Genomic DNA, 71879 nt, shown 5'->3' with positions numbered 1-71879 from the left:
GAATGGTCGATCGGTCAAGGATCACTGCTTCATTTTCCTTCATCTCATGGGATGGAACGCTTGAAGCAGGCCAAAATATTAAATATATGTCACTATCATCACTGACTAAAACCGGCTTACTTAAACCGGCAGTGGACACCCCGTCTAGACGAAGCTTGAGTGCCATGAATGTAGCCTCAACAGCGCCTGCAAACTGCATTCAGGGCGCCGTAAGTGTAGCCTGCCAACTACGTTCACGGTGCCGTGAATGTAGCTACTGTGTATTGAAAATGGAGATACGACAAGAAAACACTGAGGTCGCGCTATGTCACACAAAATACTACAGTCTCCGCCTAAAGTTTAGCCTAAATGCATGGTGCTTGGGAGGGCCCCCTAAGCATGCATTTTTACATTTGCAAGGAGCGTGCCTGATGTACACTGATACTAAGAGCTTGAGGAAACTGTTGGGAAAAGTCATAGGGAAGAGCGCTGCACTAGAATATCTAGAATCTAAGTGCTAAGTGCTATTGCAACTCGGTTGATGCATGGATGACATTGGACATTCTGAGTGACTTTTCTTTAAGATAGTGATTTGTTGAACAAGTAGGAAATGAGTTCTTCGGTGCAGCTGATCATGTCTGTAATTTGATCCAAGGATTAGTGTTCTACTGCATTCATGCATGGTGCGCATCATATTCACAGGCGAAACTGAACATTACGATCACCCAAACACCAATGAGAAACTTTTCTCCAAGTCACATTTCGAGTGATCTCTCAAAAGAAGACATTTCAGTCACTCCCAAATACATCGCTTGACAAGTCCAAAATCTTCCTCTGGGGACAGTAGGGTGTGAAAATGCTGTACATAACTAATTAGTTCTGCATGAGGGACAGTCTCATGACTAAATATATATCTAGTTGTCTAGACTTGTCTTTTGCAAACTGGGCAAGTTATTACGGAAATTTCCATTTGACAAGCTTTACCTATCAGTACGTTTTGCGGATCAAAGTGTGCATTTAGAGGAAGTGACGGTGCATTTGTACGTCTTCTAAATTGTACAGTAAAATAACCCGTCTTAGAACAAAAATGTGCGTTTGAGCAGAGCATGCCTTTGTATGGTGTGCGTTTAGGCGAAGACTACTGTATCACATCTTTTTTGTTAGTTTAGTTCGTCTTTATACTGTTATTATTTACTATTTGGGTCAATTTTTTTAGTGTGCAGAAGGGATAGATGATGTTACCCTATGGGTTAAAACAGTGGGTCATTGGGGGGGGGGATGGATCTATCTGTCTTTCTCTTCAATCTTTGTCTATTTATCACTGTATTATATTTGTCTGTCTCTCTCTCACCCACTCACTTTCTTTCTCTCACACTTTCTCCCTCTCTGCATCTTTATCCATGTGAGTAGGGTAGCTCAATGGTTTAAAAAATTTACTTTTCTGATAACTGGTCAAATCGAGAGCTAGACATTCAAGAGAAGAGGGATTAAACCAGGGAAAAGACATTGATTGTTTGTTGAATGCTAGCGTCTCATACAGCCAGTCGAAATTTCAGCATCCCATAGGCATGGCCAAATCTTCCGCTCTACATGCTTGTGATAGCACAGAGGAAAAGAAAATCTCTTGTTTCATCGATGCATTTGGTGTGGGAAGCATAAAAGTAGGCATGAAAATGAAATTGCAATTTGCAATTAATTGTGGATTGCAACCTAACCTGAAGGATGGATGTCCTTGTAGTAATTATTGATCTAGATCTTGGTCAGACTAAATACCATCCCCTGGGGCAGTGCCACTGACTGAAGTGTCTTTAGGCCATTCCCAAAGGGGGGACATTTCTCGTTCAAGCATAGTAGAATTGTAAATGGGCTGACTCATGTCACGCTCATAACTGTGCCCGATCTACAACAGGGAACTGCTGCTTTTTCTTTCCTGATCCTTACTATTGTCATTTTCCTCTACTTCCTTTGTATGTTTGTCACTCTCTTGTGACCTGCTATTTTGGGGTGCCTTGATAGTGGAAGCAGACCATGTGCTGTTGAAGCTAGAGAGGTGAGCAGTCTAAGTCTGATTCCCTGTAAAGACTTCTCTGTTGACACCCACCCCTTGGCGCTCATATGACCTTATGCAGTTGCGAGCGCCGTAAAACCCTCTACTATTAAAAAAACAACAAAAAACTAAATACCTCATATCTGTCGAATGTTGCTTTCTCTGGGATCTCGAGAGTCGGCTAAATTGAAATTTGTATCCGGGCTTGTCCATTCTTTCTCCCAATGCCCAATTCTACAGTTGCATGCGTTCGTGTGAGGTTGTGAAAATTGAGTCAGTCTGGTTTAACTTTGTATATTGATTGAGCTTTGATTAAATGATTAGAGAAGATTTGTGGCCACCACACACCGCTGACAAATATTGGTTCTTGTTTGGCTGGCTAGTATAGTTTCCATTGCTGAGGAGAAAATTGGCCGTCTTATATATATAGCAGTCTTCCTAGACAGTGTCATTAGAATATTTGTGATAGAAAAAAACACAAGGGGTGAAGTGGGCAGTAGTAGTTGTTTGCAGCTGAATGTCTTGGATAAGTGTTCCTTGGAGCAGGTTTAACTGTACTCTTTTCTCAAGTGGGTCATGCTTGCTAGGACTAATTTTCATGAACATACACTTTAGTCTGGTTTCAGAATAAATGTATGAAGATTTTTAAAAAGTTTAATAATAATTTGCCTATTCCACAGTATGCTCTATGCACTGTACAACTCGCTACCTTAGAATTACAAAGTTTTATCTGACATTTTTGGCTGTTTTGAGTTACTAAGACTATGAGGTCAGAAAACAAATGTGTCATGACATGGTGGAATCAGACGCTTGTCAATTTTTGGGCATATTGATTGAAATATTTGTATCATCTAATAGCCTGTTCTTTTGTCTTGTTTTTGACGCAAAAAAATATTCATCTATCTTGAATAGAAGTCAAAATATTTGGTATTGAAGGTGGTGCAGTCGCCTGGTTTCTGACGTAAAATGATCAGCTGCATGTATTTAGAAATAAGAAAAATGAGTAAAATACGTCATCTGATCAATACTAAGTATACTGCTTTACTAGTAACTAGCTTAATTTTTATTAAAACTTGATTATTGTAACTCCCTTGTTATCTGGAATATCACTGGAGAAAGTTAAAAGACTTCAAACTGTCCAAAACAATACTGCACGTTAAGTTTTACGGAAAAGAAAGCGAGACTCTGCTAAACCTCTTTTACGAACTTTGCATTGGATTCCTATTGAGAAAAGGATTGTGTACAAGTTAGCCACCCTATGTCACAAATGTTTGAATGATAATGCACCATTATATTTATCAAATCTGTTAAGACTGTACATTCCAACTTGCAGTTTAAGGTCATCAGCTGACAAAAAGAAATTTATTTTACCATCTATGAAACTTAAAACAATAGGTAAAAGGGCATTTGAATACCAAGGCCCCAAAATCTGGAATGCTTTACCAAGTACTTTGAGAGAGATTAAATCTTTTGATTCATTCAAATGTCAGCTGAAGTCGTTTCTGTTTTTAAATTAATAAGATGAATATTGGGAATAATTTTCTTTAGTCAGAACACAACATTTTATGTTACTGTTGTATGTTGTACTGTATTGTAAAGCGCTCAGAGCCTGTGTACTTTATTCGGGGTTGAGGGCTATATGTCATTTATTATTATTATTATTAAAATTAACGAGAAAATGGCATCCAAAGTATGCCGACTGCCATAGCTAGAGAGTCCTTTGAAGCTGATAATTTACATTTTTTTGTGTCTTTAATCAATTTTTCCCAGTAAAATCCACAGAGAAATATGTTTTTAAGTGGACCTAAAAGGTGTTGAACCATTTTTTTAAATCGAAAAAAATTCCCAAACCGGTGGGAAAATGCTGGTTTCTTTGGTTTATTTATTTTGACGAGCGCCTGATCTCACCACGATGCCTCAAAAATGTTCTAGCTGCTATCTAAATCGTAAGATTCGGAGTGGTAATCAAGGTATTCAAACTGCATTTTGAAAAAGTTTGACATGTTGTGAAACTCAAAGTTTTTTGTAAAATTTGTCAAAATTTGGTACTGAGCAGATCAAAGGTAGCTAATTATTATTACCTCAGCAGACCCTAGAGCACAACTCGGGAACGTTTTTGGCTTCCTGGGAAGCATGCAGTATAAGTCTCACGTTACATGTGCTAAAACACTTACAAACCAACAAGGTCTTTCTGTGCATAGCCGGGTATCCATTTCCACCAGGATGAAGTGAGGAAAATTTGTGTAAGTTGCCTATCCCAAGGACACAACATTGGGTCCTTGACAGAATTCGAATCCACGACCTTACAGTTGAAAGTCAAGAGAACCAAACTACTAGACCACCGTTGGCAAAAAAAAAAAAAATGACACCCCCCCATCCTTTTCCCCTCTTAATGGCTATAGAGAACCCAGTGCCATAAAAAATGGGTAGAGAGGAATAGAAGTCTAAAGTTTTTTTTGGGTTATTTTTCTTAAAGTAATTAAAAACTTACTTTCAGAAATATCAATAAATATATGTATTTTATCAAATACGGTACTGTACAGTAATTTACTTTCTATTTGTTTTCTCAGTCTCAGGAAAATTTATATCCCCGCGTTACCCGGATCCAGTAGATTACTGTGAACACATTCAAGGTGAGATCAAACGAGTGAAGCAGTCAGTGGCCACGAAAAGCATTGAGAAATCGCTATCGGAGCAGCAGCTAGAGGAAGAGAGAGAGGTACAGAGGCAACAACTGGGGGAGATATTCAGACTCATGCAGGAGCAACAAGACAGGTTTGGTATTCAGACTATGGATGACATGCAAGAACAGATGAAGCTGTATTCCATCTAAAAATCTTTTTCGACAGTCCATGTGAGCATCGAACTGTGAAGTTTTTTCATGACGTGTTATTTGCCTAGTATTTTATTTGTAGTTGAAATGTCCGAAGGCACTTTTAGTTGTTATAAGTATAAGAGGAAATATTCTGAAGGTGTGTGTCAAATTTCACCTCATCTTAGATTCACAAAATTAAATTAGGTTAGAAAATGTTTTGTTTCTTCTATCAAGAATGGTTATTTTTATAAAATCTGTTCATGTGGCTGTGAAAATAAACAAATCTCGCTTGAAAATATGATTTAGGTTGAATGTGGTAGAAGGGGTGTTACGCTACGTCAGGAAAATATTTCGGTGAAAATATAATTGGATTAGACGGTGGTTTGATTATTGCTAGTCCTGATGCGAGCTACCTATAAAAAAAGACATGGATAAAAAGGCATTTCATTTTATTCCACTTTCCGTCAACAGTTTGATTTCAGAATCACGATATAGAATAACTAAGTCGTAGACAGTTGGCTTAAAATTTTTCTTCAGTTGACTGTGTGCTCTTTTCCGTGTGAAATAAATGGCTGTGTCCTAGTGTCTTTGTTAAAGTCATCCAAGGGGAAGGTTGTGAATTGTATCACATGGAGAATTACTGTAGCCCAAACCCCAGGTGACATGATTCTGTCATATCCAAAGTACAGTGTAAGTTGAATCGATTATCCGGATTTGAAATGAGAATATTTCAGTGTCAAACAATTGTGCAATATCAAAGCATGCATGTTGTGAAAGAGAAAATATCAAAGTTGAATATGATCATGACATAAGGACCTCTCGTCCACTGTGATAGAAAATAGTACGCAATTGTTGAGACAAGCAAATATTGATTTTTAGGGATTATTTTCACTTGTAAAGATGCTCCCACCCCCCCCCCCCAAAAAAAAGAAAAAATATTAAATGTTTTAGTAATAAGTTTTTGTCCACTACTTCACCTTCACTTGCCAACACATAATTGCAGGAAGTTCCACCTCTCATATTATTTGTAAGCATTGTCCAGAGTGTCTTAGCTAGACATACATAGTCCTGTCGCAGGTGGTGCATGTATTAGCATCTATGATCTCTTCTGTATGAGAAATCAAGTGCTTCACCTTTCCCTGCCGGATGTTTGCAGGAACATTTGAAGTCTTCTGGCAACTGTTAACTGAGCGGAATTTGTACATTCTTTGTCATTGATACGATTGTTATGTACTGGAAAGATGTTAAAGATATTTATTGAATTTAATTGTTAGAGTCATTCTCTAATAGTATGTCTAATGGAAGCTGGATGAAGCCGAGAGATGGTCCTGTTCCATTTTTTATGCTTTGTTTTATTATTTTGTGTGATGTTGTGCATTTATGTACTAAACTGGACGCACAACTGCTTAGGTTTACTTTCTACCTATCTATCACAGCCGCGTGGTCTTGATATTGTAGGTTTGTGATATGGCTGAGGTTGTTTCAGGTTCTGATATATGATGGAATTAAAGAGTGTTAGTTGGAGGTTCACATATTTACTTTCTTGTATCATTCTAAGGCTATTAATTCTTCTGTACATTCTGCATCAGTGAATGTCTTTATACTTGATACTAATGTTCCTCATGTTTGGTTGAAAGAGTGGCTTGAGGGACTCATCCAAATTTTCATGCACATGTTATTTGTGGGGATAACTTGACCTTTGTCTCTTTTTAATATTTTAGTAAGTGTCTTTACTCTTTCTGTACTGCTCTGCTTGAAAATGTGAGGCATCATGGTGAAATCAGGTGCTCGTCAAAATAATAAAATTGTAGAAGCTGTCTTTTTCCTGCTCGTCTGGCAATATTTATCAAATTTTTGTTTTCTTGGCTCAACACCTTTTGTGTCCATGTAAAAACACAATTCTGTGTTGATTTCACTGAAAAACAATGATTAAAGGCACAAAAAGTGTAAATTTGCAGTTTGCATGGACTCTCATGCTTTGTAAGTAAACAAAAACGTTGGGGGCCATTTTCTGGCTAATTTTACTTCTGACACCAGGCGACCCCAACCTTCTTCAATCACAAATATCTCAACTTCTATTCAAGATAAATGGGTATTTTTTCCATTGAAAGGAAGACAATTGAACAAGCTTTATTAAGATGATAAGAATAACTCCACATCCTCAAAAATTGACGAGCGCCTGATTCCAGCGTGTCGTGACACAAATGTTTGTTCCACACTGGGTTATTATAAGATTCTAAGAACTGCTTGTTGGTCCTCTCGATGATAAAGCGAAGCTTAGGTGGTGGGGGCAGGCGGCGCTGATCGTGGTGTGAGACGCAAGACGCAAAGTCTGTGACATCACCACCTGGTGTCACTCCCAGTACCAGTACCGGTACCGGTACCGGTGCCGGTACTGGCGATTCTCTGCACTCAGTACCGAGAAAGTGTCGACACTGGGTTTCGCCGGTACCGCCCAACACTACCACAGAGGTTGAATGTGGGTGTACAACTTTACTTTACATGATATAGACTCTTTGGGGTAAAGAATGCCTTTGAACGAGCTGTTGTAGAATCAAGGTAGACTGCACATTCCATGATGAACATTTATTTGAAACCTATTTATTCTATTCTATTACTGTACCAATCTCATCTGCCTCACAGTAACATCTCATTATTAAAAAAACGGTGAATTTTTTTGTAAGATACCTTTACGAGGCTTCTTTATACTCAAATTACTTCATACTGTAGAGCTGAATGTGCGTGAGTGTGTGTGTACATATGTGTGTGTACGTGTGTGTGTGTATGTGCGTGCCTGTGTGCTTTGTGGTTTTCTGACCTGTTTTTCTTCTCATTTCGAGTTTATGGTGGTGAAGGACTACAGCTCTCCATTCGGAACTTATTTGCCCTACAAACGCAAATCCATGGTCTCCACTCTTTGTGGGATCAACGTGGGGATAGCCGTGACATCGTGTGCGAAAGACGATTTTGACTTCCGTTAATGAAGAACGGGGGTTTGAAGAAGCCCTTTACCTTTGATGTTTTTTTAGAAGTTCCTTCTTGTTTCATGTAAAATTTCTATATATGTGCATAGTTTGGTGGGTATACGATACTTTATCTCAAGTTGGTTTACAAACCCTTGGTGTTATTGGCGTGGACCTGGAACTTTGGGACACTACCCTTGTCTTTTTGGAGATAAAGATTTATCGATAGATATATATTTTAAGACTTTGGAGGGAAAGAATGACAGAGGCACTTTTAAAAAGTCGTTTTCAATCATGTCTCAAGAGAGCTGCATGACACTTCGTTTTAACGTAGCTTCAGATTTTAAAAGTAAACAAGAGCAGGCTTCTTGAAAAAAGATGAATGAAGAAAATTGCATCTTGTTTTCTTTTTTTTTTTTGGCATGCTACTCAATTACTTGATTTTAAAGATATATGTGATTTCAAGTCGTTTACCAAATATGAAGCATTGTGTTGGAATCAGGCGCTTGTCAAAATCGTGAAATCGAAGAAATGGACATTTTTTCCAGCAGTTTGACAATTTAAATTTGATTTGTCTTTGTTTTGGCTCTGCAGCTTTTATATATATATTCATTTAAAAACACATTTCTGAGTGGATTTTACTGAAAAACATTGCTTAAGGGCTTAAAAAAATGTACATTTGTAGTTTCCAAAGACTTTCAAGCTATGGAAGTCACCAAACTGTAGCAGCCATTTTCTTGTTAATTTTACCTGTGAAACCAGGCGACCCCCCACCTCCTTCTATTGCAATTATCTCGACTTCTATTCAAGATAGATGGGTATTTTTTCATTGAAAGCAAGACAGATGAACAAGCTTTGAGATGAAACCAATAATGCCAAAAATTTGACATGTGCCTGATTCCACCACCCATTGATGAGGGAGATGGGAAGTGATCGTTTGTCCAGGTGATTTCCTTGGGCAGGTGGCCATCAGAGCAGGTTCACCAACTGTATTTTCAATTCCCTGCTACTTAAACTGCCTAACAAGGTTGTCTCGCTCAGCTTTGTTAGGCGATTGCATTTCTCGAGTAAATACAGTACAACACGAATAGGTCGAACACAGACTGGAAATCACGCACCTGTCGAACTGTGCCTGGGTCCCGTTTTTTCTTCTTCTTTATCTTTGTAAAGTGTCTCTCGAACTATGGATCCCTTGAACTACCGAGGTCAGTCCCGGTGAATTCGAACTATCCGTGTTATACTGTACACTGAAAAGTGACATTTTGTCTCCACGGGAGTGCCTAATGGCTGACGGTATCAAAACATTCTGTCTTCTGTGTTTGACAGCAAACATTTAGCCTGAGCAATTCTTCCACATGCCTTCTTAATTTTCTCATTTCTCTGTATACCCCCGTAGTACCAAAGCATTGTTTCGATCCATAGACCTGATTTCGTTGCTCATGTACCCTCGTTGCTCATGTACCCTTCTATACCCCTATCGAGAATTTTTTGTTGTTTTTCTTAGTTGTCGAAAGAAATGTTCCATGGGAGATGTAGTTAGATATTTTAGTTTTCCACAGGACGTGTGCCAAATGTTAATTCCAAGGTTGCTAAAACTATGATGTTGTGTAGTTGATAGTTGTGTGTAATGGATGTTATTTAAACGCAAGAAAAAAAAAGTTTTATATCACGTTGGTTTATGATCTGCTTTTTATGCACTTTTCAACTTGACAACATCAATGGTCTCTTCAGACCTACGCAGTCTTGTGGGAATTATATTTAGCCTACCCATGTATTGGATTTTATAAAAAAAGACTCCTTTTAGGATTAATTTATTATCAAACATGTGTTTCCGTTTAATTTTTCTGTTCTATTTATTATGTAAAGAGTGCTTCTTTGAATTCTATCACTTCGAGAGTTCATTTAACTTTAAAGAATTGAAAAAAGAGAAATGTAACAACTCACAGATCTTTACCTTAATATAAAATTAACTTTTCTTTCTGAACCTATGTACTTCTTCATTTTGTTCTTAATTAATACATTTTTGTACTCCTCTACCAGGATTCAGAAATATGTTTTGTAATTCTATTTTTATTGACAGTGAAAACTAGTCTTGATTTAGTTCTTGCCAAACCTTGTAATATATACATGGATATAGTATAGTGTACAACATTGTCAGAACTCCGTCCCTACTCATTATTTTCACTTTGAGTAAGCATTGCTTATTTATGAAAATGTCATTGTGAACCTTGTTCTTCCTCATAATGAATGCTTTGGGGTTGTTTTTTTTCCCGTTTCAGTTGATCAAAGATTACTTAGAATTTTTGTTGGATAGCATCATTTTGATGGAGTATATCAGTAATTTGCGCTTTGAGTTATACATGTATCGCTCTGATGTATTGTAATATTTATGGCCTCCAAGATGTTGGTTTTGTACCAACTAATAATGTGTGACTCCATGCTGTAAACTTAAGAGGAGTAGCGTCATAGCTATTTACTGTTCTTTCATTTGTCATTATTCACACACATTCCTCTTCTCGTTACTCTTCCTGGGCATAAACAAACTGGCTGAACTGGCTTCTATGATGTAGCAGTTAGGAGCTTCACTGGCTATTGCAGGAGACCTGAGTTTGATTCCTGGGTTGGCAGAATTTTAATTGAGTATCTCAGTCTTTCTGCTGGGATGTTGTATCCCTCTCAGCCCGGGTTACCCCTGCCAGGCATGGTTGGAAGCCTGCCTCCTAAATGATCTTAATTCTGTCAGTAAGGAATGTTACAACACCTACTTTAAAAAAAACGACAACCCAAAACTGGCTGATGTGCAGTGGACTAACAGTGACAAAAGACCTTTAGTTTAATGTGGTCTAGACATTCTGACCCACCCACCATGTCTCCCCCAGTCTTACCCATCATAAACTTGTTTTTTCTTTAATCGCACTGCTCATGTCTTAGTAGATCTCTACACCCACTCATCCATCCCTCTGGCCTCTCCTGTCTTTTTTACCCAGCAAAATCATGGCTTCCATTGATCACCCTTCATTTGTTTAACCCTTTGCTTGTTTAATTAGTTCTCCTACACTTGCCTTGGGTCTGAAAGTTTCTTTAGGTTTCTTTCTATTCTTGACCAGGTGAAGTAGACATGGACTTTGAGTGCTCTGGTGCGGTTTGCTCCTTTTTTCCTATCAAACATCCATAATGCTTTTCTCCCTTTCTTCTTTTTCGTGTTTGTTACTCTTCTGTAACACCTTCAATCTTCGGCAATTATATGACCTAGTTGTGTTGCAAGCGCCGTAAAACTCTTACTAAAATTAAATCTAAAGACGCGAACCCAGGGATTACGAAAAATCAACGCACTGCATGAAACACTCAGAATATGATGGTGAGGAGTCCACGGGACAAACGGGAATAGTCACAAGCTGAAAATCGTGAGGGTATCAATTTTGAAGGCTTGTTGACTCATGAACTGTATTTTCTATTCAGCTGTTGGTTGATTATTGTTGTTTGATTTCCCATTCAACAAACGTAACAATAAACCACCAGTCAAATAATATGAAGTCAGATGTCCACAAGCTTTTATTATTGACACCCTCACAATTTCCAGTTTGTGACTATGCCCGTTTTTCCTCTGGACTCTTCATATCATATTATATTTTAGACATGCACGCGAACTCTGCCAAGGGGGTAAATTGATATGGGGTTTTTGTTTGTTACTATCACTTGCTCACCTCATGTACTCACTAATACTAATAGGGAAGTTATTGAGCCGGAACCTGGTTAGAATTATTGTCATAAATTACCTTTATTATCTCAAATCACAGATAATTCTCAAAATGTTCATTCATATTAAAATACATGTATCTCCTTCGGGGGATATGGTGTGTTGTGTTCTGACCTGCTGAGTTGAGACACTACATAACATACAGCTGGGCATGGATAACTCAAAACACTTCTGGGATTAACAAATGTGTTTGATGCATCCTGTTATATAATTCTGGTTAACCATTGAAAGAATAAAGTGATATCAGTCGGGGAATGGAAAATTGTAAGCGCTACCCGTGATTTCAAGTTTTCCATGGTTATGTTTTCTGTGCCCGACTACTATGTATTTTTATAATGCTGTCTTGTTGGGCCCTTGCATTATAGGTAAACTTACAAAAGGCAAGTTAATAATTCTGGATTTTATAGGGTTTTTTTTTTTTTTTTACTTTGCCCTGTTTTAGCTGCTGGCAGATTTTTCAAAGTGAAGGAAAAGTGTAGATGCTTTTACACACGGAAAATTTAGAATTTTTTATACTTTTTTGGTGAATGAAGTTAATATATTCAGGCAGATACTACTGTTTGTTTAGTCCTCTCTAATGGAGGATGGATGTATTTTTTGATATCCTGAATGTGGTCTTTTTTGCTTTTATTTTATTTTTTTAAATTTTTTTTGGGGGGGGATAGTGACAGTGGATCATCATTGTCCCCCCCTCCCCCCCCCCCCCCATCTCCCTTTGTTTTTATCCTCTTTTTTGACATTGTATTCAATATATTATAATGTTATCAATGTTTTGCTGACTTGGTGAAAATGTTGAGCTTGTGTGCAGACGAATATGATCTGTACATGAGAAGTTATCACAAGCTAGCTAGGTCAGTTGGCGTTCTGTCATGTCATGAATTTTTGAGTGGAAAAAGGATGTTTGCTGTCGTTTGTATATAAACCTATGACAGTGACGTAATACATTATGTCGTTAGTCAAGATCTCAAACTTATTTTTCGGTGGATTCAACCTGTTGTCATTCCTGTATACAGTGGATGCCGCTTTCAACGAGGTCACATTCAACGAGAAGTTGGCTCCAACGAGGCAATCCTTAATCCCTGATTTTTTCCTCTATATCTCCATGTAAATGTACGTCGGCTCCAACGAAGTTGCAAACAGACCGAAGTCGCTTTCAACGAGGTCGCGATTTAACCAAATAAAAGCAATTAGCGGTCCCCAAAGCAAAGAATTTCTCTCCTTCTCACGCGAAGCACAAGGCCCATCATCGATTCCTAACACATTGTATTGCTGGATCTAGTGTGCCTCCTAATATGGGCCTCAAAGCCAAGAGGATGGGCGAGGGTTAGCCTACGGTAGGGATCAGAGGGGGTGGGTGGGAACGCGATGTAGGCTGTGTGAAACTGGATGAACTCTGGATGGGTTGGGTTGATCTAGGTCTAGATCGAGACCTTCATTTTTTTTTTTCAATTTTCTTTACTTCTCCTGATTAGAAAATCTAAGGTCCCCCCTTTACTATGTAGATATCTAGGCCTAGATGTGAGAAGGTATGTTTCCACGGAAGAAGTGTTCAGGAAAAAAATATTTAAAAATGTAGAAATGACAGTGAGAACACAGCTCAAACATGCGCACACTGATGTTGTTTGAAATTTCCGTCATCGGGGGAACAACTGTTTTAATTACTGGTAGTGGTACATCCTATGATATAATATAATAACTGGTCTCCTTACTTTACTTTAGCCTTAGTCACGTTCAACGAGAGGTTGGATCCAACGAGGACAACAAGCCGGTCCAGGCAACCTCGTTGAATGCGACTCCCACTGTATAATTTATAAATTAGTATAAGGGGACGATTCTTCTGGAGAATCCACTTCTAACTAGTAACTGTCAAGTCTGCCTTTGGGAGCCGGAAGAGGAGGTACTTTGTGTATTACCACAGTACGTTATTCTTGCCCATCAATAGGTTGGAGCCTGCCCCCCCCCCCAGGGCAGTGCTACTGACTGAAGTGTCTTTAGGCCATTCCCAAAAGGGGGATATTAACTTGTTCTTATGCACAGTAGAATTGTAAATGGGCTGATTTATCAATGTCATGCTCATACTCTTACTGTTCCGGAACAACATAAGGGGAACTGCTGCTTTTTCTTTCCTCATCCTTACTATCGTCATTTTCCCCCTACTTCTTTTGTATATTTGTTACTCTTTTGTGAACTGCTATTTACGGGGTGCCTTGATAATCGAAGCAGACTTTGTGCTGTTGAGGCTAGAGAGGTAAACAGAGTAAGCCTGATTTCCCGTTTGGACACCTCTGTTGACATCCTCCCCTTGGCACTCATATGACAGTACGCAGTTGCGAGTGCCGTATAACCTTACTAAAACTAAAAACATAGGTGGGAGCCAGATACGCTAATGTTACATCCTGTGTCACGGAAATCGTTTCTGACAGTTCACCATCTTTCCCGGGGATTTACTGGCTTTTTTTTTTTCTTCAAATTTTACAATTTTACAGTTGCACCCCGCCTTCCCCGTTTCTTTCATCAGTCAGTTGCCAGCGTTATGATAAGTGCGAGGCAGACCTTTCATCAGCAAAATATCTCCCTGCCGGAGTGCCCAGTCCTGGTGATGGTAGTTTGATTGTTTCTTCTCCCTGCGGGGGCGAAAAAATAAGTTCTTTGTTCGGCTAGGCTGTAAAGGTAGACAGATTTGCATTCTCAAGAGTGGAAGAGACAAATGAAAAAAGCGGTTCCAAGATATAATAATATGTCGTAGTCGTATCCACAGTAGGCCTATATAAGAAATATTCTTTTTGTACAAAAATGTGGTAATGTTGTAAAGCTCTACAGAGCTCAAGTTTTTTTTTCTCCTCTAACTGCCTCTTTTAGTTTTTAGAATCTGAATTTTATCAGAGAGTTATAATTGAACTTCATTTTTCCGAACAGCTGCTTCAAAGTTATTACATAATTAAAAGTAATTATGTAATAAAAGAGTGATAATTTAGTAAAATTGACTTGTAGCTCATATTTTCGTCAGCTAAGGGGTGGTTTGATAAAGGCCTCACAGGAACAGATGGCCTATACATGTACTATATATATATATATATATAATATATATATATATATATATGTATGATGCAGGACAGACAATTGTCTGTGGTAGTCATCTTTTAGGATCTGTGGTCCATAGAGAGGGTGAAGCATTCTTGATGCTCCTGCCCGCGAGGTTAAGCTTTTTGCTAGAATTAAAAGAGGTGGATCTTTTTTTCATGCAAAGCAATGGATCTCAGCTCTGTTAGAGTTAGACCTACTGTTCATGAACAATAGCCAGAGGTGCCAACTGGCTGTGCCAAAAAATTGAGAACTCCTTTTCTTAACCCCATGGAAACGTGCATGTAGGGACTCAAAATTTATGTATCATATTGTCTGATGCATCTTGTATAAAGACTGTTTTTATATGAAATGCAATGACATGCAAAATGAGATTAAAATGTATGAATGGATGTGAAAGCAGGAGTATATTACAATTTCAGTTTGATATCTGAATTTATCTGAAATATGTAATCCTCTGAATAGTTCTGAAGTTTACAGCACAAATTAAATGCACTATGTCTAGACATGGACATAGAGGCTGTTTTGTTATAAAGTATTGCTTACTTTTGTTAAATCAGTTCTGTCAATGTATGTTAGGACCCAAGCGTTCTTCTATACCCGTATATTTTATATACATTTCCTTGGTTTCTACTCATGACATGGTATATTAAAAACTATTGATGTTCTTTTGAAAGGTTAATGGAATGGGTGCTAAATGTTTTTGCATCTAAGTTCTGACAGAATCTAAAGATTTTTTGCACAGTGCTTGTTGTCAAGCCTAAAAGTATCTTTTATTACGGTATAATCCTTTTTAAGCATTAGATCTGATAAGTGGAGTTTTGTCTTTAGTTGGTTATATATTTTCTTCGATTTGTATTTTACAGTACAGGCATCATTAAGAATTAACACTTTTATGTTCTTCATTATAATGAGCGGCTGCCTTTCAAGTTTGTCTCTCTTGAAACAGCAAAGATTACCCTTATTTTAATTCAAAGGATGTAAAGGATGTACATATATGTGGAATTCTTTCAATTTGTTTTGTAAGAATTTTGCCAAAAGAAAAAAAAAATGTTATAGAATTTTTGGAAATGAATTTGGACAGAATTTCTACACAGAGAATTGTCAGATGTTGTTTGATTCTATAAGTGCTCTTTCACAGCTGAGACTGAAACTGTTCATGTAAGAAGAAAACAGACAAGAAGTTACACCGGTATATATATATATATATATCTATATATATATATATCTATATATATATATATATATATATATATATATATATATATATATATCTATATATCTATATATATATATCTATATATATATATCTATATATATATATCTATATATATGAAGTTGGATAGTACTTACAACCCAAAAAAGTCTTCTATGTTTTTCTATACTAAGTATACTATAAGTCTACTTGTAATCATGTATTATTATTATTATTATTATTAGTATTATTATTATTATTATTATTATTATCACCCGTACCAATGATGATAAAATTTGGAAGGACTAGTTCTGGTTGCCTTGAAGCTGTCCCCGTCGTTTTATGCGAGAAAAATTCTGAAATTATGCAAACTGAGCCACAAAATGTGAAATTATGCGATTTTGTTAATTTTAACAAAGAATGATGAAGAAAAATAATCAGAAATTATGCAAAAAAATGATCAAATTTTGCTGAATTATGCAGGGTGCACAAAAACGAGGACAGTTTAAGCTTCAACGTGCAAAAGCAAATAGGCCTACATGTAACTTTGAATTGAATACCTCATGAAATTTCCTTCTCCTTCTATAATGTTGTGAAGCCTCCCTTATAACTATTGTCAGGGTAATGAGCAATGTACATTAATTATGTGCTAACAGACATTTCTCAGAAAAGGAAAAGGAAAAAAGGAAAAGCTAGAAATTGAATCTCAAACATTTAATAAAAATTTGCCTCAGAATGCTGTTCACCTGTTATTTGTAACTCATATGAAGTCTGGATGGAAAAACAATATCTGTGTAAACATGTGATTTTTACCTTTTGTGGCTACATTGTACCTGTATTTGGTGTGAAAAGTGTATGATATTGATTTTATTATTTATGTTTATATGTATTATATGTTGATTTTTTATGGACCTTGTGAATTTGTAGTGAAATTGTTGTAGGAACTGAGAATTATGATAAAGATGTTCATTTCTGTGTACACAAATAAACAATGCACCATGTTTACCCCATTTAGTTTAGTTTTTTGTAAGGTTTTTGATGCAATAATTTCATCTCTCACTGTTTGCTTGTGCATGTGGCTGGAGAAATTCACTTTGCTGCCTTAGAATCGGGTACCGTAGAGCATGGCTATACAATAGGGGGACTTTTAGTTCCAGAAGAAAAATCCTGCTGCAGGCAAGTTCCCGCTCCAGGACAAGGAATGCAAAGGGGAATTACCGAAAAATCACACACTACACGCTCACCTCTTCTTTTACTGTCTTTTTGACCTAGCCTACGCCTAGGGCTTTGGCACATCAGTTTTGGAGTGGCTCAGGTAACGTGTCTCTCAGCATCATCTGTCTCAACCGCCTGCCACACCTCACTCATCACTGGACTGGCCAAGCACAACGCCGCAGCACTGACCACCTACAGCTCCCCACCCCCAACCCCCTTCTCGCTCAACCTCTCCCGCTGTTTCCAAGTTCAGGCCTTTCCTTGCCCCGTTAAACCCAAGCACAGTTAATTGAGTTTACATAGACAAAAAAAAGGAGATTCCGGTAAGGTCCCGCTGCAGGGTTGGTCCCGCTGCAGCGGGTACCGCAATAGTCATGTTATTCTACTGTACAAAGTTTTATCTGACAAGGGATTTCAAAAACAACTACATCTGACTGACATTAATTTAGGTCCGTTTTGAGACACTAAGACCATGAGATACAGAAAAAAAATGTTCTAGCTCTATCAAATTCGTATGATTATTCGGAGTCGGAGTTGTTACTGTTATCGAAATATTCAAAGAGTTGCTTTCTAAAAAGCTTGACATGTTGTGAAACTAAATTTTTTACGCAAATTTCTCAAAACTAGGTACTGAGCAGATAGAACTTTGTAATTCTAAGGATGCCTCTTGTTGTTTGTAGGTCGTACCTTTTCTCTTTTCTTTTCTCCTCTTGTTTCTGTCCATTTGGCATTGCCTTGCCTTTTCCCCTTGTGTTGATATGCTTCTGTTTTCTCAAACAAATAATGGGGGCTCTCGTGGCCAAGAGGTTAAGGTGTTCGCCTCTCTCATTCAATAGGTCCAGGGTTCGAATCCAGATACCAACGAAAATTTTTTGTTCTCTAAATAGTCTCCTTTCACCTCCTTTCCTGCTGTCTAGATTCTAGCAATGTTCTGTCTTCTGCTTTTGCCTCCACATTCTGCCCCCACCCCCTCACCTCCTTTGCCCCCTCCGCTGGGCTCCTGACTCTTTCTGCAGCCTTTCTACTGCTACTCCCTGACTCCTCCGTACTGCTGTCTTTCAGCCACACCCCTGATCTTATGGCAGGAAAGATCTACGCCTAGCCTTTTTGGACAAGGGCAATAAATCTCGGAGGTCCCGAGTGCAAGTTGTGCACGATAAAGATCCCTTGGTGGTCCAAAATCAATAAGAGTAGACTTCGGCCGTCACTCGGGAAAAATTCAAAATTTCCTAGTAACTGAAAATGTTTAATGTGTCCCGTGCGCTCATTTGACCGTATGCAGTTGTGAGCGCCCTAAAACACATATACAAAAACAAAAACAAATCAAATAATGTAATAACTCTGTAAAATTTTGTACTACCAAGTGAGCTTATAGTTTATTGAGGGACTAGGAGGAAGCCATGGGTGGATCATGTGTTACTTTCACGTTCGTTACTGTCTTTGAAAAATAAAAGTAAAATGAAATTGTACAGATTGAATGCCCCTTGCAACACTGAAAGTGAAAGTGAAAGGTTATTAAAGAGGCAGCACCTCTGTATTTATTTTAATGTCCATCCCTGATAGTATTGAGTCAAGTGGGAAAATTTGTGTAAAAGTGCCTTTCCCCAGAACACGACGTCAAACTGTAGAGAAGTGTCTTTAGGCCATTCCCAAAGGGGGGACATTTCTCGTTCAAGTGCAGTAGAAAATGTGCTGATTCATGTCACGCTCATAACTGCCTGATCTACAACAGGGAACTGCTGCTTTTTCTTTCCTGATCCTTACTATTGTCATTTTCCTCTACTTCTTTTGTATGTTTGTCACTCTCCTGTGACCTGCTATTTTGGGGTGCCTTGATAGTTGAAGCAGACCTTGTGCTGTTGAACCACGGAGGTGAGCAGTCTAAGTCTGATTCCCTGTAAAGACTTCTCTGTTGACACCCACCCCTTGGCGCTCATATGACCTTATGCAGTTGCGAGCGCCGTAAAACCCTCTACTATAATAAATACGAATAGCAATCTGAGTACCATTTTAATAGGCTTGTGATCTGCCCCAACCTAAAGGCAAGAGACCCTGCCCTCCCACAGGAACGTTATTTGAAGAAACTGTTGGTGGTTATACCAAACTGAGTAAAGGGGGATCAAGGGATGAAAAAAAAGAGAAAGGAAAAATAAATTTAAATCAAAGATCAGATTTTATTTCACAATTTCCTCAGAGTCAGTTGAGGTCATGAACTTGTGGATACGTCTGGCGTGTTCCTTTCCAATCTTCCTGTTGGTAGAAATCACACTTGCACTTCGTCTGACCTGTGAAGAAAACAAATTGATGAACACATTTCTTGTGGACAGCATAGAAGTGGGTGGTTGGCGGGTGCTCTGGTGAGGTCTGCTCCTTCTTTCCTATCAAACATCTATCATCTTTATCTCTCCTCTTTCAGTCTTGTAACAACTCTTATCTTTGATACTTATGTAACCTTATTGTCTTGCAAGTGCACTTACAAAAACAAGACAGCAAAGACATACATGTACCATACTCGCATATATAATATATATGTGATTTTTCAATAATTGAAGTCCTAAAGTGTACCCTATAATTATACGCACGCCAGGATAGGCCCCAACAAAAGGAGACAATACTGTATAGGATTTAAACATATTAGACTAATCTCAATAAAACAACTAACACCCCCACGGGGCAGTGCCACTGACTGAAGTGTCTTTAGGCCATTCCCAAAGGGGGGACATATCTCGTTCAAGCATAGTAGAATTGTAAATGGGCTGGTTCATGTCAAGCTCATAACTGTGCCTGATCTACAACAGGGAACTGCTGCTTTTTTTTTCCCTGATCCTTACCTGTCCCCGTAGAATTATGCAAATTTAGATGGCCAAATTATGCAAGAAAAATGCAAAATTATGCAAAAATTATGCAAGTAACCGTAACACCATTCGCGACATGTTTTGCACTTTTTCAACAAGAATTTTCATGTTTTATGTACAGAAAAATTGAAAACAGAACATATCAGTATCAGTAATTTGTTGAGTATTTGGAAAGAAAACAATACACATCAGTCAGAAAAAAAACAACCCAAAAATATAATCTCTGTAACTTTCAGCTGTAGATCTATAGCGGAAAGAAAAATTGGGAAAAAAAAAAAAAAGGACATCTGGACCTCTGATGCTGGCCCTTCACTAAAACCTGGGACACCTGTCAAACATGAAACATCAGAAGACATGAGAACAACTTTTGATTTTTTAAATTGAAAAATAGAACATGCTCAAGGAACAAAAGCCCTAACCCCTAACCATAAAGTCAAGATCTTCTAACAAGGGAAATAACCAACTTTACACTTAAATGAGACTTGTTACGTCGATTACTTCCCTTTAGTCACATGGCGAGGCGTTGGTTAATTGTTTTGTGAAAAATGAAAAAAACAAACCCGCAGGGAATCCAAAATTATGCAAATGTTGCAGAAATACGCGAAAAAACGCATAATCCTTCGGGGACAGCCTTACTATAGTCATTTTCCTTTACTTCTTTTGTATGTTTGTCACTCCCTTGTGACCTGCTATTTTGGGGTGCCTTGATAGTCGAAGCAGGCCTTGTGCTGTTGAAGCTAGAGAGGTGAGCAGTCTAAGTCTGATTCCCTGTAAAGACTTCTCTGTTGACACCCACCCCTTGGCGCTCATATGACCTTATGCAGTTGCGAGAGCCGTAAAACCCTCTACTATAATAACAAAAAACCCCAAAACCAACTAACAGTTCTTGAAGACAAGAAACTATTTTGATGTCCGATTAGGGCTGGATTTCCCACATGTTGCACCCTCTCTAGCAAGTCAAAAATTCCGCCAAATTATACATGAGACCTGCTACAAAAATGGGCAGATTTTGGATTCAAAGTATAGGAGTCCTCTTATACTGGAATCTGCAGGACCCTCGGGTTCTCAGTCAAGAGAGATCGCTCTGATAGAAAGAAAAAATTGGGGATTTTCTTTTCTTTTGGTTTACTGCTGGTCTATTTTACGAATTAAGTGATTGGTTCAGCCGGACTCCACTGTATTCCCTACAATATTATAACTAATGAGGGGGCTCTCGAGGCCTAGAGGTTAAGGTGTTGGCCTCTCATTCAAAGGTCCCGGGTTCGAATCCGGGTAGCGACCGAAAAATTTTCTTCTCTAAAATTGTCTCCTTTCACCTCCTTTCCTGCTCTCTAGCAATGTTCTGTTGTCTGCTTTCAATTCCACTTTCTGCCCCCACCCCCTCACCTCCTTTGCCCCCTCCTCTGGGCTCCTGACTCTTTCTGCAGCCTTTCTACTGCTACTCCTTGGCTCCTCCTTACTGCTGTCTTTCTGCCACACCCCTGATCTTCTGGTAGGAAAGATCTACACCTAGCCTTCTCGGACAAGGGCGAAAAATCTCGGAGGGCCCGTGTGCAAGTTGCGCACGTTAAAGATCCCTTGGTGGTCTAAAATCGATAAGAGTAAGCTTCGGCTGCCACCCGGGCAAAATTCAAAATTTCCTTCCAACTGAAAATATTAGGTGTGTCCCGCGCGCTCATATGACCTATGCAGTTGCAGCGCCGTAAAACACTTTACAAAAACAAAAAAACAAATAACTAATGAGAGCATTTCAATGCAGTAATTGCCTTGCACAAGGCCTAGTAGTATAGTCTATAGTACATCTCCTACCCCACCCAAGGGGAGTAAGTGAAAAAAATCATGTCCATGAACTAACAATAACTTTGTTTTTGTTCTTGTACAGATCTATCTAATCATATTGGTGTTTTGAAAGCTTTTTTTTTAGGAGGCCCTTTCCAATTTCTGGTACTGTAGATTTGTATAACACAAAGCTGTTCAACACGAAATTCCTGTAACCGTGAAAGGATTTCAAATTCCCCCCCCACCCCTCTTTTTTTTTCAGTCCCTACATTGCAATTTCCCATAAAAGTATTAAAAGATAAAATTACTTTGCAAGACGAAATACTGTGGTCCCATGAAGTTTGCGTTATCAAGGTTTTACTGTAACATGATCTATATTACATGCAGACACTACAAGCAATCAATTTAAAACAGAACTGAACTGTTCAAAGATCAGGTGCTCAGCCTAAAGTAACGGAAAGTCTTAGACACATAGCAAAATTCATGAGCTTTGGACATGTAAGTGTACACGAAATAATTTAATTTATGGCAGAGGCGGATTGAAACTACTTGAAGCAAGACTAGTTGGGCCAGTTTCATGCTTCTGACCTTTAACTGTCTAAGAAAAAACAATAACCCTGGTGTCAGATGGTAAGCAAATATGACCCCACCTCAAATGGGCACATCCCAATAGATTCACATCCTATATTACAGTATTTATGGCAAAGACTCTTTTGCTCAGACATAATTTTTATGAAATGTTATTAATATTTGTTTTATGGGGTTTTAGTCAAGACACTTTCTAAAGGCACCTACAAGGAATTGCATCAAACATTCCAGCTCCAAAACAACTGTCAAGACTTTTAGCATCAAAATCAAACCATTTTATGCATTCTCACCTGAGTGTGCACATTGAGCTAATATTTTTATATCTAACCACCTCACTGTGCACAACTAGATGTACTTACATTTATATCTCCAATCAGCCTCTCTGCCTCAGCAGTACTACAGCTTTGACAAGTCTGAGCAAAGAGAATAAAATAAAAACAAAAGTAAAAATTAAGTCACTGGTATTGTTACAACAATACAAAGTGGTAGGAAGAAGGTGGGGGCGATAGATTGGACATACTCTCAGGAAGTCAGGCAGCTACATAACAAAAAAAGAGCGGAATTGGAATCCACAGGGTAAAAGATCAAGGGGAAGACCGCATGGAACCTGGAGAAGAAACACAGAAATTGATGTACAGAAAAGTGGGAAGACATGGAATAACATCAAGAGGCTGGCCCAGGATTGAGAAAGGTGGAAAGTGTTTGTTTGTAGCCTGTACCCTGGTGCAGGGTGAGAAAAGCAATGATGATGATGATTGTTACAAGAACATAATGTACAGTTGATCCTGCTCCAATGACCAACTGTCCAAGACAATCATTTTATAAATGACCACTTCCCACCATGCATTTTTTTCAACTTTATGATGTCACTATCCAAGAGAACCACTTTTCTCCATAACAATGGGTGGTCATCTTCTTGGACAGGTCTGGCTGTATTTATTTGGACAAAGCTGAAGTGGACTAATCAAATTAGAGGGTACGAACTCCAAACTAATCTTCAACTTATGAAATAATTATGTAATAATTATGAAACAAAGTTGTATTCTCTTGGAGAAAATTTCAAAACATTTCCAAGGCATTTATAAATAAAGCGAGAGGTTATGTTTTGTATCAAACTAAAAGCCGCTCAGCTGTAAGTCATTGCTAGAGAATAGGTCATGATATTTGGGCATACCGTACTCTGACCATCATGGTTCTGCAAGACCATGAGCATGGGATGTGGACAGTCATACACTTTATCTTAACAAGAAAGAAAGCTCTTCTACATTTTAGAAAAAAAAGTTTTTCTTTTAGTCACACAATGGTCAACTTCTGTTTACCTAAAAAAATTTTCTGCCTTGCTATTTTCTGTCCCCGCAGAATTATGCAAATTTAGAAGGCCAAATTATGCAAGAAAAATGCAAAATTATGCAAACATTATGCAAGTTACCGTAAAACCATTCGCGACATGTTTTGCACTTCTTCAACAAGAATTTTCATGTATTATGTACAGAAAAATTGAAAACAGAACATACCAGTATCAGTAATTTGTTGCGTATTTGGAAAGAAAACAATATACATCAGTCAGACAAAAATCAACCCTAAACGCACGCTGCTTGGGAGGGCTCCTTAGCGTGTGTCTATTCGGAGCGTGCGTTTACATGAGCCTTAGCAAAGGGAGGAAGGGACGCAGTCATCTCATTGCCTTGTTATTCTAGTGACCTCCCTTTGGGGTGGGGTCACTGTGGGTCGATAATGTGACGACACGTGACTGTTTTGTGAAAGATTCCCCGACTGCGGTGAAGACTACAAAGGCATTGAATGGGTGTGTGTGTGTGTGTGGGGGGGGGGTTGCAGAAAGACAGACTTGATGTAATGAATGCACCATAAAATGTCGGGAACGTATAGCCTATAAAAGGAAATTGTTGGTAATAGTTACCCCTTAGAGATGACAGCGACCAACCCTGACCGTAAATTCATGAACAAGCATTCACTCGTGTTCCTCATCATAGGCCTACGTCTAACTAACTAAAAACATTACACGCAGTCAAACACCAGTCAGAAACCTTCTCTCAAAGAGATGCATGTCCAGTAACCAATCAAATAACGTTTCTGCCCCCCAAACCCCCAACATTTCACCGACCAGTCCTAGACCTATGTATATGTGTCTGTGGAACGTTGGGTGTGAAAACGCTGTCCATCACTCTCTTTGTTCGGCGTGAGGGAAAGTCTCGCCAAATATCCGGTTTTCTAAGCTTGTCTTACACAAGCTATGCAGATTGTAGTTTGTGGTGAAAATTTCCCTTAGTCAAGGGAAGCAGTCGGCGTGTTTTGCAGATCGGAGCGTGTGTTTACAGGGAGTGACCGTGCGTTTGTACGTCTAAATTATATAATAAAAACCCCATCAGATGACGAAAGCGTGCGTTTGAGCAGATTGTGCTTTTGTATGGCGGGCGTTTAGGCGGAGACTACTTAAGTAAAATGTAAAAAACAAAAAAGGACATCTGGACCTCTGATGCTAGCACATCACTAAAACCAGGGACACCAGCTGTCAAACATGAAACATCAGCAGACATGAGAACAACTTTTGATGGATTGAAAAATGCAACATGTTCAAGGAACAAAATTCCTAATCCATAACCATTAACCAAGACCCCCTAACAAGGGAAACAACCAACTTGTCACTTAAATGAGATTTATTACGGTGATTACTTCCCTTTAGTCACATGGCGAGGCGTTAAATAATACAGTCCGTGCCGGCTTTAAGCACGTTTCGGACTCAAGCCCGCTAAACGGCTCTTACCGAATTTTTGCTATATAAATCCCACCACACGCCTTTAAGCACGGTATCTTCAGCTTCAGGCACGCTTCATTTACAAGACAGTCAATACTTGCATGATGACCCATCAAAGTTCAAACACAGTCTATACTGCAGCAGTGAGTGTGTAAGAGAAAGACAAAGAAACCAAGTGATGGAGAAACACACCACACGAGGGGAGAGGAAGGCAGAGAGATGCACACAGCCGCAGGCATGGACATAGGATTTAGCCTAGGGCAAAGCTACACACAGATGAAAAACACAAAAAGAGTTGGGGAGATGAGAAAAGGAGGCTGGCTGCAGTTTCACCTTTGCCCCTCGTTATCCGATAATCCTGATTATGTATCATGCGCGAGGTGGGATGAAGGCAGTGTTATGAATGTGGCACAGCGGGCAGTGGTGCGCACAGGCAGTGCGTAGGCCTTGTGTGCTGTATCGTGACTGGCCGTCTTAATTAAGTTTTCCTTTCTCATTCGACCACAAAACACAAGAAACAAACAAAAACTACCATGGCGGGTAAAAATGACAGTGCACACTTTTGCGCGACCACTACTTACGAACAAAGTGTAATAACTTAATAAATGTTCAACCTAAAACTCTCTGGATTATGACGATGTCTACCACGCACTCAAGCACGCTTCGGCATTAAGCACGCTTATGCTTTCTCCTGAAGACCGTGCTTAAAACCGGCATTCACTGTATTACTTTGTGAAAAATGAAAAAAAAAAAAAGTGAAAAAACGCCGGGAATCCAAAATTATGCAAATACTGCAGAATTACGCGAAAAAACGCGGCCGCACAATCGCATAATCCGACGGGGACAGTATTTTGATAACACAGTGTAGGAGGATGAAATACTAAATATATACATTACATACACAAGTTATATAATATTACCAGTTTCATGCAGCTTACCAGTGACATTTCAATGTACATATTTTAATTGGTAGAGAACAAAGATAACAAAACAGATTTGAAATTTGGTCACTCCATTGATGGAGGGCGTTGCTGTTAGGCGGACACCACTGTATTGGGAACTGACCAGCTAAGCACCAAACTGTACTATATTGCTGTAAACTGACAAAACGCCTTTTTTCCTTTTCGGTGCCAAATTTTTTTATTTGCTAAATCAAAAGCCTGATCAGTTACCGTACTTGTGTGAAAAAAATCAAAGTGAAACTGTGACTATTTTAAAAAATACATTCAAATTCAAATTTACGAACAACGCCTTTCGTTTAAAAGGTTACGCTAACACTAACACACAAAAAAAACCCCCCTCTTTATCTCGAAACTTCTGCGAAGAACAAAAAAGGCGTTTTGTCAGTCTCTGGCAACGTAGTGATGGAACATTGTCTAGTACTGTGGTTAGTTTTGTCTTGAAAAGAGGGGAAATGATCTATGTCCTGGTCAGGGGATGGCTTTAAAGTGGTATGGCAAGGAAATACCAGTTGAACTTGCTCCTATGGCTACCTGTCAAAGAAAATCACGGGTACAAACAACCACTTCCCTCCTTGTGTCGTCTTTTTATATCATAATGTCCACTTGTCTAAAACAACCACTTTTCTCCTTGAAAATGGGTGGCCATCTTGGACAATAACGACCGAGCACAGAGTTCAAAGAGAAGTGACCAAGTTACATTAGTTCTACTGTGATCTTAATTCTTCACTTTTGACTTATAAAATAACTATGATGTCAAGGACCCCTTGGCCTTAGCAAATTCAAAATTCTCAAGACACAACTCCAACTTATTTTGCAGTGAAAGTTGACTTCATTTGAACTCCTTATTTATTTTTTTTCTTCACAGTCAGTACTTTGGAACTAAAATAAGGAGTAGAGATTGCCATGTATCTCAAAAGTGCCCATTGTGCAATCTTGAAGCCCACAAGTACACGTTTCTGAAACCTTGACAGGGAGACTAAACAAGTGAAAGGGGATCGAACAAAATGTCTTAGAAAGATATCTTAGTGAGATTTTTTACAGCACTTGCAACACAATTAGGTTATACTAAGTGCCGATGATTGGAGGTGTTACAAGAGAGTAACATACACAAAAAAGAAGGACGAGAGATAAGGAAGATAGATATTTGATAGGAAAGAAGGAGCAACCACCTACATGACCTACATTAAAAAGAGAGTATACAAACTAAGTGTGTTCACATTTACAGGTCTCTACTTCATTTACTGACAACAGGTGGACTGACAACATTGCGGAGTGGACAGGGAAATCCTTCGCACAAACTCAGGCGCTCGCAAAAAAAAATCCCAAGAAAAGTGGAGGCACCTGATGAGGCTCTGTCATACAGTACCCGTACGATCCTTGCGGATTAGGGGATCAGTGACAGTAACTTCATTTACCTGATGCAGCAACTGAGGAGATGGATAAGAGTTCACCACTTTTGGCTCTCTGTCATACAGCACCCGTACGATCCTTGCAGATTAGGGGATCAGTGACAGTGACAGTGACTTCATTTACCTGATGCAGCAACTGAGGAGATGGATAAGAGTTCATCACTGCATCTGCCATTTCAGCACTGAAGTTTTTGAACTGCATGAGCTGATGCTTCCACACTTTGGCTAGACCTTGGCCGGACTTGTTCACACTCAGACCACTCGTTCCTTCATCCAGGAAGGAGAACGCACTTTCAAACCTATTCTTTCTGGAAGAAACAAGGAGGGGAGAGCAATTTTTATAAACAATCCAGTCACTATAAAGTAGTTGCTCTGGTGTTTAGCTGCGGTAAAAGTTGTGGTACCATATGCCGAGTCACTCGGAGTGAGGGGGATTTGCAGTCTCATGTATTTCTTATCGAGACATAAAAAAACTGCACAAAGCTGAAAAGAGAAGGAGACTTGTCATCAGTCTTGACACAGAAGTCGTTGTCAAATATGTTCACTTTCATATTCATGCACGACATGTATTTTTATTTTAGTAAAGAAGATGGTATTGTAGAGCCCATGGAGCTGTATTGTACAGGAGTGGGCGCTTTTTGAATGATCTGTATTATTATAAACATCATTACAGTAGAACATGACTACAGCAGGACTTTTGGTCCCAGAAGAAAAATCCGGCTGAAGGTAAGTTCCTGCTAATGGAATTAAAGGAATGCAAAGGGGAAAGACCAAATTTTTAAATTAAAATCCAAATGATTACTTCCCTTCCATACCAATAACATTTGCGTTTTAGATAAGAATTTAGTCTTTCTTTTCTTATTATCGACTTTGTTGATTATCTCGGCCTTTTAATTTGAGTTTGAGTGAGCAGCATTTCCTTTCTTCTTTGATGGAAGTTATCTTTACCTCGGTCTTGTTGCTTGTGCTGTCTATCGTACTGGTAGGCCTACTGCGGAACTGTAGAACCGGTTAAGAGGATGCACGCGTATGCCTGAGCATCAACGATTGCAATCCAATGAATCAGGAATCACACACTACACGCTCTCCTCTTCTTTTACTTTTTGGCCTGGCCTAGGGCTATGGCACATCACTATTGGAGCGGCTCATGTAACGTGTCTCTCCGTCTCCACATCATCTCTCTCTGCCACCAGCCCCAATCTCACTCATCACTGGACTGGCCGATCACAACGCCGCACCGCAGACAGCCTGTTCGGAGCCCGCCTGCAGCCCCCCACCCACCAGCTAGAGCTTGCTTGATCTCTCCCGCTGTATCCAAGTTTGGGTCTTTCCTTGTCCTGTTAAATCCAAGCATAAGTAATTGAGTTTACATATATAGAAAAAAAAAGGGGGACTCCGGTAAGGTCCCTACAGCGGGTGCCGCTATAGTCATGTTTAACTGAATTAACATTATTATCATCATACTTTTACACTGACTTTACCCTATGTTTTTTGTTCTATTCACAAAAACGCATGTGGCGATGACAGTCTTACTTGGCGGGTTTATCCCTCACAGCTTTTGTGTAAAATTTCAGCTGAGCAGCAAGTTCCTCATCATCTGCAACATCTTGAACGACACAGCCAGTAAACAGCTGCACATCCACAAAAGCCTGAGAAAAAACGTGAAAACAAAATTTCATATTTTTTGGACCATTTCTCGCCTTTTTTAAACATCAAGCAAACATAGGATCACAAGAAAACTTTTTAATCATGAGGATAAAAAAAAATGCAAGGGGGTGGGGTGGGGGGGAGATTTTATTTATTACCATTGAAAAGCTAGTTGTAATTTTTTACTGTAGCTTTCCACAGCGACGAAAAGCAGTTAATTTTACTTGATAAGCCTCAAAAGGAGTGACAACGTACCTCCTCAGCGTCCTCAGTAGAGATGCACGGGCCTGCCGGGGTCACCTTTTTCCTTCCTCTGCTTGGTTTCCCTGTCACCAACTCTCTATGCTGCTGTCTATCATTCAGTTTCCGTTTACTGAGAAAGACAGAAAATAGTTTTAATCTTATGTTTTATTTGGCATCACAGATATCACAAGAATGTTCACTATACCCCCAGCGACAAGTCTTGACAGGGGGGCTCTTGTGGCCTAGAGGTTAAGGTGTTGGCCTCTCATTCAAAGGTCCCGGGTTCGAATCCCGGTAGCGACCCCTGAAATTTTTTTTCTCTAAAATTGTCTCCTTTCACCTCCTTTCCTGCTCTCTAGCAATGTCCTGTTGTCTGCTTTTATTCCCACTTTCTGCCCCCACCCCCTCACCTCCTTTGCCCCCTCCTCTGGGCTCCTGACTCTTTCTGCAGCCTTTCTACTGCTACTCCTTGGCTCCTCCTTACTGCTGTCTTTCTGCCACACCCCTGATCTTCTGGTAGGAAAGATCTACACCTAGCCTTCTCAAACAAGGGCGAAAAATCTCGGAGGGCCCGTGTGCAAGTTGAGCACGTTAAAGATCCCTTGGTGGTCTAAAATCGATAAGAGTAAGCTTCGGCCGCCACCCGGGCAAAATTCAAAAATTTCCTACCAACTGAAATTATTAGGGGTGTCCCGTGCGCTCAAATGACCTTATGCAGTTGCGAGCGCCGTAAAACACTTTACAAAAACAAAAGTCTTGACATGTTCAAAGTTAGATATAATGACTTCAGAAGGCAAGGGGCAATATCTCATTATACCAAGATAAGTTTATGGGACATTACATGATTGTAAACTGCCAAGCATCTGCACAAGCATGATCTAAGCGTTAGTTAATTTCTTTGATTTAAGTGATTTGTAGTCAATTTAGAATTATCTTTAAAAGTTAACTGCATAGCATAGCAGATATTGTAAAGTTCTCAGAGACAAGGGGCTCATTAAATAACCTATCAAACTGTACAAATAACAAGCATTGCATACAAAGACTGTTTTCTTATCTCTGCATTCTGTAACTAGATTTCTGGAGTCATTAATTAATTATAGGTTCTTCAACCCATTGCATACTTGATCCCTAAGTAAGATCTAAGTTTTTGCTGAAGATTAACTGACGATCCACAAAATCATATGTGCTTAACGATAAAAAAAAGTAGTAGTAACTATTACCTTCAAACAAACATTTCTTCCGTTTCAGGTGGGGACTAATTTAGATTTTACCTTCGCTTCCAGATAAAGCATCCAGCTTTCAACAGTAAAGGTGTCTTTCAATTCCACAATGTGTACCTAAAACCTCTAAATTTTCCATTCTCATCTAAGAAAACAAGGTGCTCTATCCCACCCACTTTTTGTTTTGTTTTTGTAAAGTGTTTTACGGCGCTCGCAACTGCATAAGGTCATATGAGCGCGCGGGACACACCTAATATTTTCAGTTGGTAGGAAATTTTGAATTCTGCCCGGGTGGCGACCGAAGCCTACTCTTATCGATTTTAGACCACCAAGGGATCTTTAACGTGTGCAACTTGCACACGGGCCCTCCGAGATTTTTCGCCCTTGTTTGAGAAGGCTAGGTGTAGATCTTTCCTACCAGAAGATCAGGGGTGTGGAAGAACCCACTTTTTGATCTGGAGTGTAAGGAACAGGAACGTATAAAAACAAACATATTCAAAGCTATTTTTCAATCTCATTCACAATAACAAGGAGCCAAACAAAGTCCTTTAACTTAATTGGTAGCGTCAACAGGTAAATGTATGAGGCTTACCTAAGAATCCTCCTCCTCATCATCACCGAGTGCCAGATTTGAAGTACACATCAGTCATTATGGTTCGCAATTCATTTCCCTCTCAGACTTTCCAAGAAAACATACATTAACCTGGTCTTCCACTGTCACCCATCTTTTCAAGTTATTTAATTAAGCTGGTCTAGGTCTACCTTTGCCTCTTTTGCCTTCCATTTTTCCAGTGAGTCAAAGATGTTCAAGGCCTTTATATTGATTCAAGGATCCCAGAAACCTCTTAAGAATTCACACAATTATAAAGAAAAACTTTGGTACCGGAAATACTTGGAAAGGCCAATAATGATCACAGTCAGATTCTGTCCACTGAGAGCACTCTGGAGTGACTCCACCCATTTGGTCAAAGAAATGTCATCAGTATCTTCACCTTGTTTCAGCTGTGGAATAAAGAGGCATATTACTATTGCTGACATCGCAAATGAGTTCGCTTTGACTTTGACAATACAATGAAAATAGGATTTTGACACTAAACATATACACCAACAGCAATTTTCGCCATCTAATGGGTTCCAAACTGGGGGTGCATTACCATTCCTATTTAGGTGTGGGTTTTGACAAAGAGCGTAAGGCATACCTATTGTTAAAATTTAACGTAAAACATTTCAAACGTCTAGAGTATTATTTCAGTCTCCCTGAGGAAGCTTTGATATAAATAGTATAATTCTATATTGCATGCTTATTCGGGACAAAAATAAATAAAACATAGCTCCAAATGACTTGTTATAAGAGAAAGGTAACAAAGAGAGAATCTTAAACAAATACAAATAAATTAGTATAAAGAACCCAAAGTAGAAATGAAAATATGAAACAGTCAAATTTTGAGAGACATAAAGTTTGCATACTCTTGAAAATATTTATATAAAATTATAGATGAAATTATTTGACACAAAATAGTTTTCCTATGTCAGTTTTTTTGTCACTTAATTTTTTTTTCCAGACACAAAGTAAAAAGAAAATACTCATCCCATAGTACTTAACGTCAAATTGCAATCTTTCAAACTCATATCCTTACCCACTAAAAGACCATTATTATTGTAAATAAAACAGTTTTAAAGGGTGGAAAAAATAAAAAAAAACCCCAAAACAACACTACTGCACAGTTCAAAAGTTAGTAGTTGGTGTTACCTGCATGTGTGCAAAAATCATGTTCACTGCTTCTTCTGCTTCCAGCAAAGCCACAACTTCTTGCTGGATGTCACTCAAAGCTGACGGCTGTGAATGAATTATGAACAGATTTAATCTTTTAAACATATTCAAGACCTTAACAATTTCGGTAAACTTTGGTGGATCTCCTAACCTAAGGGGGTACATCTTGCTAGGGAAAATTTATTGCAGCTTAAAAATTTTGCCAGTTCCTCAGGGGTATACAGTGGAACTCGGATTCAACGAGGTCGCCGGGCCTGACCTAAAATCTCGTTGAATCCGAGTGTTCGTTATAGCAAACATGAGGTTTTGTGTAGATAAATACAGGCACTGAGCAAGTAATGTATAAAAAGAAGTCGCAAGTAGTGCCTGCAATGCCTGCATATTATGAGCTGTGTAAAAAAAAGACAGATTCGTTCAAATGCACACGCCTGTGTCATCTCGATTGTTTACCAAAAAGTTGGGTAGCTGTGTAGAGCCTAACATACGGCAACTTTTGATTCCATAGATCAGTGCACAATTCATTACGTAGATCTACATCAAGACTAGCTTACTGTTGTTATAATGATCAGTTGCCGAGGGGGGAAAAGGACTGTGAGTGTGACGCATTTGTATCTGCGACATTCAACGCCCGGACTGCTAGTGCCCCCCCCTCCCTCCCCGACACGCACACACAGCCACACGTGTGCAGGCCGCCCATCCGACCCCGACACACACTAGGCCTATAGAGTAGACACGTGCGCGTGCCAACAACGCATGTGTTGGTATGAAAAAAGGCCGCTGATTGATCACATGCAATCGGCTAAGTGAAAAATGGTTCATGATGCAGGTGCAATAGATGGTTTTCTGGAATAGATAAAGTTCGTTCTGGGAGAAAAAGGAGCGCCACGTCTGCGAGGGCTGTTCACCCTGAAAGCGACCTCATTGAATCCAGATTATTTTTATTGATTTTAAAGACGAAAAAAACCCGGGGAATCTATCTCATCTCGTTGAATCCGAGTTCTCGTTGAATCCGAGTTCCACAGTAGTGATTCAACGGCTTATACAGGAGAACATACATGTGCTAGATGTGAGAAATTAATTCATTACACCTAGGGTCAAAAGAGAGTACAAATTGACTAATAACTTACAGGAGCATTCAGTGGAGGACACCATGATATAGTTCTCTCAACCCGTTGAGGAACGAAGTCAATATTGACACCGATATCTTGACAGGCTTTGGTTATGCATTGTCTCCGCTTGTCTGTTGGTGCTGCAGCAGGGTCAACAAAGACTGTAAACATCTGAAATGGAAAGACGAAGATCAGAGATAAAGCAAGGAAACCTAAGTTGGTCGGGTATTAGGGCTGGATTCTGCTCGGTTAATCGAAGGCTTGTAAAGCAGCGGAAGTCTTGCGCTAGAGTCTTGCGAGCAGGCTTGTGGTTTGATTTGCCTCCCGCTTGCTACCGGAGGGAACTTCCGGTGAGTTGTGACTCGCGGACAGTCCTGCTGTACTGTGTCGTGACGTCGCGAACTCTCGTGGCAGTGCGCTCAGTACATATTATAGATTCTCTGGTTATTTGCGTTGAGAGGCTTGCACCAAAAGTGCAAGATCGGTTGTTTTTTTTCATAGTTCGGTTGTAAAAAACAAAAAGCTCTATTCAATGCACTTAAAAATTAATATTGGATCGGCTATTCTTATGATGTTAAGGCCTGTTTATTTTTAATGTGCACGAGCCAAGCGCTTCATCGTCGCACGCAAAAGACCTCAGTTCGATTCCCGTATGGGGAGAAATTTTTACTGAGAACCTCCGTCTTTCTGCTGGGGCCTTGTTCCCTCTCAGCCCAGGTTGGCCCTGACATTGGGTTGAAGTAGGCCTAGCCCGTCTCCTAAATGTTCTGTATTATGTCACTGTGAGTGTAACACATCTACAAAATAGGTTACATACATACGATACAAAAGCCAATCACAACGACCCCTGGAGTTTTCCATTTTAGGGTAATCTAAGTCAACTTATTCTTATTACTACCAGAAACCTAGGTCTCTGTTACTACAATACCACGCTCCCTCTCACTTATCCATTCGCTTAGCTGATCAACGGCGGGAAGTTAAAAATAACTTCAGCTCTCTACGCCTTGCACCAAAACAAGCCCTGCCTCTCCCTTCCTCCACGGTTCAAAGTTCACACAGCGAACAGTACTGTCTTGCTGTTTGAACACATCGGACTGTCTTGTCGCCATCAAGACGGTCCTACGCCATCGAGCCGGTGCCGCTCGCTCGGTGTATCGAGACAGTACAAGTCAGCAGGTCAGGTTTGGAGCTTGTCCTGGGGCAAATCTCTAAGCCTAGCGCAAATCAGTACTGTGTGAATTGTGGGGCCTGTGGCAGCGGACGGGACTTGAGGCTTGCGCAGGCTTCCGATTAATCGAGTAAACTACAGCGCCACGCCGCGCAGTGACTCTGTGGGCGAGATCTCTCACTCTCCCCCCCTCTCTTTTTCTGACGTAAGTGGCTTCGCGGATTGCAAGCAGGGTGGGGATGATGAGGGGGCCTGACACGAGTGGCTTCGCGGATTGCTAGTTGCTGTGGACTTGAAGTTTAGACTAGACCAAGGAGGTTACAGTTTGCGCTAGACTCAACTTATCATGCTGGTGATTTGATTTGATGATTTGACCTAGTGATTTGAGGCTTGTGACTTGAACTAGGGGCTTGTGAGCACGAGCGGGTTTGCTACCGGGGTACAGCCCTATCGGGTATAATAAGAGCTACTACAATATAACAGATGTATTATTGATCATATATATACCAAAGTGTATATTATATGTACCTCCATCAGAAGAAATAGTTGGACTCAGGAAAAGAAAGTACCAATGTTCCGATCTATTTGTGACTTGAATTTTCCATATTTTATCAATTTCATTCCCCTAAATCTTATTGTTCCTTTTTTTTCTGACTTATAAACGAAAGGAGAAAAGGAGAAAGATGAATTTCTATAGTATTTTAAATAACTCTGCTCACCCCTGCAATTTTTTTTCTTCTAAAAAATGTTCAAAGCGCATTAATAAATGGGGTACAAATTTTAAAAGTTTACATGGAAAAAAACCTCACATGCAGTAAGACTAGCAACAATAATGCATACATACCGGTACTAAAATAGAAATAACTGTCAATACAATAAATCTTCTAAAAATATTGAACATTAATTATGTCTTTAAAAACTACTTAAAAATAATTTTCTTAGCAAAATGATCTTGGGAAAAGGCATCTATATTCGGAAAAGAATACTGCTTCCAAAGAGCCAGTTTCAGTTGCAGTGCAGTATGGGCAAGTAATTTATTTCTCCCATTATAATAATTGTGACTATCGGACTATATCAGGGTTTTTCATTTGCTACCTATCAATTTCATCAAGTCAAAAACACATTTACTCCTCTTATTTTGAACTTTCAGGGTGTCTTTGTTTGGTCAAGATCGTTTCATAGGTTGGATCTTCATAATGTACTTTCAAACTTTCCTTGGATTTGCCCAAGTTTCAACTCCATTGCACCCTCCATTTCATCATAATTAGCCTTCTTTCAAAATTACACTGACTATTCCATTTTCTGGGTCAATTTCGATCATTCAAAAACTCAAAGAAAGATAAATAAATCTACTTTCAAGATACTATACAGTCTCATCTACAGTCAATTCTAATCGGACAATAATCCTAGACCTTATCATAGAAATGCATTTTAATACGGCAGTGTCGTGCATTCTCATTCAGCAATTGAAACACATGAAGCTACAGCAAGCACCTAGCTCACCTCTGTGATTGGCCCAAATATAGATGACGTATTTCCGCTATCTATTTTTGTCTTCTTCAAGGGCTTCCCTCATCAGTTGAAAAGATCTCACCGTAATGGGCATCCCGTATTAGCGCGCGATGGACTACGTCACTAGGTTTCATCGCCGACTGCTTGGGCTGTGTGTGGGTGTGTGCATGCAACTTTGAGGAGAAGGTAAATTTATGGAACGAGAATTGTTGAGATTGTTACGATAACCACAAATTAAGACAAAAACAAAACAAACTCGGCGAGATCTAGTCAACATTTAGGCCCTACTGGCGAGGGAAACCCAAGAGTCTTGGGGGAGACCCCGGAAGACGTCAAAAATAGATGGTGGAAATACATCATCTATATTTGGGCTAATCACAGAGGTGTGCTAGGTGCTTGCTGTAGCTAGGTAGCTTCAATGTGATTGATACGCCTAGCAATGCTTCTCCAGGTGCAAATCGATAGGCTCCGTGCAACACCGCTCTAGGTGTTAAAAGGTTAAATGGATAAGTTCTCTACCTAGAATCGAGAACAATAATCTAGAACAGTTAATGCTGTATTATAATATTAGAATCTAGTGGTTTGCTGATTGGTGCCCAAGACAAAGACGTCACAGTCAAACAGAATCTGCTGAGTGTTGACAGTCTGAGTAGCCGAGGTCTGGGCTCAAATACGACACATAAACAAAATTTTACGTCAATAACATGGTCAGGCTTTTTGCTAATCTTTGAATGAGAGATTGGTTCAGAGACAATACCTCAAGATCTTGATATCAAGACTTACAACTGGTCCTAAACTCAAAACCAAATCAATCACAGCCGTCAACCACCTCTCTACTCCGTCAAATTTCTAATTTCGCGGTGAATATTGTTGTGTAGTGTGTAGTACAGTCGGCAGCAGTAACAACGCAAATCGGTGTCGGTCTCAAATTCCGGCTTTATTTTCTTTCGCTTTTTCCTTTTTCATGCCTTCCTCCCCGGCCTCCATTCTCCCTCGCTCTCCTCCCCCCCCCCCTATCTCTCACTTTTGCTAACTTCCCCGTTCCTATTCTCATGTCTTCAGTTTTAAATTTTTCTGCATGTCCATTCTTTGTCTGACTCCCTTTCTCTTTTAACCCCCCCCCTCTTTCTCCCTCTATAATATATGGGCCTATCAAGCATATTATGGAACAAACGGCCGCCGGTCCTTAATGAGGTCGTCATGATCAGAGAACATGTGATCAGAGACCAAGGTCAGAAACGACATTCGCGGCAATTGTTTCTTATGAGATAATACATCAGCAGTGGTGATAAAAAAGATAAACATAATTAATTATTTGTTCTTCGGTTGACACTGTTTACAATATAGCCTATTTTAGACCGTACCAACGTTCGTACGCTATTGTTTACAAACTTGATTTACTAAATCTTGCTGATTGCATGCAACAGCTGTGTTCATTCGTTTGACTTTTAAAAAACATTACCGTTCCTCTTTTTGTAAACCTTAATTGGAGATACTAGGCCTACGTATAAGGCCTACAGCTGAAAAAACAACAACATTTGAGAAGCCAAAAGCACAAGGTACGCTATTGGCTAGGCCTACGTATTTTAAATTCGGTTGCCAATGGCAAAACATCGTGACACCTTGGGTATCATTTTAATACATTCTTGAAACTTTATTTGATTAGTCCATACAATCCTGCTATCGTTGATGCCAATTAAGGAGTAGATGTGCGTTGTTGGATAATACATGTAGTTAACTGTTAGGCCTATAGTTTGTTTCCTTATTAATATAGTGAGCTGTCATAATTAGATCTAGGCCTATTTATTGATAGGCTACGTAATAATGACAACCATCATTGCACCCTGTCTACTATACACGCTCATAAAAGCTCGAAGATCGATTAATATAATTCAGGGATAGTGTACTTTATATTATTATGAACTGTTTTTCCTGAGTATAGCGAAACCATATTTCGCTCTTTTTGTGAATTGTTGATTTTTATTAGGATTTTATTTTATAATAATTGCAAATAGAATCTATAGGGAAGTGCTGACATGTGAACAAACTTCTTTCTTGGGGAGAGAAAAGAGGTTTCGCGGAGAGCATAGGTCTAGAGTTAAGATCCTTTGCGGAGAGGAAGAGACGGGCAGCGAAAATAATTAAATCTAGTTTTAGCCCACCAGAGTAGCGTCCCTTTACAGATCAGTTTATTTTATGATGCCAGCAAGTCAAGCAAGTGCTGAGAAAACAAGGCAGACAGAACCACAGACATTGTAAAGCGGCTAGGCCTATCATCTTCTAAACGGTTTTGTGGGTATAATATTCAATACATTTTGAGTGTGGTGTATGCTCTTTATTTGTTACACCAGTGTTGACCATGGATAAGCTTCTTGAAGCCAGTGTCATCTTCGTGATGCTTGTACATCTATTTGCATGCCCATACACCAAAGTAGAAGAGAGCTTCAACATGCAAGCGACGCACGATATCCTGAATTTTGGACTGGACATTGACAAGGTAAATACTGTTGTCGGAGTCCAAAATGCATTTAGATATCTAGATCTAGGTCTTGGTATTTTTTCCTGAGCAGGATTCAACAGATACGGCAAGATGGCAGCATGCAGAATGCAGGTGATTGAGTCATTGGTTTGAGCATCGTCTGCTTTCTCATAAAATACAAGACAGACATGGTTCATGGTTGTTCTTTATGATGAAACAGGATTATAGTTCTAGATCTAGATCTATATACAGTTGAACAATAGATAAATGGAATTCGGAAAACTCAAATTCATGGACTGCTCAAGCAAATGTGCCATCCCACAACAGTATGAGGACTGAATCCGAACCGCTACACTTTTTGTATTGGCACCACTGTATTCTCGAACACCCGTATGGATATGTCGAGCAGCTCTTCTCGTCTGAGGGTAGCTGCTAAGTGGTGGGGGTATGGTTGAAGACTGCCGCTGTGATGCTACCAGTGTCTGTGGTGTAGTGGTGAGGCGCTCCGCTGTCGCACACAAAGGAGATCCTGGGGGGGGGGGGGGGGGGGGGGGGTGCATAGTCTGAAACCAACTGGTTCCCACTTGGTACAATAAAAAAAATGGTTTTATGCCTAACAATTAAAAGACCAGTAAACAAAAAAAACAAAACAAACAACCCCCCCCAAATAAATAATAAAACGAAGCGTCGGTGGCCTAGTGGTTAGGCTCTCGGACTCGCAACCGTAAGGTCATGGGTTCGAATCCAGTCAGGGGCCCGACGTTGTGTCCTTGGGAAAGGCACTTTACACGAATTTTCCTCACTTCACTCAGGTGGGAATGGGTACCCGGCAAAAGACAGCGAAAGATCTTGTCAGTTTGTTAGTGTTTGAGCGCTTAATCAGCTGCTTGCACTGTATGCTTCCCGGGAAGCTGAGAATGTTTCGAAGTGTTCTATGGTTTGCTGGGGTAATAATATAGTGTAAAGCGCACAGAGCCTGCTGTTGCGCGGGGGTATGCGCTATACAAATGCTATTTATTATTATTATTGTACAGACCCGGTAACAGGGAACGAAGTCACGAAGTATACAGACCCGGTAGGGGAACTCTTTTGTGATTTCGGAAAGTTTCAGCACCCAGACCCGGTAGTGTGTTTTTGTGTGTGTGTGTGTGAGAGAGAGAGAGACAGAGAGAGAGAGAGAGACAGAGAGAGAGAAGTGCTAGCAAAATGTATGACATGCCCCAGTTGGCAGGAGGGAACGAGAAAAATATAGGGTGGGAAATAGGTGGGGAGAGAGAAAGACAGAGGCAAACAAAGCAAAAGAGAAGGCGAGTGATACACAGAGGAGAGAGAGAGAGGCAGAGAAATAAAAAGGGTCACTGCTCGATTGAAATTATGCATTTTTCTTTTCTTCAAATTGTGATTCCTCCAACTCCAAAACGGAGGAAAAACGATTGTTCATCGAAAAGACATCCGCAATCTTCATTAAGATCTAGATCTAGGCTAGCCTCGAAACTAGATCAACGATTTATGTCTGTCTGTCTAGATCTAGACCTAGGCCATAGATCTAGAAGAACCTAGGTCTACCCTGAGCCAAGAGGGCGCTGAAACTTTCAATTACTTTCCGAAATCACAAAAAAGTTCCCCTACCGGGTCTGTATACTTTGTGACTTTGTTCCCGGTTACCGGATCTGTATACACTCCCAAATAAAAACCTCTGAAAAGACCTCCTTTTACCCAGTTCATTTTGTAAGGGAAGATCATTCTACCAGTTTGGGTCTGACCATGAGTCACAGTGGATTCTTTCCCTTGATGGTTCGGCTTCTACGGGGTGCCCACTACAGCTGGATCGGCCGATCGCCCGACTCCATCGCCTGAAACTGAAAACAAACACGTTTGTTTTTGAGGCGATCGAGTCGGGCGATCGGCCCAATCGGCCGATCCCATCCGTAGTGGGCACCCCGTATAAGGTAGGTCCCATTTGCCCACGATCCCGTATTTTCCTTGCTCCCATACACTTGGATCATAAGTGGAGACAGCTGTGTGCATAAAAAAGGTGTGTTTATGCAGGAAGCTAACAAAAAACATTTCACATCGCACATGTCATCCATGACGTTACATGACATGATTGTAGCTCGTTTGTATTTTTCTGCAGTATGATCACTTAGAATTCCCGGGCGTTGTTCCACGGAGCTTCATAGGACCCTTGTGTATTGCTGCGGTTTCTTCCCCTTTTGTTCTGCTGAACAACATTACAGGAGGAAACAAACTTGTTCAACAGTATATTAGTAAGTATGGTACACATTATTGGTTTAGGACAAGTAGAAATATAGTCTGTAATTGGTTAAATGAAGGTAAAGAAGGGTGGTGCTTTTATGTTTGATAGCCCCCCCACCAACCCCCCCCCCCCCCCATAAAAAAACAACAACACAAACAAAAAACTTCCAAAAAATGAAAAGTAAGAATAATAATTAAATCTAAATAACTTAAACAATAAAAATATTTTTAACAAATATGAAAATAAAAACAAAAGATAATTTTTAAAAGTAGCTAAATTGACTTTAAAAAAAGGAAATTATAAGTAAAATAAGTTTTAAAAGAATTAAATAAATTTGTCATCATTTTGTGATACAATAGTCAATAGTTTGGGGAATTTGCAGGGGGGGGGGGGTATTTGAAAGGCATCATATTATTATTGTAATGTACAGACACCTCATGATTGTTTCGTTAACTTTAAGCAATGAATTTTTATGTGCTTGGTATTATTGATTATTGTATTTTGATATCCTGTTTTGCCAAGACTTTTAGAAATTTATGAAATGGGTGAAACAACGAGGATGTAATATGAGAATAACGATAATAGCAGCAGATACTTGTAGATCTTATTTCTACGCTGCTCTATTGGTTTTTTTATTTTCTTTGGTGGGTTCTTTCCCAAGATTAAAAAAAACCAACATGATGTTAGTATTCTTCTTTATCAAGATGTGGTTTTATCCAAAATCAAAATACCATTAAAAAGAGTAAATGATCTTGAAGAATTAAAGAACACAACAATGACAGTCGAAGTGGATAATTGCTGATACCATAATCTGACATTCCGTTATAATCCTTTGTCTTGTTTCTTTTTCAAGCCCGAGCAGTTCTTGGCCAAGCCACTTCTCTGTCATTCTTCCTTTTCTGCAATGCGATTGAATCTGGCTTCGGGAAAAATGTGAAAAGATGGCTGATCCTGATTACCATGACCCAGTTCCACTTTATGTTCTACATGTCAAGGCCGCTGCCTAACATCTTTGCTCTCAGTATGGGTAAGATTGCTGCTTTTATGAGTTTTTTTTGTTTTGAGAATGTCTGTGTTTAGTGCTTGTATGAAGTGTATCCTTTCCTGTTGTGTTTATTTTCTTGTTGTTTCAAATGTATGTGCAACCACTATTTGAAGTGGTATGTTGTTAGAATAAAGAAAAGATTTGTCAGGAGAATGTATCCATATATATATATATATATATATATACACAAAGTTTTTCTCTACAGTGGCAAAAATTGTTTGGCTTCCATTATCAGTAGCTTTTTGTTATTGTGATTAATTCATTTTTAGTAATTGTACCAACTTATCTGTTCAGTGAATTTGCTTTTTTATTTTGGCTGTTTGCTGACATTTCACGATGTAATGAAGTGTTAAAAGGGCACTGCTGCCATCACAGCTTTTCCACTGAGATAGAGACTGTATTAAAACCATATTTGTAGGATTATTTTTCTTTAAAACTATTTTGTAACCATACGCAACTCCAACACTGTTACGCTGAAAGCTATTTTAGATTTCAGTTAGCTAAAAATTTTTAAAATCCAGTTTGTGATTCCCCCCCCCCCCATCCCTTTTTAAAAAAATAATAAATTTTTCTTTCTTCCCACAACCCAGTGAGCTTTTCATACGTTTGGCTGTGACCTCTTAATTTTGTGATTTGTTTTGTAATAGCAGTTTGTATATAAATTGGTAGGTGGTTGGCGGGTGCTCTGGTGTGGTTTGCTCCTTCTTTCCTATCAAACATCTGTCGTCCTTATCTCCCCTCCTTCTTTTTTATGTTTGTTGCTCTCTTGTAACACCTCTAATCTTCTGGTGCTCATATGACCTTATGCAGTTGCGAGCGCCGTAAAACCTCTACTAAACCATCGTATATAAATTGTTGGACTCCACAGTATTATGTCTATTGATTTAACTGAAAATGAAACTGAATTTGTTCTTATTGCCACTGATGTCCTTTTTCAGTTCTGTTGGCTCTGACCAGCTGGTTGCACCAGAAACACAAGCTGTTCATCTGGCTGTCCGGGGCAGCGGTTGTCCTCTTCCGCTTTGAGCTTGTCATGTTTTTGGGGCCCATTCTGCTGCAAGAACTGGCTGTTGGGAGACTGAAGTTTCCCAGGTTTCTTAAAACGACTATGTTGGCCGGATGCTTTTGGCTAGGTAAGTTTTTTTTTTTTTCTGTTTATTATTGTTTAGTAGTTGTTTCAGTTGTGAACAGTCGAGGTGTTAAGTGAAATTCTGGTCTCATTAGTTGTGAAGGGTTTTCAATTCTTGTCGAATTTCCATATTTTGTAACTGATTCCAACTTCAGATTTTATGAGCTCCAGTTGCCGAGTATGTATAGTATCACCATGAATCATATGGGAGATACATTGGTATTGAATAGGAAAATATTGTGGAATGTTAGTTTACCACAGAATTTTATAGTGCTTTAGCTGATTGTATAAAGTTTTTTCATGTCAGAAGATTGAAATTTTAATAGTTGAAATTATCTAAGACAGTCACCCGTTGTCGAGGAGAAAAGTGGTCATTAGCAGGGCTTGAATTAGGTGTTCAGGAGGGCAGGCAAAAATTGCCTTGGTGGGGCCTAAAAATCAGGGGGAACCGAGGCAATTTGCCAGGGCACCAAGGCAATAATTATAGGTGATCATTTTGTTGATTAAAGTTGGTAATACTGGATCGTGCATCACAACGTTTATAACACCAATACAATTTATTCTTGCTCTCAACAAAAGTATGGAGTTATTGGAAAATTTGTAAAATCATGAATGAGAACTAAGTAAATCACTAGATGATCAGAATATTGAAAATATGTTGGCACACACAATATAGAAAAAGACTGGCTTACTGTTTGTCCCTTATGGGAAAACACAAGTTTGTTTAAAAAGTATCACCAGAGAAGATGATTTCAGGGAATAGTGCTGTATTATCAGGACGTCTATTTGTGAGACACATCTCTTGCCACTTGGCAATGCAGGGTTCAGGGTTGAATTCTTTGATCTCAGGACCTTTGGGACATATAGGCATGATCTTTTCAAGCATATTTCTGGAAAGCAAATGCTGTCAGTCACCAAGGATGCGCCTCTTCAAAGAAAACAGGGATTATATATATGAGCCAAATGAAGCAGATTGGGAAATTTCCTTGCTATTTTCAAGACTGAACTTGTCTTGTTCTCACTCAGAGGTAATAAGCCCTGACTTTTGGAGAGAATCATGAGCCACTCTTTCTTTATTTTCAGTGTTGAGCATCCTTGGTGTTGAAGCACAGTCTCATAATGAGCTATCAAGTCATCCATCTGTGTCTCACCATATTCTTTCAACTCATCCATTTTGTCAGTTTCAGGCACATTTGTCCTGTCAAATATCCCTGCACTCCCAAAACTTTATCTTCTGATGTGCCAGAAAATCTTTCTTCCAAGCACAGCACAAGCTTATCCAACACATCTTTCATGTTTGTAATCATCACACTTGCACTTTCTTTCACATCTGCAGTCTTCTTTCCATCCAGATCTTTTTTCGGACACTGCTGAGGTTTGGTTAATGTGAGTGTTTGCACTTGCCATGACAAAATGGACACAATGGTCAAGCTGAGCAGTGTCTGACTGAAGCTTTGATGAGATTTCAGACAAATCTAACGGGATGTGTTCATACCCCCCCCCCCCCCTCTCTCTCTCTCTCTCTCTTCCACGAGTGTCTCTTAACTCCATTCCGGAGTCCCATACTTCGCGACGTTCAGACTTTGAATGAACTTTGGTGACCCCAACAACCGGTGCTCACACGATGTCGTATCTTGTGGCTAAGGTTCACTGAACCTGCCACGGTGGCGAACCCGACAAGACGCTTGTATAACTTTCTTTTCTTTTTTTTCTTCCAAAAATGACAGCACAGGACAAATATTGATTTATTTTCAAGGTGGTACATTTAAAAAAAACAAAAAAACAAGGGCACTGCAAAAATTGCCGCGGTTAACCCTTTGATTTTAAGGGCATTGCGGCGAATTGCAAAGGCACCAAGGCAAATTGCCGCGGTGCTGCGGTCTATTTCAAGCCCTACATTAGAGACAGTTGGACATCTTACTCCGTGTCATTGAAACGTAAAATAATGCGGGGTGGGAAACGTAAAATAATGCGGGGTGGGAAATGGGAAGTGGCTGTTTGTACGGGTAATTGTTTTATGCTGGTGACCTTTACAGCAGGTTCAACTGTGTTTCACAAAAAAACATCAGGTTGGCTTAAATAGTATGTTAAATTCAGTTCTTGTCTCTGCTGTGTTTTATTTCATATTGAAATATATTGTTATTTGATTTTTTTCTTTCTTCATCCCGTGGCAGGCTTGACCGTTCTGGTGGACTCGTTTTTCTGGCAGCGCTGGCTGTGGCCGGAGGGGGAAGTCATGTGGTTTAATGTTGTGCTGAACAAGAGCTCTGACTGGGGTGTATCCTTTTCTGTTGGTTCTCTTTAGTTTAGGGTCTTCTGTGGTGCTTTTTTCTTTGAATATATTATGTAAATGTTGTCTTTTTGCATTCCTAAGCCTGTCTCAGTGAGACTTGCATAGTGTTTGTTAATTAAAGAATATGCACAACTGACAAGAAATTATGTTATGTATGTTGTCTTTCTTACCACAATGTGTAAAAACTGAGATACGGGTACCATAAAGTGTTTTTCTCAATTATTGAATTCTTTATGACTGGTTATTAATTCCTAAGCATAGTATAGTCTAGCTTAGTGAGATTTGTTTATGTGTTTTGCAGTAGAAAGCGTGTATAAAATATCAATGGCTGAATGCCAGTCTCGACAAATGCCATTTTGCACTCTAGTGTTTGTTGGAGTCTTTCTCCCAGCCATCAGTGTGCTAATGTTGTCTTTCTGCATTCCTAAGCTTATCCTAGGGAGATTTGGGTATTGTTTTGCTAAAGAAAGTTTGTACAAAATTATATGCAAATTGTAGTATCACTCTTTAGCCAGATTGAAGGCGCAAAGCAGCTATCGTGGCACAAGCCGATGGTGCCTGACTCTTCACCTAAAAAACAAACGTGTTTGTTTTCAGGCGATGAGTCGGGCGATGGACCCGACCGTACCTGACCCGACCCGATCACCCGGTATTACAGCCCAACTCATGTATATTTCCCTCACAGGTTTAACTGTCTGCTTTTTCCGCTATATTGAAATGCCAGAGGCCGGCCTATACTCAGGCTGTTTTGCTTATCTCTCAGTGGAGTTTGAACTGGCTAAGTTACCTTGTCGGAATGTTTTAGATTTTTATAGCATGGCTGCTGGTGTCCGGCATTACTAGAGAACTCCACTTTGGAAATTGGTAACATGGTTGTCAGTATTAAGCATTACCAAAGAACTCCGTCTTGGAAATTGGTAACTTGGCTGTCAGTATTTAGCCTTAATAAAAAAACTAAAGAACTCTGTCTTAGAAATTGGTAGCATGGCTGTCAGTGTTTAACATTACTAAAGAAACTCTATCTTGCAAATTGGTAACATGGCTGTCAGTGTTCAGAATTACTTAAAAATTCCAAACCCCTTAACCATTCAAAGACATCGCCGTTCCTGTGGTACTTCTACTCGGTACTGCCGCGAGCCCTGTCGGCCACAGTGATCCTCATCCCCGTCGGAGTCTACCTCACCCGCCAAGTGACGGTCTTGCTGTGGCCAGCCCTTGGCTATATCCTGCTCTTCTCGTTCTTGCCTCACAAGGAGCTGCGCTTCATCCTCTACACCTTCCCTGTGCTCAACACTGTTGCAGCCTGTGCTCTGGCTACGCTGTGAGTGCTTCCCGTACTGACTAGTGAATCTCCAGAGAACATTTCATCACTGTGTTAGCAAAATGGCATGACTCAGAGTTGTGCCAAAATGCAGCTAGCCTTTCATTTTGTTTGGTGGTACTGCATTTTTCTTTTGGTAAACTTAAAACAAAAATGCGCTGGCTGTCACAAAAGAAAAGTGCGTAACAAGTTTTTACCTTATTAGATAAGGTGATAAATGGTCTAGTTGAACAGCTTTTTCCCCATTTGTCTCAAAAGTATAAAAAATGAGATGTGCCATTTTGCTAGCGCAATGATGAGTTGTAGATTTTTATTGTTAATTACTCGCTGTTTGTCAGGACGAAGCTTGAGTTACTGAATGTGGTTCAGATTGAGGTGTTTTCCTTGTTTTTATGTCATACAGCGTTACTCAAATCATACAGGAGAGGACTTGACATGATCACGAAAACTTTATAGTTGTGTCATAGATCTGTTTTTCCGGGAATTTAACTCGTTTTCTTGCTACCCCTTTTATAATTATTTTTTTCATTTGGGCAGGCAAGTTTATTGAGATATGTTAATAGCAGTTTGTGTGCAATCTAATCAAAAGCATTTAGGGAATTTCTTATCTCATAAAGTTGAATAAATCACATTACCTCATTTTTCATGGGACAACTCTGATAGTTGTGATGTGAAGAGACGTGGGGGGGGGGGGGGGGGGGGAGTGAGTGAGAGAACAAGTGTGTGCGCGTGGGTGTTTCTTTTGACTGTTTGAACAGTAGCGAGTGAATTGTGGGTAGTACATGGGTTCCCTGGTGTGGTTTGATTTTTCTTTGCCAACGAACGTCTATCGACCTTATCTCTCCCTCTTTTTGTTGTTTGTTTCTCTCTTGTAACACCTCTAATCTTTTACCACCTAATTGTGTTGCCAGTGCCATAAAACGCTTAGTAACCAAGCAAAAATTGAGTGAAATCTGATTTATCCTTTCAAACTTAAAACGAGTATGGTGTGTTTCAGATGGCGGAACAAAGAGAAGTCTCTGTCTCGACGATTCCTCGCCTTAGGCTCCTCCAGCCTGCTGCTAGGCAACGTGCTGCTGACCACAGGCTTCCTCTACATAGCTCACTACAACTACCCGGGGGGCGCAGCGCTCAGACTGCTGCATCAGCTGGAGGAGAACAACTCAGGTAATGCTGGCCTCGGATTTATTGAAATGAACTGCCAAATGTTGTTTTTCCTGTGACTGTGAAATGAACTGCTGAATATTGCTTTAGCTCTAATTTTGAATAAATGGGCGGCAAGATTTTGCTGTACTCTAATTTAGAGTAAACAACTTTTATTTCACTCAATTTTGAATTATTACATTTTTTTCTTTTTTGAAATTTTAGATGAACTACACAATTTTGTCTTATTCTTGGTTTTGAAATTACCATAACATTTTTCTGTTATGTAATTTTAAGTGAACTACAAAGGTTTACCTCATTCTTAATTTTGAATTTGCTACATTTTCTTTTCCTCTAATTTTGAATGAACAACACTAGTTTATGTAGGAAAATAACTCAGAGATAATGTTTTACTCTGATTGCGAATGAATTACAACATTTAATTTACTCAAAGTTAGAATGAGTTAGAAAATTTTTTTTAAAGGCTATGTTGAAAAGAATAATATTTAAGAAGTATGTTATTTTGCAAGTTACTTGTATGAAAGTGGATGTTTTTGTAAAACTTCACATCTTCAGGACATATGATATGAGTAGAATACTCTCTAATCATGGCTTGTGTAACGGTTATTGACTCGCGCCTCCCTCCTGCAGCATACACTCCTATATGCAACAGGGAACAAATAGTGAAGGCCTTTTCCCCTCCTCAATATAGCATAGGAAGAGTGCATTTGCAGCTGTTTTAGTCAGAAAATATTTGCTTTTCTCGTCAAATGTCTGTTTTAGTAGTAATCAGTTTTAATCAGCAGTAGACACTTACCACAGCGACAAGTGGAATATATATATAGATTGGAGGGCACTGCATCTTGGTCATACTTCTTTACTTTCCTGTTTTCGTTTGTCTCTCTGTCTGCCTTGCTGTTTTTCCCCAGCACTAAGTGACCGTTATTGTATCGCCGTGTGCTCCTTTTTACTCCGACTCAAGTTGATACCACTGTATGTTTCAGACGTTCATGTTCACATCGATGTCTTCACTGCGCAGACAGGAGTGACCAGGTTTGGTCAGCTCAGAGATGACTGGATGTAAGTTACGATTGTTTCGTTTCTTCTCTCCAGCATGGCGTCTCTCTGGACTTTTTTTAAAAAGTAGAAAAAAAATTGTATAGAGATATATACATTTGGGAATTGGGTCAAGTCAGGTTGGTTTGCTAGCCAGATTGAGGGCGCAAAGCAGCTATCGTGGCACAAGCCGATGGTGCCTGACTCTTCACCTCAAAAACAAACGTGTTTGTTTTCAGGCGATGAGTCGGGCGATGGACCCGACCGGACCTGACCCGACCCGATCACCCGGTATTACAGCCCAACTCATGTATATTTCCCTCACAAGTTTTGGTTCCCCCAGGCCCAGTGGCGTTTATTTCCCCTCACACTCTGTTGCCCACTTTTACTGTAATCCAGCTCTAGCCAATTAATTGTCCCTGAAAAACATTCTACAGGTTATCTTCTAAATCTTCAGAGAAAAGCTGTATAGAATTTTTTTATGTTTGCAAAAAATTTCAGGCACAATCAGAATTGGCAGGGCCTGAGAAAGTAAGGCTCCAGTAATACCTGGGTCAGAGAAAAGTGAGGGCTAAATATGGCCTGATGCTAGTAAGACTTCAGCATTGGCAGTCCATTTTGTATTACATTAATCTGCCTATGGCTCATGCTTCTTTTACCTCGTTATGAATCAATCGTACTATATATTTTTATATACATATACATGTATTTGTTCGTCTTGACTCAAACATCAACAGTTTGAGCTGAAATTTGCCAGGAATTTTTGGCTTTGTAAGTAGAAATTTCTGGTTTTGAGACAACACTGTACTTATTAAATTATTTTGTGAATAAATTTTTATAAATTCTGAAAAGTAGACTTTTATTACCTGACTAATATATGACTAAGTGAAATGTGATGCTAGTAACAAATCAACGCTGTATTCACTTTTTGCTATAATGTTAGTTCCATGGCAAAATCATCATGAAAATTGCCAACAACAAAGTCCCAGTGTCGAGCTGGAGGCCTGAGAAATTTTTTTTCACTGTTCTTGTCTTGTTTTCACTGCTGTCCTTGTGTAAAAAAAATGGTGAAATGGTATGGGTTTAACGCCTCTATCAACACTATTAGGTTATTTAAGAGGCGGGACCTCCTAGTTTAACGTCCAGTCCGTCTCCGATAGGACCGAGCCAAGTGGGAATTTCGTGTAAAGTGCCTTTCCCAATGACAAAACGTCGGACCGAGCTGAGGCTTGAACCCCCGAACTCGCAACCTCATGATTACGAGTCCGGTAGCATAACCACTAGGCGCCACTGTCTTTGTGTGTTTATGTGTATACGATTAATGTATAGCTGTGACAGTTGTTCCTTATGTGGTAGAACTGGTTTTCTTGTGCATATGAAACGTTTTATCTTGTGTGTGTGTGAGGTTTTACTGTCAGCAATCATGTCATCGATGTAAAGCGCTCAGAGCTTTTATACTTGTATTGGATAGAGCTGTAGAGCTGGTAGTTTGTGGATGCTCTGATAGGTTTGGTCCTTCTTCCTTATTAAACATCTATAATCCTTATCTATCCTTCCTTTTTACGTTTTTTACTCTCTTGTAACGCCTGCAGTCTTCAGCACTTATATGACCTGATTATGTTGCAAGTGCCGTAAAATGATTACTAAAAAAAACCCCACAGCTATCATCCTTATCTCTCCTTTTTTTGTCTTTGTTACTTTCCTATAACACCTCTAATGTTCGGTACTTATATGACTTTATTGTGTTGCCAGTGCTGTAAAACTTGTACTAAAAACTGAAAAGCGCAATATTAATGAAATCCATAATTATTATTATTATTATTATTAGTATTACTACTACTACTATTGTTATTATTGTTATTGTTATTATTATTATTATTATTATTATTATTATATTAATTATTATTATTATTATTGATGCTATTATTATTACTGTTATTGTTATTATTATTGTTACTCTGTCCTCAGATACAACAAAACAGAAGACCTGGCCCCGGGCGGAGTGGACATGCAATCATTTACTCACCTCCTCATCGGCGCACCTAGTGAAGACAGCCATGAGGTCACAACGTTTTCCCAGACTCATTCTGTGCAAGCCAAAGTGGAGGCGTTTGAAAGGATAAAGTTTGACAAAAATTTGCTCCCTCCGCTGCAGTTGTCATTTACAAACAAATGTTTTTTGTTGAAAAAGAACACGGTTGGAGCGTAGCGGATCCACGTGCTTGAGACGTTTTAGAACGTGCTCCCATTCCTAAGACGCATCTCAGCTGTGTTAGCATTTCTAAGTGTTCTAGTTACTTGTATCTCAATCAATCTTCGAAGAAGTCAACTGATATTCACATTGGCCATGGTGGTTATAAAGGGGTCTCCGGCTAATAGCACGCACCTTGGGTGATAAGAAAAGCATACGCTTACATTGTGAACATGCTTTTAACTCTTTCACTACCAGGAGGTTCTTCTCACATGGACTGGCCCTTATCTGGGACCTACTTCCAGATTCTTCCTATCCTTAGACAAATTAAAGCTTTTGAGTTCAATTTTCAATTTTAGCCACATGTATCATCGTATATGAAAATGAATGGGAGATAATGACCTATCTCAACATGTTGCTAAAAATGATAGTTCTTCAGCCTGAGATTTCAGTTTTGATTATTACAAGAGTAGAACTGGTTTTGAAGCAGAAAGTGGAGAGCTGTGACACACGGCTTGTGGTCAAGTGTTGGGAGTAACATGAGCTGTGACACACGGCTTGTGGTCCAGTGTTGGGAGTAACATGAGTTGTGACACGCGGCTTGTGGTCCAGTGTTGGGAGTAACATGAGCTGTGAATCACGGCTCGCGGTGGTGAAAGAGTGAAGTAAATTTCTAAGTCTAAGGGGAGTAATCTAGAGGTAGTATTCTGTTGAATTTCATTGGTTGATGTGTATGACCGTAGCATCTGATCTCCTGCAGCGAGTTGCACCTTTGAGCTGATCTCACCCAAAAGTGTGAAGTTTTCCTATAATATAATAATGATAAGAATTAAATTCATATAACGCATATCCACGCTCTACAGCATGCTCTATGCTCTTTACAACTATTATTACCCCAGCAGACCCTAGAACACTCAGAAACATTCTCGGCTGCATGGAAAGCATCTATCACAGACAATGACTATCATAATCACAGAACAGCCCTTTCACACTGTTCGGCTGCCACGCAAGGGCAGTCACTGGCTTTCCTCTTTACGCAATTCTTACTTCTTTCGCCATGTCCCTATATGTCTTTTTTCCTTTCTGGCAAAGCGTCAATTTCAAGTAATAAAGAAGGGCATGCAATGTTTGCTTTGCTTCCATCAGTTCCAAGCAAAATGAATCACTGTGGCTGATCTGTTTCTGACACCAAACGCAGGAGCAGCTGCGCTATTAGATGGAGTTGTCGATTTGGAAACTGCACTTACGAGTGATGATTATATAAGAAATATTTGGTCCCACATAGCCAGCATTTTTTAAGGGGGATTGTGCTTTTATCTGGCATGCTATTAGCCGCAGACCTTTGTTATGCCTTACAGCATGTACTGTTTTTTTATTTATATTATATCTCAAGCCATTGAACTTTGATGAATTCAAATTTGTTTTGGATGTTAAATCATTGATTTAAAAAAGTTACATATCCTGGTTTATCCCCCTCACAGGTAAATGTGTTCCTACTAATTTCTATTGCAACTTTGTTTTTTGGTCCGTGGCCTGCTGTTTTGCTCTCTGATGTGGTGGTCGTCGTGTTCCTCTTGTCATAAGATTTAATGTGCGACAAATAATGTTTTGGTTAATTTTACATTGTATTTTGTGTGCTCGGTCGGTGTGGACTTACATTTTTATGTGCCCCAGGTGTTTCTGGTAAGAGCTGACCGCCGACATTGTTATGTATATCTTAAGTGGTGAGATGATACTAGTTCACTGCTTCCTTTGTTATGAAATCCTTTCGTTCGCTTGACTGTTAAATTTGTGTTCTGTACTAGAGCTGTGCCCATTTGACTTTACTATTCAACATTGGTGATTTTTGCACTATTCAAAACTATTTGAAGTGTGATAGACCCATTTGAATACTGTGTGATTTTTCATGGATAATGGATTTTCGTCTCATTTTCCTCGAACTGTAGTAAAATAAGAGAATGCTATATCTAAAATCATTGGGGTAAATACAGCATTACTTTGCACCTGATGATTTTGAGACAGTATTAAGTGGAGCCAGTAAGAGTTATAAAGCATGTTTCTAAGAGATATTCACAGCTACATGTATTCTTTATTCACTGGTCACACCAGGAATGGCTCAAGAGCACTTTACTCTCGGAGCTTAGCAACTGTATAAAAAAAAATCTAACAGTAAGCTGTCGCAATGAACTCCCCTTCCCATATTTGAAATTCGAAGTGTTATGAATGGTGATGTGATGTCATCATATTGCGCTGTGTAAAAACCAGCACACACACTCTCAGTAAATAGTGCTGTTAATGCATGTTGAATAGCAGAAGTTAGCGATGGACTAATCATACATATAAGAAAAAAGAATTTGACACTCAGTATTCGAATAGAATGAATGTGACCTCAGGCTTCAAAGCTCAGTGAAGTTTAATTTCCTCACAATCGCACAGCGCTACTGTGTATATAGTTTGTTGTGGTAGTTTGTCAGCAGTAGGTCTAAACTACAAAAAATGTGAGCCGGTCTTGAGAAATCAGGAATATGTCGCTAAACCTCAAACCGAGATATCAGCAAATATAGTTGATGTGGCCAATTCTGGTCGATTTTGAGTCACACATACCAGAGGATCCCCAACCATTTTTAGAAAATAATTAAAGAGCAGTTTCTTGTAAAAACCACTTTAAAGTATAGTTTCCATTTACATTCAGCTATTAAAAATCAATAATCTTACTTTTCCATATATTTTGTTACTTCAAAATGCAATATCTCAAGTTCAGGAAAAGATCATAAAAAAATTTAAAGTGCATAATCATCTGGAAGATCCCAGCTTTCAGAAAAGCAAAAATATTCAAAATGGGCCTGGGGTGACATATTATTCGTGATTTCCCCAGACCGACTCACGAATGTGTGCATGAAAGAAATTAAGTTCAATAGCCTCACAGTCTTCATGTGTGTGGCACAGCATCAGTGTTCCCGCTTGTTATTTTGGAGTTAAGTTTATAGTTGAGATTTCTTCTTTTGCAGTTGCGAGCGCTGTTACAAACTCAACTAAAACTCAACTAAGATTTTTTGCTATAGAAGGCTTCATAGAAGATTCATTGCTTAACACTTTTCCGTGACATCTCGCCGATCGGCGATGTTTACCACCCAGCTTCTTTGGATTTTCCCCAAAATGCTTTTGCCTTTGATGGCAAGGGTTTTTACTATATGAGCCTTGTGATGGCAAAATGGTAAAGATGCTAAAGATGTTCACAAATCTAGATGTGCATAAGCCTGAGAGCATCTCTACTATAAGAACATTAAATAAATTTTCTATTAGTGTTTTGATCGGGTTTGGATGCATAATATAGGTGTCCATAATTCTTTGAAAAGGAAAAAATTTTTTTGGAAATGATGACTTTTGTTAAACAGTTCATTGTAAGGTTGTTTAAGTTACTGGTACTCATCTGGTTGTGAAAGCAAGTGAGACTGGATTATTTCTTCCCTGCGCTTGGACAGACTGTTAGCCCTCTTGGTTAGTTAGAGTTAGACACTTGACTAAATTAAGTAAGTGCAGATGAGCCTGGTTTGAATCTTTTATGGGACAAAGTGAGCCTAGCTTACGTTTTCAACTATTTCAAAGGCTTTTTTTCTTTATTTTATCAAGATGGATATAAAATTAGAAGTCTTACCTCAGGTCCTTTTTGAAAATGAAAGGCATTTTTATGTTAAGTTCTTATACCCCTTAGGAATCACGGATGAGAATACACTGCTTCCCCAGGACCGTAAACGAGTATGCTTGCGAGCAAAGTGACCTACATCGAAACAAAGGCATGTCGATGTTATGTTTTTGTAAACCGATTGATTAGTTCTGGTCAGATATTTTGCTTCCGATTTCTGGCAATTAAATGTGGATAGCGATAAAATGAGTTTAGAAATGGTGTTTCTCCGAACCTGAGGTGCTCAACAAAATTTGTATAGACACAGACAGTGTTGACTCAGACAGTGACCATGATAATTTGGATTGAGACTCTTCAAGTCAAGAAAAAAAGGATGAAAGACAGATCTAGAACAAATTATTATTGATTGAGGAGCAATTTATGCTATAAGTAGATCTAGCTCTAGTCTTTTATTCCCAATAGGAACTAATTCTGGACAAAAGCTTACTATTACATAAACGATTACACCTAAATGACTCGAACCAAAATATTTTTTTTCAATGAAAATGTGTTTTACAGTACGGAAACATAGTCTTTTATTTTTTAACAATTTGGTGAAGCTTCCTATCTATAACTTTACTAGGGGCTGAGCTATTCATATTAGAGTTACACATATCTCACATCGTGAGAAAGCGGGAGACAGCTCCGGTCCTGGGGTACTGAAAGTCAAATGTGAGGCCAATTCCGTAGGTGTTAATATCAGTAAATGAAGGTGTGAGATAGTGCAGCGTCTCCTCATAAATAGTTAAGCTCATGTGGCCATCTTTATGTTGCTTATGTCTGAAATTGAGTGTTTTCTTGGAGTACAAACAGAAAACAGACTCATATTTAACTTTGAGGTTAACTTTTTAAAAACATATTGATCAGAAAAAACCCCACTTATTTATTATATTATTTTTTAAAATTTATACCTTGTAAAAAAGGGATACACAAGTTTAATATTATATGTATATTCTTTAGTTTTTCAAACATGAATGAGAGCAAAAGAGAATCAGCGTTTAGGGTTAAAACACAAAATGAATGATGCACCTTTTAATTGGTGCAATTGGCAGAAAGTTAATTGTTGACAACTTTAAATGTTTGCCTTTTAACCATCATTTTGGGAAATCAAATACTTGAAAAAGAAAACGGTTACAGTGTGCATGGTGTTAAATACCCCCAAGCACAACGCTATAGAAAATTACTCCAGAACACCTTCATTAGACAAAATACTGACAAGTTGAAATGTTTTTGACTTTTTAAAGATTCAGTATTTTTTAATCTTTCAAAGGGAGGGATAGTTGTAAGGATGATAAATCTTACGCAGTTAAGTTGGATTCTGGAGAATGAAATTATAACAGTACAGTTGCTTCAGCTTTTAGTTTTTTGTTGTTACATAAAATTGCAGACGATCATGTTTGTATGATGAAATGTTGATTGAAAAGTATTGTACGGTTACCGACAGCATTGAAAGATTTTTCAGCTTTTCTCTTTACTTGTTATTTCTTTGCTTCATTTTCTTCTTCTCGTCAGGTAGAATCTACTCTTCCTTATGTATTTATGTTGTGTTATGAGTGTGTCACTGTTGCTGTGCTTTAAAACCTCCAAATTTTATGGGGGTATTGTTATATGAGTGGGCACACAGTAAGATGTTTTGTGAAAATCACATGATTTAAGAAGCGGTGTACAGAAAATGAATTTGTGACTTAATTCCTGACGATGAGAGACATTTTATTTTAGTGTTGGGAAAAAGTACTTGATTACTTGATCCTGGGAACAACATCTTTGCACTCCAGGCATTGCCATACGTGCTTCACTCCGCACTCCAATATCCACAACTCAGAGTCCACCTGCTAATTGTTCAGGTGTTCATTTGGTTAATAGCCTGTCTTTCCATCCCCTGCATCATGCTGGTTCTGCCACTTCCTCTGAAGATATGGAAAGAGTAACGCAGATAAACAGAAACAACAGTGGGAAAGTAAAGAAGTAGGATTTTCCTGTGGCGCCCTCCAACCACCCGCTGGCATATGTCTAAAGGTATACTGTTTATGGACCCAGCCCTAAGCCCTAAACCTTGGAGAGTTCTAGGATATCGATAATGTTGAGAGCAAACTGGCCAGGTCTCTAATGGAAGAAAAATTTGTTTGTCAATTTTTGGGCATATAGAGTTATTAATATCATCTTAAAGCTTGTTCATTTGTCTTGAATTGGTTTAAAAAAGTACCCCTCTATCTTGAATTGAAGTCAGATATTTGCAATTGAAGGTAGTGGGGGTTGCCTGGTATGAGAGGTAAAACTAGCGAGAAAATGACTGCCAAAGTGTGGTGACTTCCAAGGCTTCAGAGTTCTTGGAAAGTGGAAATTTACCCTGTTCGTGCCCTTAATGAACGCTTTTCGGTAACATCTACTCGGAAATGCATTTGAAAAGGACATAAAAAGGGTTGCGCCAAAAATAGAAAATCTGAAACAAAATTACCCCACACCCAGAAAAATGCTGTTTTCTTTTACTTCATTGTTTTGACGAGCGCCTGATGTCTCCACGCTGCCTCACAAATGCTCCTCCATCTCTGTTCTTGGAATGTAACCCTTTACATCCTGTGTTGAGGTTTACTTTGGAAGCAGTAGAAATTTTCCTAGGACTTCTCTGACTCATTAAAGTGGTTTATATTAGAAACAAGGAAAGAGGATTTGACAGGTGTTTTTTTTTCTGTCTGTTCTATGAAATTGACTTTTTTGGAGTTGATTACTTGGCTGCCGACACTGTGGATATGTGGGAAGGGGATTAAAAGTAAAAAATGTACTAGCTTCCTGAGTTTTCAGTCTATGGTGATTTTTACAAGTTGTTCCTCAGCATGATAGTTTTATTTGTAGTTTTTACTGCTTGGTGTATCTTTTGTTTCCAAAGACTGTCTTTTACTATTTGAAATGGCTTCCACTTGTACAATGCACTCAACCCTTTCAAATGTTCAGCTCAAATTTTCTTCTCCATTACTCCACTTTGCTTCTCAGGTCTTCCTTTTAAAATTAAACTCTGGTCCCGCTTGATTTTCAGATTTTTTCCCAAAGGTTAAAGTTTGGGTATATTGACAGTTACAAAAATAATTCTTTCTTTTCCCAAAGGTTAAAGTTTGGGTATATTGACAGTTACAAAAATAATTCTTCCTTTTCCCAAAGGTTAAAGTTTGGGTATATTGACAGTTACAAAAATAATTCTTTCTTTTCCCAAAGGTTAAAGTTTGGGTATATTGACAGTTACAAAAATAATTCTTTCTTTTCCCAAAGGTTAAAGTTTGGGTATATTGACAGTTACAAAAATAATTCTTTCTTTTCCCAAAGGTTAAAGTTTGGGTATATTGACAGTTACAAAAATAATTCTTTCTTTTCCCAAAGGTTAAAGTTTGGGTATATTGACAGTTACAAAAATAATTCTTTCTTTTCCCAAAGGTTAAAGTTTGGGTATATTGACAGTTACAAAAATAATTCTTCCTTTACTGTCAGTTGTTCTTTTGTGGTTTCTTCTGCTCTGTTTATCGTATTTATTAATAAAGAAAAAACATTATATAACATTTTACTAGTCATAAAATGTATCAGATTATTTAAAATTGTTTCTCCCCATTGGAGTGGACTTGTACTTATATAAGATGGCGTTGTCACAAAGGATATTGGTGGGTGGTTGGCGGGTGCTCTGGTGTGGTTTGCTCCTTCTTTCCTATCAAACATCTATCGTCCTTATCTCCCCTCCTTTTTTTATGTTTGTTACTCTCTTGTAACACCTCTAATCTTCTGGCGCTCATATGACCTTATGCAGTTGCGAGCGCCGTAAAACCTCTACTAAAGGATATTGCCAGTGTAGTTCCACAATTGCCTAAATCAGTGTCGAGGGGGTTGGGTGGGGGGTGGGGGGGGGGGGGGGGGGGGGGGGGCGTTATAGACATAACTATTATTCAGATAAAAATATGAAGGTGCATATATTTCATCATAGTTTTGTATTGTTCACAATTCCCTTCCTTTTTTTAAATTGAAAAATTACATGTGTCCAAGTAGTGATTGTGATCTGGACAAAATTGTATTTCTTGTAATTTACTCAGGGCTTCAAAAAATGACATTGACACTTGTGGAGTGAGACTGACCATATATCTCGCTTTCCAAAATAAATGAACTCAGATGATAACTTTGTCAGAGCGTCTATCTGAAACCTAGACAATCAGAATTATTTTCTATGAACTGTTCTGTGGTCTTTCTTGACCCTGTGTTGTGATACAATTTGCCAACCATGACATAATATGTTTGCATGTATTTCTTCATTTAGCTTTGAAAGGCAGAAAAGGATATGCGTGCTTCAGAAAATGTTGGAAATGGTATGTCACATTCATTAGGTGAATAAAATATTTTTTGGTCGTGAAATATATGTGTTTGCCTGGAGATAGGTCCCAGTTGTCGGCGCTATTTTTGAGCAATGGAGTGAAAAGGCCGAAAATGTTATACCCGATCAAAAATTTAGTTCCGTCAGAAAACACGTGTTTTACCATTTCTTAATAACATATTGACAGGATTTTATAATATTTTAAATCTAAATATTTTTAAAAATAGTAGTTTTTGCAGTATGTTGTACATCGTCAAAGGTTAAAAACGTACTGGAAATTGGATTTTTTTCCAAATTTTGTTTTTACACCCTGTGTTACAAAATGTAGCATATCTTTAAAAGTACTCATGATATTTGAAAATTTAAAAAATCCGTGTATTCAGCATTGAATTTGCTACAAGAATATGCCTTTAATTCAGTATCCAAAATTTCCGACAACTGGCAACTGGGACCTTTCTCCAGGCACACACTTAATAAATGTTGCTGGAAGTGATATGTCACGCAAAATAAGCACTTTTGGTCTGAGATATGTGTCGTGAAATATGGTCGTGGGACCTGTTCTCAAATGTGTACTCTAAGAAGGAAAACCGGGTAAAAGTCAGTATGAAGTTTTCTTTCTTAAAATAAATCAACTGCCCCCCACCCCACCTGTGACCCCACTAAGAGTGGAGAACCCTTGTGTGCGTTGTAGGCCAAGTTAGTTTTGAGTGGAGGCCTCAAGTTTACGTTTACCGAAAAACATTTGCGAAATTGATCACTCTTTAAAAAATATGCAGAAAATGTGCAGTGAAACAGTGTTGCTCTGCTGAAGATGTAGCACAGGATACTTTCCACATTACGTTCATTGTCAGGTAAATTTTCACATGAGGTTTATTATATAGATGTAAGTTGTAAGTGAAATTTTCACATTAGGTTTATTATATAAATGTAAGTTGTAAGTGAAGTTTTCACATTTGGTTTATTATGTAAATGTAAGTTGTAAGTGAAATTTTCACATTAGGTTTAATATATAACTGAGTTGTCGGTTAAATTTTCACATTAGGTTTATTATATAAATGTATGTTGTAAGTTAAATACAGCAATGTTTGTTCTTTATCCACCTGTTCAGTTTTCCGTTACATTCCACAAGTGATCAGGCTAAAGAGGTAAAGAGTGGTGTTCACTTTTTCCTCAGAGCTTTAAACGTGTTATATATTGAGTTCAGAATATAGATCTGTATTTTGATGCTGCCAATTTTCATCGCTTTAACTGTAGCCTTGTTACCGTTTAGGTATCAAACCATTTGTGTATTTAAAAAAAATTCTTGGTGAGAATAGACGATTAGTTGTTTATGTTTAGGTTGTTACAACTGATTCAGGTACTTTGAAATTTCTGCACTGAATTCTTTGTATATTCACATCGAAGAGTAGAATGTTCATAAAACAGTCGTGTAGAGAAGAAAGTTGTAATGCTGTTAAATGATTCCATTCTCTGGTTTTGAATTTGTTCTAACCTGGTTTTGAAAGAGAGAACACTAGATTGTGAACGATTGTGGCGTGGAAAAAGGATGGAGGACTGGCGTTTACCTCTTCCCTTTTTTGTTCTGATTTATCAAATCAAAGGATTTATGTTTAAAAAAATAACTTCCAAATTATTTTCTTTTGCTCTCCTTCTTATTTTTCTAATCAGAAATTGCTGTGCCAACCTCTGAGTAATCATTTCCTGATCTTTGTCTACAAAGGTACTTTATCATTAAATGCCAAAAAGTAGGTTCTTTTGTATGAAATGTGAAAGAAGGTCATTGAAGTTTTGGTTATAGCTCTTTACTGCTGAGTCTTTTATGTGTGAAGAGTGATATGATGGCTTGTGTAGTTACTAATGCATTGATAATTTCATTCCAAAGTTTTTACCTTTCTCTTTACCTGAGAATTTTGTTTTATATATGTAGGACTGGGAGGCGTAGCAGTGTAGGGTATTTTTAAAGACATTTACATGCTGACAAGAATGCTGCTTTCTTACAAAATTCTTCCATATCACTTTTTAATGGTAAACCTCATTCTTGCCAAGAAATGCTTGAACTAATAAACTGAGAGCTTAAATGAATTGAGAATCTTTAATAATTTGTTCAAAGAATTGATAGTTTGTAAATGTTCATTAGTACGAAAAAAATGTCTCAAAACACTCCAAGCAACGATGCTTACTTTAAAAAATTCGGTAAAGAATTTTCTTCTTTATCAATTTTCCTGTTGTCTCAAAAATATGCATTCATATTTATTGTTTTGAGCAAAATGTATAATTTTTTAAGACTCCTTTTTCTCCCGTTACAGAAATTGCATGTATTGTAGGAGTTATGACGCTAGTAGGTCTTTGGCCTACGTTGAGTTTTGCTGGCGATGTCTTGGTGAATGTAGATTTTACAGGACACAGAGACAAGTTTACTGAACGTGGCTAGAAGGAGCTATTTAAGATTGGAGAATGATGTGTAGGCCAATAAGGCAGTGGATAGAAGAAGGAGCAACATAGATTGGAGAATGATGTATTTAGGGCAGTGGATAGAAGGAGCAACATAGATTGGAGAATGATGTATGAGGCAGTTGAAAGCTTCATCTCGAGGTCTGGATTCTTTGGTGTCCTCTTTGATCCCTTCGTTGCTGAGACATTTCTTTCTACTTGTGTACAGACAAGATAAATTGTTCATTCAAGAGAGATTAAACAAAGCCATAATATCTCTCCCCCTATTTAAGAATAAGCAACCGATCAAACTGTCGCCCCATCTTCTCAAAAGATCTCTATGAAGTCGTAGGAAAAAAATGTCACAGAGAGGGTGGTTGGCGGGTGCTCTAGTTTGCTTTGTTCCTTCTTTCCTATCAAACATATTTAATAGATTGTCTTTATCTCTCGTCCTCCCTTTTTGTGGTTTGTTACTCTCAAATCACACCTCTCATCTTCGGCACTCAAATGACCTTATCGTGTTGCAAGTGCTGTAAAACTTTAACTAAAACTGAAATTTTAGGGAACCAGTTTTGAAAAGTGCAAGTGGGTACACACGTCTGCACAGCAGTGAAGGGGTTATAATGGGTCTGTGGATGTCTGTCTGTATGCCTTGTGTGTCTGTCAATGGCTCCACTCTCAAAATAAAGAGGATGTTGAAGTATCTTTGAAAGAATATTTTTAGCCAATGAATATCAATGAAATGAACATCATTAAGAAGCTTGGAAGAGCCTGAATGTTGATAGAACATAGCTTACACAATGCCCACTGCATGAGAAAGTCAGTATTAAAGCCAGAATAAGATTAAAAAGATGAGCGTCTAGGATGACTTTCCTGGCAGCTGCCATGATTGGCCAATGCTGTGTGGCATTAAGTATGATCAGGTGAAGGCTATTTTTGGAGTCTTTGAATGGACCCTCAAGACTTAGTGTGGTCCTCATCAATATGTCTTGGTTGCATTATATAAATTTTATAGAACTCCATAGCAGAGGAGCAGCTTGAGAAAGGTCACATGGCTTTTCTGACCTGGTCATGCCTGTGTATTATTAGTATCAAGCGAATGTAAAGGGATACACTTGCCAGAAGTTCTTAAATTGTGGGCTGACTGATAGTGATGCTCGATCGACCTACTTGACGTACAATGTTGTTGAGTTGTCTAAGAGAATGCAGAACAAAAGTATCACCCCAAAATTTGTTATCCCAGTCTCTCAATGTACGGTGCTTTCGGAGATGGACGGTAAACTTTGGAGGTCCCGCCTCTCAAAGAACCTAATAGTGTTAATAGGCGCGTTAAACCTCTGTACCATTTCACTACTGTCTCTCAGCATTGGCCTTTTGGCTAAGATCAAAGTGTAGTATCTGTTCTTATCAGCTTTTTTAATGGGGCTCTCGTGGCCTAGAGGTTAAGGTGTTGGCCTCTCATTCAAAGGTCCCGGGTTCGATTCCGGGTAGCGACCAAAAAATTTTCTTCTCTAAAATTGTCTCCTTTCACATCCTTCCCTGCTCTCTAGCGATGTTCTGTTGTCTGCTTTCATTTCCACTTTCTGCCCCCATCCCCACACCTCCTTTGCCCCCTCCTCTGGGCTCTTGACTCTTTCTGCAGCCTTTCTACTGCTACTCCTTGGCCCCTCCTTACTGCTGTCTTTCTGCCACACCCCTGATCTTCTGGTAGGAAAGATCTACACCTAGCCTTCTCGGACAAGGGCGAAAAATCTCGGAGGGCCCGTGTGCAGATTGCGCACGTTAAAGATCCCTTGGTGGTCTAAAATCGATAAGAGTACGCTTCGGCCGCCACCCGGGCAAAATTCAAAATTTCCTACCAACTGAAAATATTAGGTGTGTCCCGCGCGCTCATATGACCTATGCAGTTGCGAGCGCCGTAAAACACTTTACAAAAACAAAACAAAAACATTGTACAAGGGGAAGGGTGGTGCTGGGCTGCACTCCAATATGTGGGAATAGGGTTATGTGTCGTAAACTTACTCGTTATGGAATGAAGTAGAAATCGTCAGCAACTGCACGCTGACTGAAGTAGGCTTTCCAGCAGTGGGGGGAAACAGTAATGGACTTCTTCACTCGTAATTAATAGACTGCTGTTCTGCAAAGAGAGGCGTGACTCAAGAATCGGTTCCTCTGCCTGTTGCCAGTTGTCTGGCTGGCTTCCTTTTGATTTTGATTTCTTTATTTTTTAAATATTTTTTTTTTCTTCATTTTGTGATATTCTTTCTTCGGTTGTGTTCAGTCTTCCTCCTGTTTTCAGTTCCTTTTGTTTCTAAAGCGTTTTATCACCTTTTTCCTCACTTTTTTGGTGTCTCCATTGTTTTCTGACTTAAGCGTTTGATGTGGATAGTTTTTGAGTATTTTGTAGTATCTCCTAGTTGATTCCAGTCTCATGTACAGTCGAACCTGTCCAACACAACCACCCATTGTCGAGGAGAATCGTGGTCTTCTTAAAAAAAATATTTTAATGGTCTTCTTGGACAGTGTCATTATGATATAGCAAAAACGCAAATGGTTAAGTGGGAAGATGTCGTTTGAACAGGCGATTGTCTTGGACAGGTGGCCGGTAGAGCAGGTTTGGCTGTACATGTATATATCATGTCTGTGGTGATATAGGCTGGTACTTTGCCGTTGCATGCAAAAGCCATGAATTCAGTTCCTATGAGTGCCTGTAATGATATAGGATGGCTGTAAAAAGCAGAAGTCATGAATTGAGCATTTTGTTTGAAAATGGAAATGCGCTGTATAAATGCTATTTATTATTATCATTAGTATTATTATTATTATTATACCATCTGATGGTAGAAATCTGTCAAAGTTGCAGTTTCGGGGACTTTTTACAATATTTGAGCTCAATTTAAGGTTTCTTTCGGCGGAGTGGCTAGCCTATCCATTTAAGTCCTTTTGGGTACTTTTTATGTCAGAGACAAAAAACGAGTTTTTGTTGTGTTGTTCGTATCAGGAATCATGAAAAGCAAGAAACTGTAAGCCTTCACCTTTAAGAAAGTTTGATAATGATAGTGGAGACGTTTGAAGTATTCTGCTTGTAGATTCTTTTTTAAGTCTATCTTGTATTTCTGTCTTCCCACTTTTTTTGGCACTATGACAACAGTGATATTGATGCGCTTCTTTGTATCGTAAACTTAAAGAAGACTTGAGGCTAAAAAAATGGTGCTACTGGAGTAATTAATGTTTCAGGTAGGCCTATAGGATACTACTAGAAATGGGTGACTTGCAGATTTCTATAAAATTATGAATTAAACTGATTTAGCTGGGTGCTTGGAAAATTATCAGAAGCTGAGTTATCTTGTACTCACTCTAGTTTCCTACTTTTAGGAGTGGGAGTTTTTGTCACATTTGTCAGTGCTGTTGAAATCTTCCCATTTGAGACCAAAATTATTATGGTTATTAAATGGATTTAATGCCCATGTTTTGTTTTCATGACAGGAATTCTGTGCTTTCAAAGTGACTTGCGGCGTCATAACTGGAGTTAGTACAAGATGACACTAAGTCTTAAGCTTTTGAACTGATTATAGGAATAACAAATGCTATTTGTAATGACGAAGCTAACTGATGTTTTTGAAAAAGAGTTATGTACCTATTTAATTTGTGTAAGACTGGAGTCTGAAAGCTCATCAGTCATTATTTTTTTGTGAATGGGTCTACAGTTTTGTCAATGGCTTTTATGTTGTGGTTATAATTTTTTTTTTCTTGGATCTATGGCATTATATTGCTTTTTTCCTCTCCCATGTTGTACTTTGCTCTGCTTGTGATTTGTTACAATGAAAAGTTTGAAGGAGCGATTGTGTCTTGACTTGATGGTCCTATTTTTATCTTTACGTACAGGGTTTTTCAAAAGGTGGTGAATTTTACAAAGTGTTTTTATTGAGTGAATAGAAAAATCAGTACGGTTTAGTGTATTTTGGGGGGGGGGTTTCTTTGGAATATTCCGCGCCTTTTTTTTTTTTGGCTTCAGCCTCAAAGTAGCTGGAACAGTGTAGTAACTAGTGTTAGGCTCTGGTCATCTTTTCACCCTTGCTAGGGGCTCAAAATGGGTCTTCCTTCGTTGTTGCTGATATTCTGGCAAGTTGTAATGTCATTGCACCCACAGACAGTGGTTGGCGGGTGCTCCAGTGTGGTTTGCTCCTTCTTTCCTATCAAAACATCTGTCGTCCTAATCTGTCCTCCTTCTCTTTTGTGTTTATTACTTTCTTTTAGCTCCTCTAATCTTTGACACTTATATGACCTGATTGTGTTGCAAGTGCAGTAAGTCTCTTACTAAAACTAAAGATAGTGTTTAGATTTACCTCTGTGTCCATGACTGTCTGTGGTGATATAGGCTGGTTCTTTGCCATTGCATGCAAAAGCCGTGATTTCAGTTCCTATGAGTGTTTGTGATGATATAGGATGGCTGTAAAAAGCAGAAGTCGTGAATTCAGTTCTCATGAGTGTCTGTGGGATATTAGGCTGGCTATAAAAAGCAAAAATCGTGATTTTTTAAAGCCATGAATTCAGTTTCTATGTGGGGAAGTACTGTTGTCCTAGACAAGTCACCCATAATTGTAATGGAGAAAAGTGGTTGTCTTGTCTTAGTAGACAGATAGTATTTTGGACATGTTCTGGACAGTCGTGTCATCATTATATTTTAAAAACCGCTCTACAGCAAGCTCTATGCGCTTTACAACTATATGTATTATTACCCCGGCAGACCCTAAGAGAACACTCAGATTTCAGAAATAATCTCGGTTTCTCGCGAAGCATACAGTGTAAGCTGCAGATCACATGTGCTGTGAGAAATGGCTGATGGCACTGGGATTGTCTTATACCTAGCGCCTGGCCTATTGGTACGATTGGTTCGGTTTGGTAGACCGGGCTAACCAGATTGAGGGCGAAAAGCGACCTTTGGGGAACAAACCGAATGCTTCCAAGGGTGACCCTAAAATAACAAATTAAATGCGTTTGTTTTCAAGGCCACGAGTCGGGCGCTCGGTTTGTGTTAGAGAATCAATCCCATTAATGGGCACTGGGTGGTAGTCTTAAACAGGTAGCCATTAGATCAGGTACTGCTGTATGTTTCTTCTAATTATCTGCCTGTCTGCAAGGATACCGCCTCCCGCTGTCGGCTTGGTTTTTGGCACACAGAGGTAGAGTGGAAGCAGCCAGTCTTCTAAATTATCTAAAATGTGTCGATAGGAGGGTAAAATATTTACAATCAGTGTCTTTAGACGCTTGGTAGGCATTACTTCTTTTCCTTTCCTCTTTGGTCTCTGTTTATCGCTCTGTTTCAGTTTTTCCCTGGGTGAAATGATGGATATTGTGTCGATGTGCTTCTCGTCACTCAAACTTGAATGTAAGGAGATACAAATAAATATGAATTGTCACACTTATAGACTGGACAAGATCGGAGAAAATGGACCGGCGTCTGTGGTGTAGCAGTTAGGTGCTTTGCTGTCACATGCAGGAGACCAGAGTTTGATTCCCAAGTGAGGAAAATTTTTATCACATTTCTGTCTTTCTCCAGGGATGTTGTATTCTTATCAGCCCGAGTTTGCCTTGACAGGCAGGGTCGTAAGCTTGCCTCCTAACCTAATATAAATTATCTTATTTGTGTCAATGGGGGCTTTAAAACACCTCCATTTCTTTTGTAAAGCGAAAGAAAATGGATACAGAGACCGGTTATTTGTGGTGTAGCGGTCAGGCTCTTTCTGCCGTAGTATGCAGAAGTTGTGATCCGAGTTTGATTCCTGTGTGTGGATGTTTTATTATATATATTGAGTAGCCCATCTCCATCTGTTTGCTGGGATGTTGTATCCTTTTTACCTTTTCAGCCCAGGTTGGCCCTGCCTATGATGAGGCAGGGTTGAAACATCCTGCCTCCTAAATGATCTAAATTGTGTTGGTAGGGGCATAACAATTAACTATTGCAATTTAAAAGACAGAACTGAATAGTTGAATACATGAATTTTGGAATAGTGTTTATTTTATCAATATCAAAAAGATACATATTGTGATTAACTTAAGTTGTAACCTGCAGGCAATTTTTTGATTACATGATTCTTTGAAGGGTACGATATAGTATGTACATACACATGTATAATGAGAGGAATAGATGTGTTACAGGTTGAAAAAATATAAATCACATAGGTACTGTGTTTGATGGGGGGCTGTAAGTTGAAAAATTGTTTTGAGGTCATTTTGAGGAAAATTGATGACAAGGCGTTGTCGTACTTGCCTTTGAGCGACGAATGAAACTGATTATTTTTCTTACTAAAAAAAAAAAAAAGTAAAAATCTAGACACCTTTTAATTTATCTTTTCATCAATTCTGTTGGCAGTAAAAATATGTATATATATTATATATATATATTTATAATAATAATAATCTTTATGAAAATGTAAGTTTGGTAAATTATGTATATAAATGTACAGTGTAGCTGAAATAAATTGACCAGTAAAAGAAATTAAATGGAATGTATGCGATCAAGCCCAACTACTATTTCTAAATGTAGTCATTCCTTTTTCTGACCGTGTTTATAATACATCTCAATTTTAGAAAGTAGTTATTGGCAGAGGAAGATATAAATGACTCCATTTACGTATACACGAAAAACTAACGCTTCCTCTTCTGTTGGGAGAATGTTTGTATTAAAGGAATGATTCAGAGGACAAAAAATAAGAGACGTTCATGGAGACCTTCAATCAAATATATTCATTTTGTTCGTTTCTATCTGCCTATAAAGTATGGATTGGGATCAAAAGTGTCATTATATTGCATTAACAGTAATGCAGTACAGATCACAATTTATTACTTGACTACTCCAAAGATCATGTATAACATAACAAGATTGTTCACTCAGCCAAAAAAATGTCTGCGGAAGTCTGGGCATGGCTTCAGATGGCGCTGCAGTCTGTTTTGAAGCTCTCTTTCATTTCTCCTGAATAAGAATGCACAGTTTGTTAGTTTCACTTGTTTTTTTACCCAAGTAGGGTAACTCTGTTCGCAAAGTTTGCGCCTTTTTGAAGAGAGTGCCGTCGAATTTTGAGGTCACTTTTTTAATTGGCTCAAAGAGAGGAGTGAACTATAATTATAATGTTGTTATACACGATCTTTGACCACCCTAAACTACCACTGACATTATAACTTGGTTCAATTTAGAGTTGAAGCAGATGTGGTTGAGGGCGGCTGTATTATCTTATTTCGTTCAAATTCTCACATAGTTGTGCTAAGAAACTGGGTTCAGTTCTTAAGTTTTCTTATAAAGTTGGATTATAATGTAAGTTACATATATGTCAACACACATACTGTACAAAAGAAAATGGAAGCATGGCCTACATCATAGATAGCATGAAAAATAATGCTCTGCATACTACAATTTTGTTTCAAATTAAGCCTGAATGAAATGGTAGAAAGCAACCCCCCCCCCCTTGTTCGATTCAATTCCACACTCAAAGAAAATGTTCAAATTTCAGCCCTTCAGACAGGGAGAATGTTTTTATCTAAATGCTAGGTTGAACTTTTTGCAAAACGTCTCAAGGCTTTCTTAAAATAGTTCTTTTTTCAGGGAAAGGGGGGCTTTTTACAAAGTACACGCAATAGCTGCTTTATTAACTTCTTTAAAAAAGGCTGTTATTCAGTATTCTTTATTTTTCTTTATTCCCTGCTCAGAAAAGCATAGATAGATACAGACGATCATAATAATAGGCAGAGCAGTGAGTTTTTTCCTTTGCCTTAACAACAATATGTTTACAAGCACCACAACCACTGAAAGAACAGAAACAAACCGCATTTCTTCTCTCAAACAATAACAATAAAGGGAATGCAATATTTTGGAATGTACATAAATCATGAAGGAAAAAAAAAATCTAGAAAACAATGGGAAGTGATTTCATACAAGAACATTCTTAGGGCAAAGACAACCTGTAGTACAATAACTTCTAAACATTCATACAAAAAAAAAAAAAAAAAAAGAAACTCCCAATTTGCCGACAGAGATTTCGGCATTCATTTCATCACACAGCCAAAACCTCTCACAACCCTCTTACAATGAGGTGAGAATGTGGAATATTTTTGTTTTTTTATACAACTGTAAGTTCCATTTAAAAAACGAAATAAAAACGAATCACAAGTGAGACTGTACTATGCAACAACAAAAAAAAGGCACAGTGTGAATAATTTTGTATTTTTTAGAAGCTCTCCTTCATCCTGGACTGCTTGTATACTAACTTTTCCACTGTACCGGAACGTATTATAAACACTGTTGTTGTTGTTGTTGTAGTTGTTGTTGTTGTTGCTGTTGTTTTTCTTCTTTTTTTTTTGTGGATCACTTTTGAATGAGGCAGGTGAATTTCTTTCCTGGTCACTACATCTATTCTTGATCACAGAGCTTTACCAGGCAAGAATTTGTCTCACAAATATGTATGTATATATATTATTATTATTATATAAATAAAGACATAACCTGTTTGAAACATCACAAATTTCTCAGTGAGAGAGCAGATGGCAACCAGTTTTATGACCAGGTCTCAAGTATGAATAACTTTTCTACTTAACTGGACTGCCTGTTTAAATGCCGCTTGGAACAAATAAAAACAGAAACAAAACTCACAATGTCCAAACTTCAGTAGATGTTCATAAGCTCAGGTATCAAAATGATCTATAAAACTGCTCAGATCTTTCCTTGTAATCAGGTGTAAATTTCCAATAACATTTTTATAAAACCTTGAGATCCACAATTAAAAGTGTGTAACAAAACCATTCTTCATATTGTGGTCAAAACTGTACTATGATTTATGATAACAACAGAATTTAAGATTCAGAAACATGCATAGAAATCTTTTTAAAGGCAGTCGAGTCATCTTTTAAACGGCAGCAGTTTACACGAGACGAGAGTGGTTTTTGCATCTCAACAGTTAGTCTAAGAAGTCTGTCAGACAATCACCGGCTGTGCTTGTCTTATATAATAGTAATAGTAGGACTGATGGCATTTAGACTGGCAAAACCTTTTTTTGGATTTAGTATTCTCCTTTTTTATAGTATTCTCTAGTTCTTACAAAATTGAGAATTAATTTTGGCCTACAATACATTCTTTTTTATAGTGTTCTCTAGCACTTACAAAATTGAAAATTAACTTTGGTCTAAAACTTCTTTTTTTAAATAGTATTCTCTATAGCTTGTACAAAATTGAGAATCAAGTTTGGTCTAAATGTTCCTTTTTATAGTATTCTCTAGCTCTTCTTAAAAAATTGAGAATAGAGTTTGGCCTAAATATTCTTTATCAATAACGGTGCTTGCCAACCTGGACAATATCACCCACTAGTGAGCGATGTGTTAATTCTGGTGGGTGGTGGGGATCACCTGAGTAGTTAGTGACAGGTATTATTTAATTATGTCCCACTTGGTGGTAGGAAAATTTTTGCCTCTTTAGGGTGACAAAAGTAGGCGCTGGCTATAAGAAAGTTGACAAGCTCTCGTATTTAATTAATGTCTTCTTTCAGAGGTTGACTTGAAATAATGTGACACGCTGAATAAAGATTAGAGTTATAGTTGGCTATTCTGATTTTTTTTTAAACCCACCCATTGTCACATTTTACTTTTTATTCTTTTTTGCTCTTCAAAAACTGACACCACCAAGCTCTTTAAATAATGGTAGCAATCTACTAAGGGTATCAGAAAAAAATTTAATGGTCCTGCTATTTGTTAGAGTTAGTTGTTATTTTCCCTTGTCAAAGAAAGAATTTCCTAACATTTCTCCTTCTTTTCACATGCATGGGATCCTGTTTACACCTTTTAGATTTTAATCTATTTGCTGTATTTCTTTCTTTTTATATTACAGAAATAGAGTGAAAGCAGAAATAATTTTTATTTAATTTATTCACTGTTTTTCGTTCTTTCTTTCTTTCTTTCTTTTTTTTCTTTCTTTCTTTATTGTTTTTTATTCAACAAATCTAAAATGTTAAAACGGGAGGAAATTTCATGTAGGCTGAGGCCTACTTTTTTTTTCCTTCTTTTTTCTCGACAAGGTGATGAGTCAGCTGTTGTTAGTTTGACCCACTTTCACAACAACTCAACATTAAAATTCTTCATTTTAATTTAGCTGTCAATCTCCTGCCAGTGCCACATATCCTTGTTGGGCTCTCCGTAGCCGATGGTCGGGTAGCCCCTGGCGTACATATCCGGAGCCATGGGGCTCAGGTAGGCGCGGGGGTAGCCATAGGTCTTGTTCAAGTACGGGTCGGAGCCTACAGCGTACACGGGCTCCATAGCGATGGGGAAATCGCGTCCACGACCTTTCTCCAGGATCTCACGGTCTTCGTAGCGCTCGCTGGTGATGTAGCAGCCGGCCAGGGAGTACAGAGTGGCGGTCAGGGCGGCGAGAATCATACCC

General features: G+C 38.7%; 3 protein-coding genes and 1 long non-coding RNA gene across 5 annotated transcripts in view; 2 read left to right on the top strand and 2 right to left on the bottom strand.

Moving 5' to 3' along the window:
- Positions 1-19205: 19205 nt before the first annotated feature.
- LOC101851342 (crossover junction endonuclease EME1) lies at positions 19206-36960 on the bottom strand. Of its 2 annotated transcripts, none has more exons than XM_005096529.3 (9): positions 36872-36960; positions 33427-33579; positions 32279-32365; positions 31412-31530; positions 29321-29438; positions 28952-29067; positions 27543-27726; positions 22634-22687; positions 19206-19337 (listed from the first exon to the last, which is right to left on the bottom strand). In XM_005096529.3, exons 2-9 carry the CDS (start codon positions 33577-33579, stop codon positions 19227-19229), a joined length of 942 nt encoding a protein of 313 aa, XP_005096586.1. In that variant the 5' UTR covers positions 36872-36960; the 3' UTR covers positions 19206-19226. The 2 variants fall into 2 exon arrangements, with proteins under 2 accessions (XP_005096586.1, XP_005096587.1); XM_005096530.3 differs by having other exon boundaries at positions 19209-19337; positions 36846-36941.
- Positions 36961-37233: 273 nt separating this feature from the next.
- On the top strand, positions 37234-56148 carry LOC101851118 (probable Dol-P-Man:Man(7)GlcNAc(2)-PP-Dol alpha-1,6-mannosyltransferase). Its single transcript, XM_005096528.3, has 9 exons — positions 37234-38585; positions 40702-40834; positions 41678-41851; positions 42808-43002; positions 45173-45276; positions 46386-46612; positions 47610-47779; positions 48760-48835; positions 50780-56148. Exons 1-9 carry the CDS (start codon positions 38448-38450, stop codon positions 51018-51020), a joined length of 1458 nt encoding a protein of 485 aa, XP_005096585.1. The 5' UTR covers positions 37234-38447; the 3' UTR covers positions 51021-56148.
- Positions 56149-56892: 744 nt separating this feature from the next.
- LOC118477537 lies at positions 56893-58140 on the top strand. The gene is made up of 2 exons (XR_004858450.1): positions 56893-57729; positions 57784-58140. It is a non-coding gene; the product is annotated as an uncharacterized LOC118477537 (long non-coding RNA).
- Positions 58141-69810: 11670 nt separating this feature from the next.
- The window catches only part of LOC106011498 (transmembrane protein 178B), a gene marked incomplete at its 5' end in the record, with an annotated part of 2125 nt that continues 56 nt past the window's right edge, over positions 69811-71879 (bottom strand). The window contains 1 exon segment of the mRNA XM_013081452.2: positions 69811-71879. This exon segment is cut by the window's right edge and continues 56 nt beyond it. Within this exon segment, the coding sequence (XP_012936906.1) occupies positions 71585-71879 (295 nt within the window).

This window comes from Aplysia californica, unplaced genomic scaffold (genome assembly GCF_000002075.1).
Source record: "Aplysia californica isolate F4 #8 unplaced genomic scaffold, AplCal3.0 scaffold00131, whole genome shotgun sequence".
NCBI classification, from domain to species: Eukaryota; Metazoa; Mollusca; class Gastropoda; order Aplysiida; family Aplysiidae; genus Aplysia; species Aplysia californica.
The sequence above is the reverse complement of the archived record's forward strand: the minus strand, read 5'-3'. Positions and strand labels throughout refer to the sequence as shown.

What these genes read in the sequence shown, in the direction of transcription:
- LOC101851118 (XM_005096528.3), top strand. Translation starts at nt 38,448, where the DNA reads ATGGATAAGCTTCTTGAAGCCAGTGTCATCTTCGTGATGCTTGTACAT. An exon ending in CATCTTTGCTCTCAGTATGG is followed by an intron (nt 41,852 to 42,807) that starts GTAAGATTGCTG and finishes GTCCTTTTTCAG; the next exon opens with TTCTGTTGGCTCTGACCAGC. An exon ending in CAGCTCAGAGATGACTGGAT is followed by an intron (nt 48,836 to 50,779) that starts GTAAGTTACGAT and finishes CTCTGTCCTCAG; the next exon opens with ATACAACAAAACAGAAGACC.
- LOC101851342 (XM_005096529.3), bottom strand. Translation starts at nt 33,579, where the DNA reads ATGTTTACAGTCTTTGTTGACCCTGCTGCAGCACCAACAGACAAGCGG. An exon ending in CTACTGAGGACGCTGAGGAG is followed by an intron (nt 29,068 to 29,320) that starts GTACGTTGTCAC and finishes GTTTTTTCTCAG; the next exon opens with GCTTTTGTGGATGTGCAGCT. An exon ending in GGCTGATTGGAGATATAAAT is followed by an intron (nt 19,338 to 22,633) that starts GTAAGTACATCT and finishes TTTTCTTCACAG; the next exon opens with GTCAGACGAAGTGCAAGTGT.